The sequence below is a fragment of the Phocoena phocoena genome, chromosome 12, assembly GCF_963924675.1.
Source record: "Phocoena phocoena chromosome 12, mPhoPho1.1, whole genome shotgun sequence".
Lineage (NCBI taxonomy): Eukaryota > Metazoa > Chordata > Mammalia > Artiodactyla > Phocoenidae > Phocoena > Phocoena phocoena.
In genome coordinates, this window is record NC_089230.1 from 26,229,793 (window position 1) to 26,290,740 (window position 60,948).

The 60,948-nt window shown below is 39.5% G+C and overlaps 1 protein-coding gene and 1 non-coding gene across 2 annotated transcripts; one reads left to right on the forward strand and one right to left on the reverse strand.

Moving 5' to 3' along the window:
• Window positions 1-8,337: 8,337 nt before the first annotated feature.
• On the reverse strand, window positions 8,338-8,410 carry TRNAA-CGC (transfer RNA alanine (anticodon CGC)). The gene has a single exon. It is a non-coding gene; the product is annotated as a tRNA-Ala (tRNA).
• Window positions 8,411-39,910: 31,500 nt separating this feature from the next.
• IFNGR1 (interferon gamma receptor 1) lies at window positions 39,911-59,398 on the forward strand. The gene is made up of 7 exons (XM_065888814.1): window positions 39,911-40,017; window positions 49,786-49,900; window positions 50,592-50,755; window positions 51,940-52,112; window positions 54,049-54,235; window positions 56,725-56,852; window positions 58,699-59,398. The coding sequence occupies exons 1-7, from the start codon at window positions 39,933-39,935 to the stop codon at window positions 59,251-59,253; spliced, it is 1,407 nt and encodes a 468-aa protein (XP_065744886.1). The 5' UTR covers window positions 39,911-39,932; the 3' UTR covers window positions 59,254-59,398.
• Window positions 59,399-60,948: the final 1,550 nt, after the last annotated feature.

Genomic DNA, 60,948 nt, shown 5'->3' on the forward strand with positions numbered 1-60,948 from the left:
CTATGATAAAGAACTTTGGCTTTTTAATTTACCCGAATGTGAAAAGAGATGAGACAAGAAGAGAAAATGAGGACTAACGTTGCTTCTGCTCTCTGTGTATTTTAGCAGTCCTCTGAGGTGATACTTCTTAAGGAGGAAATAATGAATCAAGGCATTTCCTTCTCAAGCTCAAATACTTTGTCTCTTAAAATCCTTCCTCAAAGAAACTTAAACACAGTATCACAAGAGAGAACAATCTTCTGTGTGGCTTTTCAGACATTGGCTCTCCCTGTCCACGTGACTTTCCTCTCCCTGGATGCACGTGGCAGATGCCTGTGCCTCGGACGCCTGTGCCTCACAGCCTACTCTCACCCCAACCCAGAGTCCTTCCTAGAAACAACTCTGAAGAGCCTTCCTGGCTCTCTCCATTGGTAGTTTCCTTGCATACTCTCCCTACAGCACCGGACACATAATCTTATATGTGTTTGTTTCTCTTCCTAGACTGTAAGCTTCTGTAGGGTAGGGACCCAGCCTGTAGGCCTTTCTTTCCAGTGCCTAACTTCTGGGAAATAGTAGGTGCTCAGTTAGTGTCTGCCAAATCATATGTGCTATGGTACTATTTCCTGCAGGCCTTGCTAAGTTTTACATTGCTCTCACTACCAAAAATCCCTGTTATTAACTTCCCTTACTAATATTAAGTTTTGAAAGATTCCATCTAGCAGAAAACCAGTATTTCTGAAGTAATAATACCCTAAACCAACTTTGTTGATCAAAAGACAGTACTTGCCTGGCAGAATTTCTAAGGGTCCCCATCCAGCTAAGGAATTCTCATCTGGAGTGTGTCCAAGAAATTCCTACTTAAGCACAAGTTTATTATCATCTGGCCTAGAAACCTAGAGAATTAGCAAGACATAGGAGGTTATTTTTTCTTTTGGCCACGCTGCGGCATGTGGGATCTTCGTTCCCCTAGCGGAGTCTTAACCACTGGACTGCCAGGGAAGTCCCAAGACATAGGAGTTTTAATTAATGGGATTCTGGAAAGTGAAATAACAGCGTAATTTATATTATTGTCAGTTTTCTTGACTTTTTAAAAATATCTTCACTGAGAGACATCACATACCATAAAATTCAAAAGTATTTTTCAATTTATAATTACATGAAGTTCATGATTCAGTATTTTTTAATATATTCACAGATTTTCTCAATCATCTTTACAATCTAATTTTAGAACATTTGCCTCATCCTCCGCCCACAAAAACCTATACTCATTAGCAATCACTCTCTATCCTCCCTGACCTTGGCCCTAGGCACACAGTCATCTGTTTTCTGTCACTATAGATTCGCCTATTCTGGACATCCGCATAAATGACATCATACTGTAGATGGTCTTTTGTGATTGACGTTTTTCTTTTAGCATAGTATTTTCAAGGCTAATCCACATTTTAGTGTGTATCAGTACTGAATTCCTTTTCCTGTCAGATACTATTCCATTGTATCGCTCTACCATAGTGGTTTCCAATTTTTGGCTATTATAAATAATGCTGCTGTGAACATGGATATACAAATTTTTGTGTGGACATGTGTTTCCATGTCTCTTAGATATATATAGCTAAGAGTGGAATTTCTGGATAACTTGGGTAACTCTATGTTTAACTTTATGAGGAACCGTCAAACTGTTTTCTCAATTGTAATTGATCTACGTGTCTTTCCTTAGACCAGTACATTGTCTTGATTACTGTAGCTTTTTAGTAAGGTTTGAAGTAAGTGTGAGTTTTCCAACTTTGTTCTTCTTTTTCAAGATTGTTTTGGCTATTCGGGGTCCCTTGCATTTGCACATGAATTTTAAAACCCATACATTTTGTTCTTCTAGAAATTTGTTATTTATATGTTATTTTTAGTTATGTCTTCTAAGCTTTTAATTTCTTTCTGTCATGACTTCTTATTCTTCTTATATTTACTCTGTCTCTTGAGATTTAAAAAAACTCTTCCAGGCAACTAATTTGGGTTTCAACAGTGATCACCTTATCTTTTAATTTTTTTTTTACTTTTTTTTTTTTTTTTTTTTTTTGCGGTACTTGGGCCTCTCGCTGTTGTGGCCTCTCCCGTTGCGGAGCACAGGCTCCAGACACGCAGGCTCAGCGGCCATGGCCTACGGGCCCAGTCACTCCGCGGCATGTGGGATCTTCCCGGACCGGGGCACGAACCCGTGTCCCCTGCATTGGCAGGCAGACTCTCAACCACTGCGCCACCAGGGAAGCCCATCTTTTAATTTTTAATTGCAAACATTTTAGTTCCAGAAATTTTAGGGTGGGGTGTGTGTGCGCGTGTGTGTGTATTATGACTAAATCTTATGTCCTCTTATTACTATTTTATTTAATGACAGCTTTACTGAGATATAATTCACATAACATAAATTCATCCTGGTAAAATGTAAAACCCAGTGGTTTTTAGTATATTCACAGTTCACCTAATTCCATAATGTCTAATTTGAGAACATTTTCATAACCGCCAAAAGAAAGTCTGTACCCATTAGTCTTGTACCCATTAGTTCTTGGCAAATTCTTGACAAACCTCTTTCTTGACAACTTATTCTTTCTTTACTTTAATAAAACTACCACTTTGCCTTGATCTAGTCACTTATTCAAAACTAAGGTATACTCAGGGTACTTGTTATGATTCACCTTTCTCTAGAGAAATCTTAAAACTTTTTCGGGGAAGTGGTCAATTATTGACATAGAAGACATAGAATTGAAAAAATTTTGCTTCTCATCACTTAAAGCACAAGGCTTTCCTTTCTTTTAAGATTATTCAGGCTGCATTTCAAACCCATACTGTAGCTGTATATTTGAGCATTTAAATTTTATGAAGTGTCGAAGAAAAAAAAATTGACTTCCTGGCTATATCCTTTTTGCCTGTCTCTTCCTTTTACATAGCAATTGCAATAATAAATGATTTCCAAGAGTATTGTGAGAAAAATTAGTGAAAATAATTTAAGCACAGTGTATTGGTACTCAATTCTACATCAATAATGAATAAGTTTCTTGCCCACCCCACTGGAAAACATTACGTTGAACTCAGCTGTAGAAGGTCCCTGAGTTACGTCAGAGGAAGCTTTTCTAAGAACAAACAAAACAATGAGTTCAAACTTGGAGACAGTCCTACTCTCCCATTATTTTCAAAATCATCAGGAGAGCTTTGAACCCCTTCATCACATGGAAGCATAGTAGAATAAACTTGAGCTTTGAAGTTAGGCAGACCTGGCTTGGATTTCATTAAGCAGTTATGTTATCTTAGACAATTAAAAAAAACAAAAGACAAACAAAACAAAACCAGAAACAAACAAACAGACATAAAATCTGTGAACTTCAGCCTCCTCACCTATACTGTAATCTGATTTCATCCTGGCCTCACCAGCCAGGCATGCAGATGAGGTCACATTAACCATAATGACTCATACTTCCTTGACAATTGTCCCCTCCAGCTCAGGCAGGATTTCTGGTTCCGTAAGTTCACTTCCCCAATGTGCCTCCAGGTGTGCCTCACAAGTGCTTACTTGCAAATAAGTTAGTTCCACTCATACCATCAAGGGCACTGTCCCTCCTCCACATCACACTGGGAGCTCCAATCTGTTCTCTTGTTCCTTGGAATAGAGGATTGCCCACCACCTTGGGCCAGATACCTGAAATGACCTTGGTACTTAATTCTCAAAATCTCTACCCATCTCTCCCCTAAGCTGAGCTTCTATCTGGTTTTCTAAGGGCAGGAAGTCTATGCAAACCATCTTTAAAGATGTGGTTTTCCAACCCCAGGGTGCATGAGGATCACCTAGTGAGTTGTTGAAAATGCAGACTCCTGAGCTCCATGCAGGTTTCTAAACTGAATTTCTGGTGTCAAAGTTCCATGGGCCACCTGGAAAACACGTGTCTGGTGTATTGCTGATTGGGATGGTGTCAGCCTGTCTGAAGCGTCCACGACTTGACCTCTGTCATTTCCAGACCTTCCTTCCTCTAGCAGGGTGCCATCCACAATCCAGCTCAGCCTGGGAAGGGCCAGCATGTAATCAGGAGCTCACCTGGCTTTACTTCTCAGGTGATTAGCCATGATAAAAATGTCCTTGGTAGAGAGAAGTCTGAGGTGTAAATGGATAGCGTCCTGGATTATCATCATTTTTTTCTCCTAACTTTTTTATCTTCCTGTGCTCCCTGGACACATCTATTCACTCATTTCCCCATAGCTGACACCTGGCAGTGATCATGGATTCTTTCCTCTTTCTTATTCCCAGTATACAATCACTCACCAAACCCTGTCTAATCTCCCTCCTGGGCCCCCTTTAAATCTGCCCCTACTCTCCACTGGGCCGCAGCCACTGAGTTCAAGCAGCACGATCTCTCACCCAGACTATTAAGACCAACTCCCAATTCTTCTCTCTACATCCAGTTCCTTCCTTACGTCGAAATCTAACCTCTAGCCAGAATGATTTCTCAGAAAGGAAAATCCGTCATCCCACTTCTCACCATCCCCCAAATCAGTCATTTCCCTCCATAATATTGTACACAAAACCCCAATATATTAAACTGATAAAACGAGCTGCCCAACTGAAGGAGACTCCTGAAACGTGTTGATGGGAGGAGGAAGAATAGACCTGCAGGCACCCACTCAGCCTTCCTGGACCACCCCCACCTTTCCCGCCAGCCCCTGCAGCAGCTCTGAGTAACCACCTCCACAAAACCAGTGGTGTCCATGAAATGCCATTTGAAAACCACATCTCTAAAAGATAAATTCATAATTCCCTGTAAAGCAAAAAAAAACCTCCTCTAATCTAAGCCCCACTCAACTCTCCAGCTTCATCCCCTCCCATCATTCCCTAGAGATAACCTGTGCTCTGTAGCTGTGCTGACAATATGGCAGTCACTAGTTACATGCAACTCTTTAAATTTAAAGTAATTAAATTAAATTAAAAATCCGGTACCGCTGTCAACCAGCCACATCTCAAGTGACCAAGAGCCACCTGTGGCTGGTGGCAGCCACGATGGCCATCACGGATACAAAGTATTTCCACCTGTGCAGAAAGTTCTATTGGCCTGCACTGCTCTAGTGATATGAAACTAACTGCAGTTCTCCAAACCCCACCCACTTTCTCACAGTCTAGAGCCTTCACACATGCTGTCCTCTCTGTCTAACATCTTTTCCTCTCTGTTGTCTATTTGGTAAATTTCACACATTCTCCAAGAGTCTGTCTGGAGAAAACTGCCCTTAGGAGCCTTCCCCTAACTTTCCAATCTCCTGTCTCTTTCAGGGACGACTTGAGCACTGTTTCCTCCCTGAACGCTTTGTACTCTAAAATCCTTCTAAGCTCCTGCCAAGGCTGGCAGGAAAGGTGGGGAGGTACGGCGCTTTTCACCTGTTTTTTATTTGCTTGGCTGTGTATATTGCATATTAGACTGGGAGCAGAAATATTTTAACTCATCTTTGTAATCAAAGCAATCAATAAATATCTATTAAATTAATAAATTAATTGGTAAAGGATGGAGAAAAATCAGACTGCTAAATACATTTGGGTGAACATGGTAATCATCATGGAGATGGTGGATGTGTTATGCAGCAGAATGACCCCGCCTCCAAAGATGTGAATGTCCTGTTGCTCAGAACCTGTGAATATGTCACCTGACGTGGCAAAAGGGACTTTGCAGATGTTGGTAAAGTTAAATTGTTTGAGACAGGGAGATTATTAGGTATTATTCAGGTGGGTCAAGTTAATCACAATGGAATCCTTAAAAGTGGAAAAGGAGGCAGGAGAGAAGATCAGAGTAATGCAATGTGAGAAGGATTCAGTCAGCTGTTGCTGGCTTTGACCAGAAGGGAGGAGGTCAGGAGCCGAGGAATGTGTGTGGCCTCTAGCAACTGGAAAGTCAGGAAGACAGATGGTCCCCTAGAGCCTCCAGAAAGGAACATAGCCTGCCTACCCCTTGCTTTTAATCCACTGAGATCCATTTCTGACTTCTGACCTCCAGAACTGTAAGAAAACACATTTATGTTGTTTTAAGCTGCTATATTTGTAATAATTTGTTAGAACAGCAGGAGGAAGTGAATACAGTGGAATCAGGAAGGAAAGGGTGTTGGTACAGAAAGAAAGTATATTTAACTGGGGGACTTCTCAGCTCTGGGGTCTTGGAGTCCAATGCGGGGAGAAAGCCCCACTGCTGTAGAGTGAGGACATCATCACTGACCCCAAGAGGATGTGTCCTGGGTTCTGGCTTTAGTCTGAGAATCACAGTCAGGTGTGAGAGGGTTTCACCAGACCCTGGAGCTGGGGATTTTAGTACAGGCAGGAAGAGGGTTTCTCTTGAAAGGCCCAACAGTGCTAACACCTAGTCTACATTTTATCCTCTTTGAGAACACAGAAAATGACCAAATGACATTCCCTGGGCCCGACCCTCGGCATCTAAGCATCAAGCTGCCATAGCTCTGTGAACTATGTCTGTGAGCATCTGTGCTTTATCTCAGTATGTTTTGTGCATCCATCAGCAAGATAAGTCCTAAGGTAATTGCTTCTTCGCTTTAGGCCTTTCCGGCTTACTAAAGCTGTCATAGGAAAGCTCTACTTTCAGATGGTGGGGAAACTTGTAGATACAAATATTGAATTATTGTGTAGTACACCTGAAGTTAATGTAAGGTTATATGTCAATTATATCTCAATTTTTAAAAACTGATCTTGCACTTAATGTAAATGCCATCTTAGGTAATTGACAGGAGAATTTTCAAAGGCAGATTTTGAAATGCATCCACCACACCCAGTTCAAAAATTTATAAATTTTCTCTAATCCCACCATCTAAAAGCCAGTTCTCCCCTAGGCAATTCCTGAACTCCCCAAAACTGTATGTGTAACTTCCAGCTGTGCCTTGTATTTCTTTTTCTTCCCCTCACTGTACAGTTATCTACTTAAGCAAAGGGTCTTCTTCATAGGTCCTTGTAGCTTATTATAGTGTCTATCACAAAGCACCTAATAAATGCTCAATGTTCATGGCAGCACTATTTACAATAGCCAAGACATGGAACCAACCTAAATGTCCATCAACAGATGAATGGATAAAGAAGATGTGGCACATATATACAATGGAATATTACTCAGCCATAAAAAGGAATGAAATTGAGTTATTTGTAGTGAGGTGGATGGACCTAGAGTCTGTCATACAGAGTGAAGTAAGTCAGAAAGAGAAAAACAAATACCGTATGCTAATGCATATATATGGAATCTAAAAAAAATTGGTACTAATGAACCTAGTTGCAGGGCAGGAATAAAGACATAGACATAGAGAATGGACTTGAGGACACGGGGTGGGAGGGGGAAGCTGGGGAGAAGTGAGAGTAGCATCGACATACATACATTACTGAATGTAAAATAGTTAGCTAGTGGGAAGCAGCAGCATAGCACAGGGAGGTCAGCTTGGTGCTTTGCGACCAACTAGAGGGGTGGGATAGGAAGGGTGGGAGGGAGAAGCAAGAGGGAGGGGATATGGGGATGTATGTATGCATGTGGCTGATTCACTTTGGTGTAAAACAGAAACTAACACAGTATTGTGAAGCAATTTTACTCCAATAAAGATTTATTTTAAAAATGCTCAATGAATATTTGTTGAGTTCCTTTATTCTTTTCATCAATAAGTAGATGTTAAATTGCCCCGCTATGCAGGGCACTGTGTGAGACAGTGAGGATAAAACAGGAGGCCCATTATGCACAAATCCTGCTTCATGGAACTCCCAGGTTACTGGCCACACAGACATTAATCAAAACCTCACAGATGCAAGTGTGATTTCAGTTGTGATTTGCAATCCAAAGGCAAGATGTGGTGTTGTGACTGCCTAGTAAAGGCATTTCCAAACCAGGGAGGTCCGGGGAGATATCTCTGAGGAACTGATGTTTTGAGTTGAGTTCTGAAGGAAGAATGGGGGTTAACCAAGTAAGGGATTGGGGAAGTATACAAGGCAGAAGGAACAGCACATGCAAAGTCCCTGAGCCAAGATGGAAAAGGAAAGAAGGAATGGATTGACATCCTCTCCTAGAGCAGGTCGGCCGCCAGGGAAGAAGGTCAAGGCCTCGCATGTCTCACTCTCCCTTGCCATTTCCCCACCCCTTCATAATATCAGTATCAATATTAAGTGGCAAATATCCCTACATTAAAACAGCATCCAAAGTTTGGAGCTTTAAACGCATTAAAATTTTTTCATTCACAGTTCATGAATTTTATTTTATTTTATTTTTAATATTTATTTATTTGGCTGCACAGGGTCTTAGTTGCGGCATGCAGGATCTTTAGTTGCGGCATGCAGGATCTTTAGTTGAGGCATGCAGGATCTAGTTCCCTGACCAGGGATCGAACCTGGGCCCCCCGTATTGCGAGCTCGGAGTCTTAACCACTGGACCATGAGGGAAGTCCCAACACAGTTCATGAATTTTAAATTGCAGATTTGTATGGAGAAACAGTCAGTGGCACAAGAATCAAAAGAATTTAGGTTCTAATTACTGTGTAATCTTGGTTATTTGCTTAACTTCTCTGGGCCTTGTTTTCTTTTGTTTTTTTTTTGGCTGTGTTGGGTCTTCATTGCTGCATGCAGGCTTTCTCTAGTTGTGGTGAGCGGGGGCTACTCTTCATTGCAGTGTGTGGGCTTCTCATTGCGGTGGCTTCTCTTGTTGTGGAGCATGGGCTCTAGGCACGTGGGCTTCAGTAGCTGTGGCATGTGGGCTCAGTAGTTGTGGCTCATGGCCTCTAGAGCACAGGCTCAGTAGTTGTGGCGCACAGGCTTAGGTGCTCCGTGGCATGTGGGATCTTCCCGGACCAGGGCTTGAACCCATGTCCCCGGCACTGGCAGACAGATTCTTAACCACTGCACCACCAGGGAAGTCCTCCCTTGATTTCTTGATTTGTAAAATTAGGAGGGTAGACCATAGACTACTGTAGAAGTTCCTCCCTGCTCTAAGTCTTCTATATTTATGTGGGTTTAGGTATTTAAGATTTAAAGAGGCATTGGCATGGTATAATAAAATAAATAAATAAATAAAGCAAAGTATGACATGTTTCTCATCTCTGATCTGTTACTCTGTAGCTGTGTTATCTTAGGCAAATGACTTAACCTTTCTGATCCACAGTTTCTGACTATAATAATGTCTACCCTGCAGAGTTATAAGAAAAAAATATATAAAGTAGTTGACTCACAGAAGTTATTACAACTGAAATACACTATTTTAGTACTCTGAAGGATTCTATGACCTCCTTTTCAAAGGAAATTGTAAAACAATACACAGTAGTTTTAAGAAAAATGAATATTTTTCAGAGTTTTCCAAAGAGTGTAATCATTTTTCCTCGATAGATGCAGGGTGTTATTATTCGCTATCGCCACTAACTTAGACACACCCTGATAAGTAGAAAATTACATTTACTAAGCATTTGCCCTTTTCCTGAAAAGACCATTGAATTTGAGAACGTGAAAGGCCTTTTTCTCATCAAGTAAGGAGAGAAGAGAATTACTATCAATAGGGAATTTGCATCTACAATCTAACAATTTTTGTTGGTTTCAGCTTTCATTCTAAGAGGCATTGTCCTTAGTATTTAGGGAACAAAATGTGGGAAGTGAACCCCTCAGTATGACAGGCTATGAGAATGCTCACCGCAGAGAATCGTGCCATTAATTCAGTGCAGTTTTAGGAAAGTCTTATGAGAAATAATTTTCCCTGATGTCTTACCTACATAGGCCCTGGACCCAAAATCCCAGCAAGCATAAATCCTCTCTCTTCTCTGAATAACCGACATGAACGGTGCTATGTGCTTCTAACTGTGACAGGTAAAATTAGATTTTTGAAGACACATTCTTCATTCCACCACAGAAAAATGGTTACAATTATTTCAAAAGTTTAAATCAAAATATTTAAACCAAAAATTTTCATTTCTTTTACATCATCTCTTTTACTAAAGTTTTAGAAATATCACATTATTTATTCCACTTCCATTTTCATCAGATGGAACACTGTTTACTGAAGGAGAGGAAAAATAATTTTTTCTCTACACCTCCAGTTTCTTGGCTGAACCCCCCCGCCCAATAAAAGAGAGATTAACAGGAAAAAAACAGACAGAAGTTTAATAACATGTATATCTCCTGTATCCATGGGAGATACCCAAGAAAACTAACTCGCCAAAATGACCCAAGCCATCACCTTAAATACCATCACCAGCTAAACATAAAAGGTGTCAGGGGTGAGGGTGTGGAGAGCCAGTTACGAGGGTTGCCAGGAAAAGCACAGTAAACAGGGGCAAGGTTCTGCAGATTTAAGTCCTGTCTCTCTCCACTAACACAAGTTTCCAGAATTTTAGACAGCTTCCTCTTCTTGGTACAGAGACGAAAACATGATTACAAATGGAGGTTTCCCTTACAAATGTAAATTTCTCTTACAAAAGGGTAACTTCGGTTTTCAGAGCTTCTCCTGTGTCTGTTTCTTGAAAATAACCAGCTCAAGATAATCTTTATGCCAAAGAGGCATATTTTGGAGTGGGGTATTCTGCTCCCCTTCACTGTATTGAGAAATCTTCCCAATACAAAACACTTACATTAAAATTACATTAAAATATATTGAAATGCATGATTGAGCTTCTGGGACAGTAAGGCAGTTCTTGGAGGCCCCATACAACAGGGCTAAAGTGATGTTTATGCTGAGAGTATATTCCTAATTCTGGTGGCCCAGGGCATGTAGTCTGGGGTTCAAACCAGTCAGATGGAAGTTCCCTGCATAAAACATAAAAGGAGACTAACTTGAGAAATAAAAACGCATTCTGCAGAGGTAGGTGCTGGGGCTAGTTGTCAAGCATAGCCATGCAGCAGGAAGAAAAAATGAGGAAGGAAGGGAGGGAAGGAGGGAAGGAGGAAAGAAGGAAGGAGGGAAGGAAGAAAGGAAGGAAGGAAGGAATGGAGGGAGGGAGGGAGGGAAGGAAGAAGGAAGGGAGGAAAGAAGGAAAGAAAAGAGAGAGAGAGCTTAAAGATATAGGGGGAAATAGAATGTAGGGAGAGAAGGAGAAGAAATGAAGGGAGAGAGGTGAAGGGGCAGAGGAAAGGGTCTTTTCAGAGAATTTCTATCCTAAACTGAAACTTACGTGAGCTTGAGAATTAAAATTGAATTAATCTGTGTTCCCAGTAACCCAAGCTAAAAATTTAGTTTCAAATCTCTAGGTTGGTAGTATACTAAGGGGCTTAGCAGAACTAAGTGTAACTGTGCTCTAGAAGAACGCACTTTAAATCCAGACATCAAGGAATTCCCATAAAAAAAAAACTTTTCCAAGGAGCATGATTTGACAGTCATAACCTCAAGCCATCAAGAAATCAAGCCACCATCAGCAAGAATCATCAGGAATAACGAACTGCCGAATGAGACACACCATGTCTGCTAATATGGAGTTATCAGATACAGGTTATCCAATAAATATGTTTACTGTGTTTCAAAGAAATAATAGAAGGAGCTGAAGATAAGATGAAGAAGTAAGAGGTTCTCAAAAATGACCAGTCAGAACTGAAAATAGCCAAATAGAAGACATAAAATGAAAAAAGTAATACTTGAAATTAGAAACACAATGGGTGTAGAAAACTCTTGCTCGTCCACCAGTTCTACAAAGACTGAGTCATTAGTCACTGCAGACGCTAACTGACCTGCACCCTGAAAAGAATGTAGGATAAGAAGCAGGATGGGGCACTCTGTGCTTTGGAAAACCAGACCTCTTATAGTTAGTTGTATGTCTCAGGAAGACTCTTGCATCTTCCCATACACGGAAAAGCACTAAAATCATTAACTGAGATACCAGTTCCTTGTGACTAGCAGTAAACTTTAACAGAGATGTGTGCTTGACTACACAGATTCCCTAACCAAAAATCATATATATACTGACTTCTCCCCTACCTCTGTGGAGCAGTTCCCTCAGACCTACCGAGAGGCTGTTTCCAGGGCTATAGTCCTCAATACAGCCCCTGAATGAGACTGAAATTCATAACTCTTACATTGTGCATTTTTCTTTTACTTGACAGTTGCACAGCAGATTAGACACGGCTGAAGAAAAGATCACCAAAACACAGTCAGAACGTGATGAGATGGAAATTAGGAAAGAGGTTGAAAGTGTCGGGTCATAGAATAAGAAAATGTGAAGTATAGCTAATCAGTTTTCCAGAATGAGCAAATAGAATGAGAGAAATTTTGAAGAGATATTGGTGAAGAAACTTTTGGAATTTATAGAGAATAACAATTTTCAGATTCAGTGAATCCAAGGAACCTCGAGCAAGATAAACAGAAAGAAATCTATACCTATTGAAAATGTACTGAAACAAAAGAACACCCAAGAGATCCCAAAGCTGCCAAAAAAGAACAGGTATTTACCTCCATCTTCAAAGTGCTAAGAGATTTTTATATTCAGTGAAACTGTCTTTCAAGAACAAGGGTAAAATAAAGACATTTGCAGACAAAGACAAAGGTTACAAGCAAAGAAACTCACTAAAGAGCTTCTGAAGTATAATCAGCACTCTGTATCCACAGATTTTGCATCTGTGGATTCAACTAACCGCAGATCAAAAATATTCAGAAAAAGAATATTCCAGAAAGCTTCAAAAAGCAAAACTTGCATTAGCCATGAACTACTTACATAGCTTACATTGTATTTACAACGATTTATGTGGCATTTATATCGTATTAGGTATTATAAGTAATCTAGAGATGACTTTAATGATACAGGAGGATGTGTGTAGGTTATATGCAAATACTACACGGTTTTATATAAGGGGCTTGAGCATCCAGAGATTTTTGCGTCCATGGAGGCCTTGGTCCAATCTCCTATGGATATTGAAGGACGACTGTATGTTCTTCTGAAAGAAGGAAAATGATCCCAGAAGGAAGGTCTCAGATGCAAGATGGAATGGTGACTGAAGAAAATAATAAATGCATGACTAAATCTGGAGACTCACTGATTACATAGAATAATAATGCCAAAAATGACTACTTTTTGCAAGTATAAAGATACAGCAGGGCTTTCCTGGTGGCACAGTGGTTAAGAATCCTCCTGCCAATGCAGGGGACACAGGTTCGAGCCCTGGTCCGGGAAGATCCCACATGCCGTGGAGCAACAAAGCCCGTGCGCCACAACTACCGAGCCTGCACTCTAGAGCCAGTGAGCCACAACTACTTTAGCCTGCATGCCTAGAGCCCGTGCTTTGCAACAAGAAAAGCCACCGCAGTAAGAAGCCTGCGCACCACAATGAAGAGTAGCCCCCGGGCTTCCCTGGTGGCGCAGTGATTGAGAGTCCGCCTGCCGATGCAGGGGACACGGGTTCGTGCCCCGGTCCGGGAAGATCCCACAGGCCGCGGAGCGGCTGGGCCCGTGAGCCATGGCCGTTGAGCCTGCGCGTCCGGAGCCTGTGCTCCGCAATGGGAGAGGCCACAGCAGTGAGAGGCCCGCATACCGAAAAAAAAAAAAAAAAGCAAGGGAATGATTAACGCAAAGTTTAGACTGGTACATGCCGCCATAGGCCATCCCTCCCTGAGGAGCTGGTTGCATCCTGAAAAGAAACAGAGGATACACTCAAATGGATTCGAGAGGAAGTTACTAAAGGGATTACTTACAAAGGTAGGGGCACTGTGTAGAAAATAAGTTAATGCATTGCCTATTGCAACTGGAAGTCAGAAAGCAAAGGAGGCTGGAGATGGAGACCGTAGGGGTCAGGGTCCCCAGAGCACGGAGCACATTGAGCAGAGCAGAGCAAGGGCATCAGGGTGACGGGCAAACTGAAGGTATCTACACAATGGACTCATTTCATTCTTCCTTTAAGTCAGTAAATGTATTTTTTTTCATACCAGTTTATGTACATGGTATATTTTACAGCTCAAAAATGCGGGGAAAATGCAACAAAAATAGTTTTTTATTCCCCGTCATTGAACTATTACTATAATGATATTTCAGAAGCAGAAATGAGGAGCAAGGAAAGTAAGAAACATTGAATGACTAGTAATGGGCATTGTTTTTCCTTTCAGGGAGAGCAGTTTGCTGGTGCAAAAGGGGTAGACTGGGAGTAATTTAGATCACATTTGCTGTGAAGATGATGTAACATAAGTAAATAAATGTTAAATAGAAGACTGTTAAAACACAAAATTCAGTGGTCATAAAGTCATTTTTCTTTCTTTCTTTCTTTTTTTTTAGTTTCAGCTCTCCCACTTATAATGAATTATGTACAGAAGCATAATTAAGCAGTAGTAATAACCAACAATTACAAGGTGCTTACCCTTTTTCAGGCAGCGTTCTAAGTGTCATACCTGTATTAGGTCGTTTAATCATTACTGAAAACATACAAGGTAGGATTATTAGTACTTTTTTTTACAGATGAGGACCCTGAGATGTAAAAAAGTCAAATCACTAGATGGTGGGTTGAGCTCATGTTCTCCTGTGTCCTGGAGATGCTCCAACTGAGGGAGGCTTAGATCGTGAGGTTTTAACCCGTGGTTCATTAAAGGCTCTGAAATCATAGATAAACTCTTATGTGTATGTCACCTGAATGTCCCAGACATCCTTGCCTGTGAAATCAAGTTTCCATTTGATGTCCAAGTCATAAATAGTCTGAGTCCCCAGCATGCTTGAGTGACCAAAGTCCAGTTCTTTTTCTAGCTGCCCGGCAAAACAAATCTTGCCATTTCCAGGCAAATTTACGTGGTCCGCTGAAAGGGATCAGAACCAGCCTCCTCAAAATGTGCTGCTTTGTCATGTGGATTATTTTGAACTAAAGACAATGCAAACTCTGAGGGTGCAAGAGAAACTCTGCTCCTCCCTTAAATACCTAGAAGAATTTAAATTGAGGGTCTTTCCCAGAATGAGAATTATTACCAGAGATAAATTTTATCTGAGTGACCCATCTACATGGCAAGGCAAATATCTAATTACTAAAAATCTGCTCTTTTTATTGTCTTATGAATTACCTCCCCTTCTTTGAAGCCCCGGGTCCCTTTCCCATTCCTTAGTTTAGGATGACATATATACTTCATTTTATCCTTCTGTCTTGGAAACTCTCATGTACGTGGGGTTCCTGTATGTATAAAGTTAAATTTGTTTTTCTCCTGTTGATCTGTCTCATGTTGACTTGATGACTAAGCCAGCTGAAAGAGCCTTTGAAAAGCAGAGGAAAATTCTTTCTTTCCAACACCACACATCATCCTGGTTGTGGCTTGCCCAACCAGACCTCTGTCTCTAGAGCGTCCATAGTCTCCTTTCTGCAGATACCTCTTGCCGTTCTACAAATAATTTCTGGTGATCTAATTTGATAAAGGGCTAGATGTTAAATCTTACAAAGGATGATTATTAATGTTTTACTCAAACTTTGTCAAATATGTTACCTCAATTGCACTTTTTTTGTATGATTTAATTAGGTAGACTCAGAGCTTTTTGGTGAGTTCACTAAATATACAAATATTCTTTGGATACAAATATTCTTTGTTGTTAACTGAGACTAGAGCTACAGACTTAAGGTGCCAGATGTGTACATGGTTTACACATTCTCATCACTCTATACATGACCCTCTATAATTTTTTAAAATTTATATATAAAGTTTTAAATAATACAATGAATACCCATGAACACATCACCCACAAATTAGAACATTACAAATAATCTACATCTTCCTATTTGCTCTTCCTCTTTCTTATCTCTCCCTCTTCCCTCAGAAGGAATACCTATCCTGAATTTTATGTTCATGCTTCCCTCGTCTTTTCTGTTTTACAATAAATATATGTGAACTAAAAATAGACAGATGCACAAATACTCTACTATGTAATTTTATGTGTTTTTTTAACTTTATAAAAAGGATATTAAACTATGTGTTGCCTTTTTTGATTTGAACTGTTGATTCAACATTATATTCCTAAAATTAATTCACATTGTTGCATGCAATTGTACTTGATTCATTTCCCATGTAATATACTGTTCTATCATGAAAATGTACTATAATTTATTTATCCATTGTCTGATAAATGAGAAGTTGAGTTGTTTACAAATTATTTGCTATTATAACCCAAGCTTCTATTAATATTTTTCTGCTTCTCTCCTGATTCATCAGTGCTAAGTTTCTCATTTGCATGTAACTGGAGAGAAATGGCTGGGGCATAAGCTGAACAAATGTTTAACTTTACATGATAAAGCTATATTGCTTTTCAAACCATCACAAAAATAAGTCTCAATTACAGTAAGCAAAAACCGATTAAACTCATTTATCAAAAGATAGAATATCTGAAATTCAAGAAGCCAGGGAGGAAAAACATGAGTACAAGTGAATAAAGAGAAGGAAAAAAATAATAATAAGGGAAACAATAAAGATATGTTTAGAAATTAATGAGCTAGAAATAAAAGCAACAACAAAATACTAAAATAAAAAAGTAATTTTTTGAATAAATGCATAAGGTAAAACAACATCCTGAAAAGACTTTCAGAAAAACTACACAGGCAAGGCTCCTAGAAGACCTAGCCAAGGAGGTACCTTGCAGCACTATCTATGTATCATGGAGCTAGAGGCAGCCCAGATTCCATTACTGGTGAGCAGATAGATAAAATGTGCTGGCCACATATGATGGAATGTTATACAGCAGAGGCCAAATGGACGAATCTTAAGGATTCAACACCTATTTGTAATTTTTTAAAATCTCAGAGCACTAAGAATACAGAGAATTTCCTTAAGTAAAAAGAGATTATCTAGCAAAAACTTAACAAATATCCTACTTAATGGAGAAATTTTGGATACTTTCATTTTATGATCAGGAGCAAGACCCTCTATCACAGCTTCTACTTGACTCAGTACTGAAGATCTTGGCCAACATACAAAACCACAAGTTTAATGATTGTAAGGGAAGAGGCAAAACTGCCATTATTTGTAAGTGATATCAACTAGCAAAAACAAAAACGTACAGAATCAACAGAATAACTCCAGGAAGCAACAAGAAGATTTAGTAAGACTGCCAAAAATATGGTCAACTTACATTCTTCTACATAAGCAATTACCAAAGAAAAATGTGATTGAAAACAATAGAGCAATAAAAATAGCAAAGAAGGTTGTATTTGGAGAAAAGTTTAAACATCTACTAAAGGACACCACAGAAAAGCAATTTAACATTATTAAGATGTCATTTCTCTTCAAACTGATCTAATGCAATTCCAATAAAAGTTCCAGTTGAATTTTTTTTGAAGAATACAACAAACTAATTTCAAAAAGTATATGAACGAATAAAAGATTATGCATACATAAAACAATTGTTCAAAAGAGCACAGTGATGGGCTCCCTGCTAACAGATATTAAGCACACTACAAGCCATGGTAACAACTTTTTAAAAATAGCGTAGGAACAGAATAGCTCAGAAATAATCCTTTGTATAAATTCACATGTAATCAGTAAGGAAACGATGGATTGTTTAGTCGGTGATTAGCTTATTATAAAGAGAAAAATAGATTTCTACTTCCCAACATACATTAAGGTTAGCTCTACATGTTTTAAAGAACTGAATATGAAAACTATAAGGTAACAGAGAAAAATGTAGAAGAATATTTTTGCAGACTTAAGGTGAGAAGGAGTATTTTAAATAAGACCCAAATACTACAAGTCATAAGGTTTAAAAATAATTGATAGATAAATTTATGTTGAAATTAAGGATTTTTTTTCCAACAAAAATCACACGGATGAGATAACCTCATTGGTGAAAGATTGGGAGAAAATATTTGTGATACCTAAAATCTAAAAGGGATTTATTTCTAGAACGGAGACATGTCAACAAAAGACAGGAAACAATAGAAAAATGGACAAAGGATATGATACAATTTAAGGAAAAGGAAATACAAAGGCTAACAAGTATATAAATAGATGTTCAACCCTACTATTAATTAGAGAAATGCAAACTAAAAGATTGAACTTTAGATAAATTTAGGTAGATAAACTAGACATTAGATAGACAACAATTAGGTAATCAAAAAAGTGTTAAGTTTTAGTAAAAACAGAGGGAAACGGGAACGATTATGTACTGCAGGTGGGACTGTAGTGTTTTAGCAATTCAGGAGAGCGCACAGGTTGTCCTCAGCAGGTCCCATGAACAGGCATTCCTACCCCTGGCTATATTCCTAGAGCTGTCTCCACGGAAGTCTACAGACTTGAGTCTGCACACAGGAACTCCTTCACAAAGCAGGAAGCTAAAGGCATTACAGGTGTCCAATACTAGAGGAACAGATGAGTAAAATCTGGTATGGTCGGAAGGAATACGAATACAGTCTTAAAAACAGTGTTGAGTTTTAAAAGTAAGGTAGAAGATCACAGCACGATACTATCTAAATAAATTAAAGACACATTGATATACAATCAGCAAGGTAACTCTTGAAGAATATATGTATTTATACATCGTATTTTTTAAAAACCCTTTGGGACCAGTGAATAGGAACCTAACTTGAGTCACTACAATGAGGAATCACTGTCTCTCATCCAGCTCCCAGATATGCGCCAGTTATAGAGGCAGAGTCACTTGAATGAAGAGCCGATAGAGCTCCCTTGAGGAAGGACCCTTCATTACTGCCATAATTATGTACCATAAATCTTTTCCTAAATCTCTAACAAATAAGCATGAGGTACCTTTCCAGGGTGACTAAGCACTGGGGAAAAGAACACTCCCAGCCTTTGGGGATATAATTAGACACTGGATCTGAGCTGACCCTAATCACCATGAAACCATTATCCCGCCTGGGTCCATTTGTCAAGGGGGCAGATGAAAGTGAAGTGTTGGCCTGAATTGGTCTCAAATAGTCTTCAAACTCAACTTGTGACTGTTTCTCCAGTCCCTGGGTGTATAGTTGAAACAGTTGTAATAAAAATCTTTCAGCCATGGAGTAAGATATATTATGGTAGAAATGACAAAGTGGGAATCCCTCCGACTGCCTCTTCCTCCTAAAATATCAATCAAAACAATAGCACATCCTAAGGGAATCACAGAGATCAGTGCCACCCACCATGAAAGATGTGGAAAAGGTGAGGATTGAAGGGTGACTCTTATGACATCCCCACTTAATTCACTTGTCTAGCCTGTGAAGGAGACATATGTCTTGAGAATGCCTGTTAATTATCATAAGTGTAAATTGCAAGTGGGACTACTCCAATTAAGGTATTTTTACAAGTCTGGTCTCTTTCCTGGAGCAAATCAACCCAATTCAGCCCCAGCAAATCATTGGGGGAAGGGACTATCTGTCATGATTTTCATATTAAATGGTCAATTTTGTGGAAGACCAGAACAACTCAACAGGGATAGGACCACTAAGGGCTCAGGCCTTTCAGGAATGAAGGTTTCAAAAACTCAACCAAGTAAAAAAATCATCCAACCTTGTAAAGAATTCCAACCAGCTAAGCTGCTGGCTAAGGGAAAAGAGAATATGAATGGATAGAGGATGAATAAATATTATAAATATCAACTAGCATAAATATCAACTAATCTTGTGATTATTTGCAGAAAGAAGTTCTAGACTAATCCGCATGTACTAACTGCACAGCTATACTACTCGCATGTCATCTCTGAGCATCAGTTTCCTGGTCTATAGGTCTACCCTGAGCTGAAGATAATCATACCTACTGTGCAAGGCTTACAGGATTATAATCAATATCTATGTATTTGACACTTAGTAGGTGTTCAGGACATGAAAATCGTCTTTTAGAGAGACACTAGGATCTAGTATAAAGTGGTTAAGAGCTGAGACTTTGGGGTCAGAGTAGAGGTGGTAATCCCAAATATTTATAGACCCCGGGGCATGATGGTTAAGTTCTCAAAGTCTTAAATTTCCTCTTCTGCAAAATGGAGTTAGATACACCTATTTAGCGGTTTTCTTTAAAATATTCAATTAGGTAGAGTATGACACTTGAAAGTATTAAAAAATAGAAGCAATTATTTTTACGAGGTAGAGTGCAAGTTTCTTGAACCTAGTGGGGGAAACACACATAAGTAGATATGTTCAATGTAAGGTGGGAAGTAGGAAGACACATGTATGCTTGATGACCAGGGTGCAATGAGAACATGGCCAAGTGAAGATAATGGAGATATTTAATCCAATCTGGTGGACACTGTTAACAGAACTAAGTCCAGAAAGGTAAAAGTGAATTTGCTCATGGTCCCAGATATAATTAAGGAGAGAGTTGAGACCAGACTATAGAACTTCTAACTATTGCACCAATTTCTTTTATGTGTCTAAATGTTATATTTGTATGAGATTTAAAATAAATACACCTTATTCAATTTTCCTATGCAGAATTCTCAGAAGATAAGATGCGTCTATCATATAATTATATCTTTTTGCGACTAATAACCAAAATATATGGGTTTCTTGATTGGATCCTCTTACCTCTCATTCAAACTGATCTTTTCAACATAATATAATATGGTAAGACCCTTAACATCTATAGGAGCCATAAAGGAAGCAAAAGACCTTAATTCATTCACTCAAGAAATATTTTAATATCTTTTATGCCAGGAAATTTTCTACGTGCTGAGAGTACAGAAGTCAATCAAAACAGACAAAACTGGGGGAGGATTAAAAATACATAAGTAAAATATATAGAACTGTATCTGCCTTTATGGGACTTATGGTAAAATAAGCCTACATGGGGATATGACTTACATATGTTTTCAAATCTTGCTGTTTAAAAAGAAGTGTTTAAATATACTTTGTAAAGTTAGGACTTGTTATAACTGTGTTTTTTGTAGCTCCAACATCTGAGAAGGGTGGCTGTGAAGAGACTGTTGAACATACACTAGGAAAACGATAAAGCTGGAGCTGAGGTTGAGAGAAGATAGAAAGTATTTCCTGATTAGTTAAACAATATCTGTAGGGCTCATCCAGGCAACGGTAAAGCCCTTCATAGGAAGATGCAATCTCTATGGAAGGAAGGAAAAAGGAAATCTCAATGAAAGGGAATGAGAACCTCTGAGAATTACCTTGAGGAAAGGCTGGAAAAACTGGCAAGAATTTTAATAGTCAGAAAGTTGCAAGAAGAATGTTAGGTCTTCTGACTCACAAATTAAGTCAAACTCTCAAGGCTCTGAAACTTGCATAACATGAGAGAGTTTGTGGCATGAAGCACTGAGGTCTGGAGAGAAACGAAAGAATTTTTTTTTTCAGTGAAGAATGAATGAAGAACCAGTGTTTATGAAACAGAGAAAAGAATGTTCATTATATTTAAGCATCTATATTTCTTTGATTCTTGTTCGAATTATATTTTTCAATCAGAAAAATAATCATGCTGGAATTCCCTGGCAGTCCAGTGGTTAGGACTCTGTACCCTCACTGCCGAGGGCCCGGGTTCAATCCCTAAAAATAAAAAGAAAGAAAGAAAAATAATCATGTTCAGGCTTAAAGCTTTATGATTTCCTTAGAAATTCCTAACAGGAAAAACAAAAAGTTCATATCTGAATCTTAGCTCTAATATGATGACTCCTCATTTGGACCATGAACCAAGGCTCAAATGATTCTGGCATATCCTCGTTTTAATATATGTGTATTCCCAGCACTGAGCTGGTACAATTCTAGCAAATACACGGTGACAGCAATTGTCACAGCCGGTCAGGACAATCCACAAGCAAAAAGAACTTCCGAGAAGCCAACATAGTTCTATGGTTTGTCCCCTCAAATATTTGACTACCACACATTAGATGTTGTTAGAGTGAACACAGCCCTACATTGTTGTCGCCAGCTAGGTACAGACTGCTTTCATCGCCAGTTAGCTTTCCTTTCAGTGGCTAGAGTTTGTGTCTCACATCCTGGTCAGCCTCTTCTAATAGGCGGTCAGTTTTCACATGAAGAACTGAGAGAAAGTTTGTGTGAACATTCTTTTTTGTATGTTTAAAAATCATGACCAGAAAAGCAACCTATATCCTAAGGATAATGAGTCAATAATAAAGACTTTTTTAGTGGCCAACAGAACATTTATGTGGGACATCTTTACAAAATCTAAACCTCATATCTTCGGGATGAAAAGATTAAGGGAGTTTGAATAAGAGAATGTACAGCTTCTCTTTCTCGATAACTATGGTTAATTACAAAAAAAAAAGTTCTCCCTAAATAAGTTTCTATATCAAATAATAGATAATAAAACCATCTTCCAGTTTTTTGTTTGTTTGTTTTGTGGTACACGGGCCTCTCACTGTTGTGGCCTCTCCCGTTGCGGAGCACAGGCTCCGGACGCGCAGGCTCAGCGGCCATGGCTCACGGGCCCAGCCGCTCCGCGGCATGTGGGATCCTCCCGGACCGGGGCACGAACCCACGTCCCCTGCATTGGCAGGCAGATTTCTTAACCACTGCACCACCGGGGAAGCCCCTATCCTCCAGTTTTTAATAAAGGAACATCCAGTGTAAGGATCAGAAGCTTCACTTTAGAGGCAAAATAAAGGAGACAAGAAATATCACATGTTCTATTCTCTACAATCTGAAGAATGGGCTGCCCACGGAAAGCCTTTCCCATTCTCTAAGCAGAAAGAACTGCTGAACAACAATTTAGAAAGGTTAGAGCTCTTCTCAGTAACCCCAAAATTCCCAGTTTTAAGCCATGTTTTAGGTTATTCAGAGCTATTCAATTCCCTGTAACAACAGAGAAATTTTTTAAATGGTCAGCATAAATAGAGTACATTGTGCAACTTCCGTCAACCAAACCACAAACTGTCACCGTGTAAACAGTCAGATCCTTACAAGAGAGCAACTGAAAATTGTAGATCCAAAGTGGGGACCAGGGAAAAGGGACAATTTCTTTGAAATGTACCTTTATGTGCTTTCTGATGGGGAATACCTCTTTCTGTAAGTTTCAGAAATAATAAATAACAGTTATTTAGAGCTTACTGTGTGCAAGATACTGTACTGATTTATCCTTTGTGGAATTCTATGAAAAATACGTTGTTGTTGTTATTGTTATTATCTCCGTTTTATAGGTGAGGAAAATAGGCTTAAAGAGTAGGCGACTTGGCCTAGGGTGGTGGTAAGCAGAGGCAGATAGAAATGGTCAGATGCTGGGCATGCTTTGAAAGTAAAGCCAAAAGCAAATGCTGATGGAGGTGATGGACATGTGAGAGAAAGAGAAGTCGAGGCTGGTCTCTAGGTTTGGAGCCTGAGCGTTTAGAAGAAAAGAGGAAGCCTGCAGGGGGACACAGGTTTGGGATTATGGAGGCCAGGGGTTTGGCTGTGGAAATGTTACATTTGAGATGCCTATTAGACACCAGGACAGCAGTGTTAGGTAGGTAGTTAGATATGCAAGTTAGGTTCAAGAAAAATGTTCAGGCTAGAGATATAGATATTCAGAGGTGGAGGAGATAAGGAGGAATCAACAAAGGAGAATGAGGAAGAGCCAGCAGCGTCGCAGAAGGGGATTCAAGAAGGAGTAGTATCTTAAGGTTAAGAGAAGAAAGGGCTATCTGGTGCGTCAATTGACCTGCGACAATGCTGGTGATGTTAAGTAAAACGCAACTGGAGGATTTCCTGATCACTGGATTTAGTAAGATGAGGACTCTGTAAAATGCAGTTTCTCTTTAATATTGGAATCCTTTTTCTTATTCTTTAAATGTGAAACTTCAAACATATCAACACCTTATTATCCTCACCCCAATATTCAGCTTTTAATTTAGATTATACTTTTATCCTATCCATCCTTTTTTTTTTTTAAAAAAAATATCCTATCCAGCCTTTACTAATACTACAACCTAATACAGGTCCCTGTGACCTCAGGACTGGGGTCCTGAGTCCCCTCCTACACCACTTCCTGATTTCCAGTCTCCTCACCAGCAGCCCATCCTGATTAGTCATCCTGGAACAAAGGTCTTCTCAGGGATTCCCCAAGCTCTTTGTCTGTTATCAGAAACATACTAATAAGAGGCTTTTCTCACCCACTTCCCCACTCCAATGCACGAACATGCCTTCCAGATACCCAGCAGAGTTTGATGAACCTGTGAATGGCAAAGGTCTGCCTGGACCCCACAGAAAAGAAGCCCCCGTTTGAACCACCAGTAGAATGGTTGGGCCCCTCCCTTTGCCACAATTTGATGGACTCTCTTAAATCTACCAGGAAAATGTGGGACATTGAAAAATACCAACGCTGATTAAACTGGGCAAAGGACTGATGCTTTCCAATAAAAAAATAAGCTCACACACCTAGTAGAATGATTAAAGTAAAATTGAAACAAAAACAAAGCCAACCTTACAGCACCAAATATTGGCAGAGTCAAGAAGCAGCCGGGAGTCTCGTTCACGCCCTGTGGGAATGCAAAACCATTTGGTCACTTTGGAAAGTAGTCTGGCAGTCTCTTATAAAGTTAAATACTTAAAATAGGACCCGTCAGTCCCACTCCTAGGTATTTACCCCAAAGAAACTAAAACATATATTCACACGCACCCATAAAGTAGGTAAAAAAAACCCATAAGTGAATATTTACAGCAGCTTTATTCATAATCACCCCAAACTGGAAACAACCCAAATGACCATCAAATGGTGAACAGATAAACAAATTGTTGTACATCCATAAAATGGAATTCAACTCAGGAATAAAAAGAACAAACTCCTGATGCCTGCAACAACATGGATGAATCTCAAAGGCATTATGCTAAGTAGAAAAAGCCAGACACAAAAGGCTACATACCAAATGATTCCATTTATATGACATTCAGGAAAATGTTAAACTAAAGAGAGAGAAAACAGATTCCTGTTTACCAGGGACTGGTGGTGGTTGGAGGGTCTGACTACAAAGGACCCTGAGGAAACTTTTTCGGTGATGGAAAAATTACTGTAACTTGATTGTTGTGCTAGTTACATGAGTGTATAGGTTTATCAAAAATCATAGGGCTTCCCTGGTGGCGCAGTGGTTGAGAGTCAGCCTGCCGATGTAGGGGACATGGGTTCGTGCCCTGGTCCGGGAAGATCCCACATGCCGTGGAGCGGCTGGGCCTGTGAGCCATGGCCGCTGAGCCTGTGCGTCCGGAGCCTGTGCTCCACAATGAGAGGCCCGCATACCGAAAAAAAAAAAAAAAAAAATCATAGAACTGTACACCTAAAAGTGGAGAATTTTACTGCATGTAAATAATACCTCCATAAACCTAATTTTCAAAAGGAAGTTCCATAAGGGCAAGTACTTTGTTATCTTCACTGCTTTATCCCTAGCACCTAGAACAGTGACTGGCACATAGTAAGTATTTATAGAAAGGAAAGAATATAGGAATGAGAGGAGGAAGGAAGGAAGGAAGGAAGGAAGGAAGGAAAGGAAGGGAGAGAGGGAAGAAGAAAGGGAAGAAGAAAGGAAGAAAGGAAAGAAAGAGAAGAGAAAGAAAGGACAGGAAGAGATAAAGGGAGGGGGAAAAGGAAGATCTAATTCTAGATTTTAGGCTGAACATTCTTTAGATTTTCTAATACAAAAATTCTAGAAACAGTAAGTAGCCCATTCTAGAGCCTTAATTTATTAAACATTTGATTTCAAGTTTATAGTCTAGAGCAGAGAGTAAAGGTCAATATAAGGATTAAGAAACTATATACATTTCTGATTGAGATAATACAGATATAAAACAAAAAAAGAAAACTCACAATATAGTACATTTTTAAATTGATTGGGAGTCTAAAAGAACATAGAACAAATTTACCTTTACATATAACTGTAGAATTTTCTATTCAAATTGCCTAAGCTAGGAGTCAAAATCAGTCATTCAAAGTTAGATTCCTCTGCACAGAATCATCAAAGTAAACATTAGTGAGTTCCAGTAGCCAGAAATAAAATCTTAAAGAGAACTGCCTTTAATTAATCAGTGTGCTTTATGTCAAACTTCTACTATATTAAGTTCAAGTGTAAGAGTCTGTGTGGTCCCAAGGTATAGTGTATGGAGGATGCTTCAATTAGTAACAAGCTTAAGGAGTAACAGTAGCCAGGTCTTCATAAAACTATGTCCAAACATACCGTTGTCCAATTCATCTATTTTCTCAGTAGAGACTTTATTCATCCCATTACAGCAAGTAAAGTAAGAAAAATAACAGCTCAGACCTTAATGCTAACTAGTCCTCCAGATTCTCACAGATAATACTAAATACACAAAAAAGCATTTAAAGGCTGGCAAGAAAATGTTTCAGTAACATACATATACAGGAAAGAATTATGCTATGAACATGACTCATCTATGTTACTACTGGCGAGAAAATGCATTGCTCTTCCTTCCTGGCAAGGAGTAAGTTCACCTTTCATAACACTTTCTTGCAAATGGGTAAAATGCTGGAGGAGAATGAGAACAGCCAAGCAAAACTGGAAGAAAAGAGTGATGAACGTTAGGTTTGTTTAATTAAGGCCACACCCAAACACTAACAGGAAAGGATTTTTGAAAAACTACCTTGTGAAGTGTATGTATCAGCACCTATACAGAGGGAGTCAGTTAAGAACATGGTAGGGAAAGCAAACTACAATGTTGGGAAATGAAATTAATTTTTAACAAAAAGTTGTTAGAATTAGTTACGTCTGTGGCAAGTAAGAAATGGAATAGTAAGACTGTTCATGAAAAGAGGGAAGGGAAAAGAAAACTTGGAGGCTATTTTTCTCCTCTCTCTGCTTACTTGTTTTTAAACCTCAACAGTAACCAAGCAAAAGAGCCTGAGACCAACATGGTGACCACAGGTATGTAAAGAAAATGGCAGAAATGAAGGACATCATTTTCTAGCTTGGGAGATGTTCATGCGAGCCACCTATGTGATTTGAAATTCTCTAATAGATATATTAAATAAGCATAAAAAAGTATAAAGAGACAGAGGAAATTAATTTTGATAATATATTTTATTTAACCCAATATATTCAAAATTTATGATTGCTCAACATATCATCAAAATTAAAAGAATATTAATGTTATGTCCTACTTTCTTTTTTTGTACTAAGTCTCCCAGATCCGGTAAGCATTTTGTACATCTCTATTTGGACAAACCACATCAGCGGCCACAGTAGCTAGTGGCAAGTCTAGGCTCTTCAAACATCTTTAGATGTTTTACTCTTTCTCATTTCCTAACCTCGAAACCACACTGGGTTTACAGATTTTTAAATCCAAATCTTCACCTTTTAAAAATACATTGTATGCGCGGTCCATTTTTTGTTGTTGCTGTTCCAAAATCTTCCATGTAAAATAGAAGTGTTCGTTCACGTAAATCTGGACTAAAGCAACGTGTGATCTAGTTAAAAACTACAATTGTGGGGCTCAACCAAGTCCCCAGCTCCTCTTCACTGCTGACACATTAACACACGCATTTTCAACCACAGAGTTGAAAAAAACAAATCTTTTGAAGTGATGATGAAGTAATGATTAGAATTTAACACCTTCGAAAAAGGAAACGCCTCGCTATAGCCATATAACCTTCTAGGCTCTAATTTTTTTCGACAGAGAAAATGACAATTTTTACCGTCAAAAATTGTTATTTCTCTATTTTCATTTTTTTTACTTAAAAAAACAAAAAATAACTTAAATGTAATACAGTCATCATTACAATAATCATTTTATAATGAAGCTATTACATTGCTGAAAATTTTAAGGATTGGGGGTTTTACCTGCAACCTCACCCAGTCAGAAATTCGGCCCAGGTCCTGCAAGTCAAGATCAGGATACTATTCACCTCCTTAATTTTGCCTCTGTCTCAGATTTCCAAATTTCCTGAGGTACCGTGCCCAGCACGTATATGAAAACTGTAGTGGACACCAGTTGTCTTCTTCCTGAAGACAATTTGCCTTTTTCTGGATGTTTTGCTTCTCACAGGTAGGCAGGTCCAAGTTCAACTGTGTAGCTAGGAAGTTAGGCCTTTTCTGACTCTCCCAGACCTGCTTCTGGGAATTTGGTTTTATGCCAGTCCCTACCCTCTTCCTTAGCCGGCTTGGAGACAAAGACCCCCCAAACTGCAATAGCAAGATCCAGTTCTGTCCATATCACAAACCAATACCTGCGTGAGTAGGAAAAACCTATGAGCCAGTGAATTGTATTATCCTGAGAAAGTGCTCAGAGTCTAACTTTACATTTAGTATCTATGGTTAATGTTATGTGTCAGCTTGGTTGGGTCACAGTGCTGAGATAGTTGGTCAAACATTGTTCTGGATGTTTCTGAGAGAGGGTTTTTGGATGAGATTTACATTTAAGTTGATGGACCTTGAGAAGGCAAATTGCCCTGCATAATTGAGGAGGGCCTAGAATGTACGGCTGGGGCAACTCAACCCAAAACCCATGACTGCTACGTAGCAGGGGAGGGCTGGAAGAGGTGCTGCAAGGACAACCACAGCGTTCAGAGCAGATCCCCACACTCTCCCTGACTTGGTCAGAAAGGCTATCAGCAGAGTCTATAAGTAACCAACTAAACGTGTGAAACACTAAGCATGATTGCATAAGCCAAGCGAGATGTATTTTAAGGAATTAGCTTATATTATTATGGAAGCTGGCAAGTCTAAAATCTGCAGGGTGGGCTGTCAGGCTGGAGACCCAGGAGCCGATGTTGCAGTTCAAGTCTGAAGGCTGTCGCTGGCAGAATTCCTTCTTGTAGTGGGAGGTCAGTCACTATTCTATTAAGACGTTCATCTCACTGAATGAGGCCCTCACCGGCCCTGTGGCCTATCATGGGTCCCCCTGCCGGCCTTCTCTCTCATGGTGATTTTCTCTCAGAGGCCTGCTTCTCACCTCTTCTGTCCTTCATATCAGGGTCTATGTTCCTGAGTCCCAGTTGCAGGCAGGGTTCAAGGTCATCTCAAGAGGTTTCCAGTCCCATTTAAATCAGAGGATACAGGGACTTCCCTGGTGGTCCAGTGGTTAAGAATCCGTCTTGCAATGCAGGGGATGCCAGTTCAATCCCTATTTGGGGAACTAAGATCCCACATGCCACGGGGCAACTACGCCCACGCGCCACAACTACAGAGCCTGCACACTCTGGAGCCCACAGGCCACAACTAGAGAGAAGCCCGACAACAGCAATGAAAGAATCCACGTGTCGCAGCTAAGACCTGGCGCGGCCAAAAAATAAATAAATGAATGAATACAATATTGTGTTAGTTTCAGGTGAATAGCAAAGTGATTTAGTAAAACATACATATTAAAAAAAAAATCAGGGCTTCCGTGGTGGTGCAGCGGTTAAGAATCCTCCTGCCAATGCAGGGGACACGGGTTCAAGCCCTGGTCCGGGAAGATCCCACATGCCGCGGAGCAACTAAGCCCGTGGGCCACAACTACTGAACCTGCGCTCTAGAGACTGTGAGTTGCAACTACTGAGCCCGTGCACCACAGCTGCTGAGCCTAGGGTCCATGCTCTGCAACAAGAGAAGCCACCGCAGTGAGAAGCCCGTGCACTGCAACAAGGAGTAGCCCCCGCTCGCCACAACTAGGGCAAGCCTGCACGCAGCAATGAAGACCCAAGGCGGCCAAAGATAAATGAATTAAAAAAAAAACAATTGGAGCATATGGCCTAGCACCTGTTTAAGGCTCCTGAACATTTCATGACAGTCAACAAATCCCCAATATTCCATGACCGTCCTCGGCTTGTTTGTTCCATGTGCTCTGAGGAGTTTAGCAGGATTTCAGCTGTTGACAGAAATAATAAACAATCCATAACAGTAATAGAAAAGAGTTTTATTTGAGCCAAACTGAGAACTATATAGCCTGGGAGACACAGATTCAAGAAGCACTTGAATTGTGTTCTGCTGAACCATAAAATGGGGGAGTCTTATAAAGGCAAAACCTGCAAAATTACATAAGTCGTTTGTCAAGAATTATCACTGGAGCTGGCAAGAAATAAGGGTGATTGTTGTGCAAGGATTGGTTGGAATCCGAACTGGTTGCATAGTTACCTTGAGACCATAAGGCTGCAGCTGGAAGCTGACAGCAGATATTGTTTTGAGAGCGGCTGATGTTGTCCTTGAGTTTGATACAGTTCAGAAAATTCAGCTTCTCAGTGATGCAGGAACATGCCTGAAACTATATTCACAATGGCCACCTTGCTCTGTTTTGGATGCCTGGACCATGCTCCATTTTTTATTTTTAAGTACATTCTTGTCTTTAATGGTTAATGCAGATGTATAATGCATGTCTGACAGGCCATAAGACAGGCTGTTCTAGTTAGCATAAAATTCAAGCCAAATCATGCATAAACCAGAATGACTTCCACATACACTAGTAGGTGAAAATTTCTTCCATCACACCTAACATACCAGCCAAAGTCTCAGCTTCAGCCCCACTAAATAACCAAAGTTAATGTCAGAAATGTCAAAATGGAATGGGCTTGTATATAGAGTGTGCTGGGATTTGGGGACAGAGGAAAGATGAGGAAACTGTGACCAGATGATGCTAAGAAAAGAGAAATACTAGCTATGATTTCTCAAGCACTTTCTCTGTGCCAGGCATTGCACTAATACTTTTACCCCCATTCACTGAATCCTCACATCTGCCCTACTGAGGTGAGTATCCACATCTCACAGACAAGAAAATTGAGGCAAACAGAGGTATAATAACTTACTCAAATGTACAGAGTTATTAAATAATGGGGCTGGGATCTGAGCCCAGACAGTCTGGTTTACCACACTCTTAATTAACTGCAGTATTCTCTGATAAAGGGACTACATACGTGCCCAATCAGGAAATGACATCTCTCTCTGGGACTCTGCTGGGGGCACACTAAACAGTTTTACCTTCCTGAACTCCACTTTTTTTCTGTGTTTCCAGCATAACCATTCCCCTTCTTCTGATGCAGTTTTTTTTAAATTATGCTAATATCTTCACTTAGGTCACAATTAAATTGTTCCTCCCTCTTTTGGCCTCCCTTCACTTAGGTCACAATTAAATTGTTCCTCCCTCTTTTGGCCTAAGAGATAAGTGTTAACTTCATTGCATCTTGATTTTAATAAGCAAGCTCCTTCATAGATAGAGAACAAACTGAAGGGTTGCCAGAGGTGGGAGGTGGAGGTGGGTGAAATGGGTGAAGGGTGTCAAAAGGTACAAACTTCAAACTTGCAGTTATAAAATAAGTAAGTCATGAAGATGTAATGTACAGCATGGTGACTCTAGTTAATAGTACTGTATTGTAAAAAAAAAAAAAAAAAAAAAAGTTACAAAGGGACTTCCCTTGTAGTCCAGTGGTTAGGACTCCCAATGCACGGGGCGCAGGTTCGATCCCTGGTGGGGGAACTAAGATTCCGCAATTTTTGCACTATGCAGCCAAAAAAAAAAAAAATTTAAGTAATACTGTATTGTACATTTGCAAGTTGCTAAGAGAGTAGCTCTTAAAAGTTCTTATCACAAGAAAAAAATGTTGTAATTATGTGTGATGTTAGATGTTAACTAGACATTGTGGTGATCATTTCACAATGTATACAAATGTTGAATCATGTTTTACAACTGAAACTAATAAAATTTTATAGGTCAATTATACCTCAAAAAAACCCCAAACAAGTTCTTATGGTCTTCTACCTGACAGCCAGTGTTCTTAAATCTGACATGAATGACTAAGGAATGGAGCGTGGTAGTGGTGCAGAGTTTGTGGGTCTCTAGTTCAGGAGTTATAAAAGGCAAAAACAGGGGAAATGCAAGCAGATTTGGTACTTGTATCATTGAAATTTATGGCAGTGAGCATTTTTTTGGTCAAAGATAGTCATTTCTTAGTAGTCAATAGGAAAAAACATACTGTTGAAATTTTTTATTTTATTTTGTCTGCCACTATTTGGTGGTTGCTAGGAGACCAAGGTAAGAGTAAAAACTGGTTTCAAGATTTAGTTCAAAGATTCCTGCCTCTTGTAAAGAATTTCCTGATTATTCTCCACCACTTTGAATACAACTGACCACTCCCTGCTGTGTTCTCCCTAGAGCTGACACAGACTTCTATTACAAGAAAAATAAAGCTGTGATACCATTTTTAGTTTACAACTCCCCCCTTCTCTCTTATAAAATAAGTTCCTTCAGAAAAGGAATGATAGCTTATTCTTATCTATATCACTGTGTTGAGGGATATTGAGCAAATACTAATACAGCTAACATTTATCTACTTTCCTGTCAGGCCTGGGGCTAAGCAATGTTCAAAACTATCTCATTTAACCTTCACAATGATCCTATGTGGTATTCATTATTCTATCTCCACTTTACAGGTAATGAAACTGAGGCACAGAGAAGCTAAGTAACTTGACCAAGACCACATGGGTTATTCAATGGTGATGAACCCGGGCAGACCAGCTTCAGAGGCTTCATGCTTGACCGTTGCACTGTACTGTCTCTCTCATAAAATGTCAGATGATGAACTGACTGAAGAAAAGACTGTCTTGCTCACTGCTAACCAGCAGCCTGGATTCTGTAACAAGATTAACACACTTCCACATGATAAATTTCCATGTAGATAAAATTGTTCTCTACATACTTTGGAGGAATATCTTAGTCTGTTCAGGCTGCTGTAACAGAATACCATAGACTGGGTGGCTTATAAACAACAGAAATTTATTTCTCACAGTTTTGGAGGCTGGGAAGTCCAAGACCAAAGTGTCAGCAGAATTGGTGTGGGTCCTCTTCCTGGCTCATAGACTGTCATCTTCTGGGACAAATGTGTTCTCTGGGGTTTCTCTTACAAGGGCACTAATGCCATTCATGAGGGCTCCACCTCATGACCTAATCACCCCCCAAAGGGCCCACCTCCTAATGCCATCACATTAGGAGTTAGGATTTTTAACATATGAATTGTTGGGGTTGAGGGGGACACAGACATTCAGTCTATAGCAAGTAGTAAGAAATTATCTTCTTATTTTGGTTTGATTTCTAGTCCAAAATATCATATTATGAATTCTTCTTTCACACAAACTTAATGTATTTCAATTATCTTTTTAGAGATCTGGATGGTAGGACATATACATTCTTTGATCAAAGTATTGATCGTGATAGCTTCATGGAAAGCTTTCATTAAAGGTTAGTTTAAATTAAAGAATGATATGAAGTAGAGGTCCCAAACTCAAATGCCTACGAGAACCCAGAAGGTAGCATAGATCAAGCAATGTGTGAAGTGAATGAGACAGTGGGCCTGTGGCTCAACTGGGGAATGGTAGGCTGTAGAGAAAAATTTTGTGTTTTATGTGTTTATGTTTCACGCTATGATTTTCTGAGCAAATTTTACTGACATTTGGGATCTGAGCTAAAAGAACAAGACTGGATGTGAATTTATGAGTGATTGCCTAATGAGAATTCCAGAGAGATTTACCTAGAGCTTTTTGTTTTCTTTAGAGTCAAAGAGCAATGAAAGCCCCTCACGCACCCACCCCACCTCATCCCCACCCCCGCAGGACCATGCAGACGTCTTCTGTGATGTAAAGCTGGAGCCTCTAGTCTTATCTTGTATGTGGATAAATTTATTCACATCCCAAAGGGTAAGAACCCAGGATCCGTCTCCTTTGTGTCCTCAGGGAGAATTTGTTCACAAGAGGGAGCAAAAGATTTCACTTTTTCTCTCAGAAAGGGAGAGATATATAAATGTGTAGGCTGATTTGGGGGAGGGTGATTTGCTCACCTACAGGAGACACTGTTACGAGTAACATGACATCGTATGGTCCAGGGATAAGAATTGGGACAAAGGGGAGACGGGATGATTATTTGCTGTAAGTAAATAATAATCTGCTCTGGGGCTCCCCTGGTGGCACAGTGGTTGGGAGTCCGCCTGCCGATGCAGGGGACACGGGTTCGTGCCCCGGTCCAGGAAGATCCCACAAGCCGCGGAGCGGCTGGGCCCGTGAGCCATGGCCGCTGAGCCTGTGCGTCCGGAGCCTGTGCTTCGCAATGGGAGAAGCCACAACAGTGAGAGGTCCGCGTACCGCAAAATAAATAAATAAATAATAATAATCTGCTCTGCTCTAGAAACCCAGTATTGGTGTACAGGATAATATTAATAAATATAAATATCAAAAACTTAAAAGGAATCTATACTCTACCTAGAACCAACGAAAATAAAATTATCTCTGCTGACCAAACAAAACATGTCTACAGGCTGACTTTAGTCCATGAGCTGCTATTTTGCAGTAACTAGTATTAGGTGTGCCCTGTCTTTTGGAAGGTGGGCTGTCATATAATTTTTTTTTTTTTTTGTCATATAATTTTAAAGGTACCTAAAAGACCCCTCTTTCAGAGCAAAATACATTACTCTCTCGGTTTTTGTCAAGACCTCCAATGTCATGGGTGTAAATTCATTGCTGTGCTAGTTAGAAAGTTATAATGCTAAAATATATAGGAGTATTAACCCAAAAATGGCTTTCAAAATGCTGATATCTATAAATTAATCTGTTTATTCGTCTTTACTCAGAGCCAGCTAAAAGCATCTGCCTGCAGATAACAGAGCCATTTATCTAAATGTTGATCAAAGATTAAGGTGGAGAGAAACCTTAAGCTGAAGCCTTGTGACCCAGGGCAGTTCTAGGTATTCTCAAAGGAGGACTCCCAGTAGCTGAAAAGCAGCAAAAGGGCATTGGTGTGATGTGGGAAAGCACTTTGAGAGGAAGAAGCTCTGAAAGAGGAAGTGCGAAGCACTGAAGACAAGTTGCATGCTTCTTTGCATTGCTTCGTTCCTGCTCAGCAACAGTTTATCCAGCCCTGTGTTTTGTGTGATATTGAGAAATGTTTTCTAAAAGAACACGATAGCTGTCCTTTATGGAACTGACCACACATGGCTGGAAATTATGTTAGGTGGGTTCTTTTAGTTGCAAGGGACAGAGACACTCTGATTACCTTTAGTGACAAGGAATTTTGGTGCAAATGTATGGGAAAGTCAAAAGAGGAAACAATCACCGTTGAAGCTGGTCCTTAGGGAGCACACTGGGGGAGCACTCTTCAGGGTACACAGCAGTGCTATGAAGCCTCTGGCTGCTGCTGCAGCTCCAAGACTTGGGCCTCTTGTTCTCCCCTCAACACGGGATCTTCTTTGCCTACTATTCTAGTGTTCTACTTTCTGTCCCTGAGTTTCTTGTTTCTTCTTTTTTCTTTCTTCCCTCCCGTTCCCTGCCCCCCTCAGCCAACCTTCCTTCCATTGAGGTTTACATCCCAGCTCTCTGAAAGAGAATTTGTTTAGGTTGGTCTGACATTGAGTGTGAAAAAATGTCAACTTAATTAACAGAAAACCAAACTGGCAATGGCTTGAATCAATAGGGCTTTATTTTTCCTCCTATGACAAGAGTCCAGAGGTAGGTGATTGCAGATATTGGTTCAGCTGCTCAATGCTAACATCAGTATCTCAGGTATTCTATTTTTCTATTCTTCCATTTTTAGCTGTTGGTTTTTCATCCTTAATCGTGTTTCCTCATGGTTGCAAGATAGCAGCTGCAGATCCAGGCATCATATGCCTACATTTAAGGCAGGAAGATTAGAGAAGGTCAAAGCCAGCAAGCTCTCTTGTTGCATCTGTCTGTCTGTCTGTCTCTCTCTCTCACGAACACACACACACACACACACACACACACGTGCTTACAGACTTCTGCTTATGTCCTGTTGACCGGAACTATGTCATATGACTATGCAGCTGCCATGAAGCTTGGGAAAGTGACTATTGAGCCTTTATAGACTCTATAGTGGGAAGGAAGCAAGGAGAAAGGTTATTAGCAGTCAGTCAATGAACAATGCCTGCCACAGTCATAATCTAGCATGTGGCATTGATCTTAGGCAGTGCTCCAAAACAAGCCATCTACTAGAAGACTCTGCAGTCTATGGATAACTACCTTTGAGTCAGGGGTTTGATCTGATATGATCAGACGTCAGCATGAGAGCTCTCCTCCAAAGGGGGCTGTGTGCAGGGCAAGAACAGATAGTACTTGGTTTGGTACCAGTATGATACCCAAACATGGCTAAATTCTCATCAGTGATTCAATTATAGCTTGATCGACCATAAGTTTAACTATACCTGCTACATTCCCGCAAGCTTGCTTTGTTCACAAGCTTGCTTTGTCCATTCATACATTTATTCAATAAATATTAATGGAATTATGGGCACTTACCCTGGTGCAGGGGATATGGCAGTGAAGAAAATAAGGAGCTTACTTTCTAGTAGAAGAGAGAATGTATGCTCCAATAATCCTGTTCTGCTCTTTGTAATAACCACCACAATTTCAGTGCTTATGTGTTTGTGGATACATAATGGCTAAAACATAGTTAAGTAAGGGGCAGTGTGGAGGCAAGGTAGAGTGTGAGAAGGTAGGGGAGTATCGGCTTTAATTTATAGAACAATCAGGATTCAGAACTAAATGCTTTAGCCACAGGGGCTTTCCTGGTGGAGCGGTGGTTAAGAATCCACCTGCCAGTGCAGGGGACACAGGTTCGAGCCCTGGCCCGGGAAGATCCCACATGCTGCGAAGCAACTAAGCCCATGCGCCACAACTACTGAGCCTGTGCTCTAGAGCTTGCATGCCACAACTACTGAAGCCCACGTGCCTAGAGCCCGTGCTCCGCAACGAGAGAAGCCACCGCAATGAGAAGCCCACGCACCACGATGAAGAGTAGCCCCGCTCGCTGCAACTAGAGAAAGCCCGCGCACAGCAACAAAGACCCAACACAGCCAAAAATAAAAATAATAAATAAATAAATTTATTTTAAAAAGAAAACATAAATGCTTTAGCCACAAACTTTTCAATCTGTTTCCTTTACAGGGAAAGCGGCAGACATTTCTGCTCTAGAAAAAAGGGAAGGAAATGCTCGGTGCCAGGAGTCAAAGTGTGGTTTGTGCTGTACACCCAGTCTCTGTTCTTATTACAACATAGTTTTAATTTCTTAAATTATTTTATTTGGCCTTTATTTAACTTCCTCTAGGCCGTGTTGAACGTGGCCTACAAAATGCAGCTTTGCTCCTGAGCAGCACTACTCTTTACACTTGGCCCTGGATTTACCCACGCCATAGCCCACACTGGGTTTTTTTTGGTTTTAAAAACTCACCAGAGGATATAGTGGGGACCAACATATACTTGGATACTCTCTGGCCATTAGGCATTAGATGTTTACCAAGGGAACTGGCACTGTTCACTCGCCTTCTGTGTGACTATATAAGATTTATTTATTGGATTTTTAAATTATTTTACTGATCTTCCTCTTACCTCTCTGTGATTCTCCCTTCCCCCAGCTTTATTCAGGCTAATCCTCTTTTATCCTTCAGGTCCTAACATAATTGTAACCGCCTAAAGAAAGAATTGCCTAAAAACTTAGACTAAGTTCCTGTTTATGCTCCTGTAAATCCATGACTCTCCTTGATAATAGTTATAAATTCAGTACTTATAATAGCTTGATTAACACCTGCTTAATCCCTCAGTAGACTGTAAGCTCCGTGAGGGCAGGGGTCATGTCTGTCTTGCTCAGGTCTACACCTCAGTGTGGAGCAGGGTTGGATACACACAGTGGCACTCAATAATATTTAGTGAATTAATAAATATCTTTAGTCTCCAAGTGACTAGCACAGTGCCGCCGATGGATGCTGATTGTGAAGGTCTGCCCAGGACTAGGAGATTTAGCTCCATCCTCGCCCTGCTGCTGGGAGTGCTACTGGCAGACACCCTAGGCTGCCAGTACTCTTTGGAGAATGCCTTACTTAAAGAAACAGGCAACCCCAAATCATGTCCCCTCTCTGGGTGTTTTATATCCAATGACTAATCAATGCTGGGAGTGAAGGTAAAGCCACTCGTGCCAATTCAAAGATACCTCTAGAAGGCCATCCTGGCTCCAAGGGGTCAGCTGAGGCCTTTGTTAGGATGGCATTATAGATCATCTTCTGCTCAATCCTGTTCCCTCCACCTCCCTTTCACAGGAATCGACCCCAAGAGCATACAAGAGCATGTCTTGCACATCAATCTCCCCCAAGAGTCTACTTCGTGGGTAACCCAACCTGTGATGTCTGCTACGAAGATATTTACTGAACTAAACTGAATATTATATTCAATTGATTTGAATGTTATGCTCCATAAACTCCTAAACAGCAACGATCATTTCTTACTTATCCTTGTATCCTTGCAATGATTAGAAGGTGACTTTTATATAGTGAGTGCTATGATCTGAATGTTTGTGTGCCTCCAAAACTCATATGTTGAAATTCTAACTGCCAAAGGCGATGATATTAGGTGGTGTGGCCTTTGGGAGGTGCTTGAATCATGAGGGTGGAACCCTCATGCATGGGATTAGTGTTTTATAAAAGAGAGATCCTTCCTTCTTCTGTCATGCCAGGAAATAACCAGAAGCTTGATAGCCAGAAGAGTAGCCCTCACCCGACCATGCTGGCTCTCTGATCTCGGACTTCTAGTCTCCAGACTGTGAGAAATACAATTCCATTGTCTATAAGCTACTGAGTTTGTGGTATTTTGTTATAGCAACCCAAACAGACTAAGACAGCGGACATCACAAATACATGAAACGAAATATTTCCCAAAACTTAGTCTAGTTGAGTTAAAGCCTTACTATGCAAAGTGTGGCCTTAGAGCCAGTGGCATTGGCACTCTTTGTGTATTTTGTTACAAATGCACCCTCAAGGCCCAACCTGAATCAGAACAACTAAATCCAAACTGCATTTTAACAAGAACCCAGGTGGTTCACATTGATTTTCAGAAATACTGAGCTAAGGGATTTATTCAAATAAGTAAAATTAATATTTATTCATACAAATAAACAAATATTTATTCATATAAATAATATAAAGAAAGCCTCTAGTTTGTACAGCATCTTCATAAGGTATTTCTCTAAAGTTTTTACTTAATGCTAGTGTAATCATGCCTTCTTTCATCCAACAAATACTAAATGAGTGCCAAAGATTTCAGCCCTACAAAGCTTACATTCTAGAAGGGGGAGAAAAATAAAATCAATACGCATATCATAGAGTGTGGGGGAAGGTAAGTGCCACGAAATAAACAGTAGGGCAGTGTAAAGAGGACGGGAAGGTGGGCTGCAATTTCAAATTTTTGCAGAAGGCCATAATAAGCAGAGACTTGAAGTAGGTTCAGTAGTTAGCCATGTGCACACCTGAGCACAAGCCTGGAGTGTTCTAGTAAGGGCAGAGGCCAATGCACCTCGAGTAGAATAGGTGAGATGATGCAGAGTAATAGGAGATGTGGTCAGAGAGGAAAGATCTCATGATGAGAGGCTGCTTAATAAATCGCTATTTGATATTTAATTGCTGAAAAGGTAATGCAAGTTATTTTTCCTCCAAGAATAAAGTAGTTCATGGCCGAGGCAATTCTATTTGGGCTATGCAAGTTTGCACAAACCATTTCACCCGCGAAGCTTCGGTTTCCTCAGCTACAAATGCAGGGATTAGAGAAGGCATGTAAGGGCTCTTTCTGCCCAAAAATCTAAGTTCCCAGACGCATTGATGCCGAAGTCTTATATATAAAGTAAGCATTGTGCTGGGTTGTGGCCTAGGGCAAAGCTCTGCAAGTCCAGAACACTGCAAAAAGAGGAAGATGCATCACGGAAGGTCATGCAAAGCTTAAAGAACATGACCTTTTGGACCCAAGTAACTCACAAACCTGTGAGCCAAGGTCGCGACCAGACTGTCGTGCCCCTAACGCCGAGCTACCATAGAGGCGGCCTTCGCGTTGTAGTCCTCCTCCCCTCCCAGGCCCCGCTTCCCCGGGAACCTCCGCCAGCCCACGCTCCTCAGCCACCCCGCGCGTCCTAACTAGCACGCTCAGGCCTAACTCCGCGCCCCGGCCCCGCCTCCGCGTCCCGGGCCCGCCTCCCCCACTCTGGCCCCGCCTCCCGCCCAGGCCGGCCTGCCAGTCCTGGTGGCGGCTTTGCTGTCCGCGCCCCACCTTCCCGTCCACGCTCCGCCTCCCGCTGGCGGGATGGTCTGCGGTGGAGGAAATGACGCCAGGCTAGGCTCGAGGGCCGCGCCGGGGGCCTCCCGCAGTTCTGGGCAGCCCCCGAGTCGGTCCGGAGCAGCATGGCTCTCTTCCTTCTCCTCGTCCTTATCGTGCAGGCCGGAAGCTGGGCTGAGGTGGGCGCCGCGGATCAGAAGCTGCCCTCAGGTATTGTCGCTCGCGGCAGCGCCGCGACCGGGTGGGGACGGGAGGGGAGAGAGGGAACCCCACCGGCCAGGAACCCTCCCCCGCGCTGAGGAGCCGCGTCCGCATTTGTCCTCGACTCTCGCATTTGTCCTTGATGCCCGGTGGCTTCGGATCCTAAGGGGGCGGCCACCGGGAAGGCGACGCAGGGTTTCCGCGGTTTGCAGCCTTCCCTTCCCTTTCTCCGGCCCCTTCCGTGGTTACCAAAACAACAAAACACGTTCTTTTAATTTTTAAATAAGTGAGTTCCCTGGTCAGCAGTTGTACACTGTGGCCACAGCTCATGACTTAAATATTCGTAAGGTAGGCCCCGAATCCTTAGAAGTTCTTTCGCCAGCTGAGAATTATGAAAAGGCAGTAACTGCGTCTTACGTGTAAGTCTGGAAGTGGTACAGTGCGAGCACTCATGAGCCCATTTGTCAGACAGTAAGGTCTCTTCGCATAGCCTAGTTCCTCGTTTATCTCCGCCTGGTTTTTGATGTTTCCCAGGAAACATGATGAGAACATGTTTTTTCTAAAGCTAGGTATAATGATAATTAAGAGCTCCAGTGAAATCAGTAGTTTTTCTGCAAAAGGGATAAACCTAGATTTTCAGAAAACCGGACAGTCTTGAGTGTCTCCTCTGTGCAGGCAGGTAGCAGCTGCCTGGAAGGGGTCAGGGAGACCCAGCCTCCTTTACCCTTGGCAAACTCTGGGTCTGCACCTCTGTGTTATGACTTCCTCAGTGACACTTGTTAGATGTGCTCCATTCATATCCAGCTCTCCTTTGGCTTGCCGTTTAGAACTCAGGCAAACAAATGTCATCCCTTGAAAAAGAAATTGTGCCAGGTGTTGGGAATACAAAAATGGGAGTTATTTAGTTTCTGCCTTCAAGGATCGTGATTTTATAGCTAACAGTTATCAGGCATTATTTTAAGTTCTTATCACACCATTTCCCAGAAGTCCTATAAAGTAGGTGCTGTTGTATCTCCAAATACGGATGAGAAACTGAGGCACAGAGAGGTCTAACCAAGTTGCTGCTATTCACTGGGGAGCTTGGCAGTTGGGTTCCAGAGTCCAAGTTCTTGACTCTGCACTCTGCCATTACCTAGGGCGTTAGTCATCCACAAGGGCAGTTGCAATCCTTCGTGATAAGATATTGAACTTACACATAGGTTACTGGAAAGCAGGATATGGGCGTCTGCCTCTGAGCAGGGGAATCAAGAAAGACTTCACAAAGAAGATGACCCCAGAGTTGGAACTGGAGGTGCAGAGAGACTTGTGTGTGCAGAGGAAGGGCTGTGAAACAGCAGGTTGAACTAGTGGAATAATTTAAGCATTTTATTGTACAGTACGTGTGTGAGGATATAAGGGGAGAAAGGATATGTGGAGAAGTAGGAACCAGTTAATGAAGTGCCTTGTCATGTGTAACAGCAAAGGACAGAAACACAGCTTTGGCTCACATAGACAAAAAAAGGAATTTATTGTCTCAGAGAATCCAAGTGAGAGTTAAACAGAAAGGTACAGATGCCAGCTGGGCCTCAGGAAGTTGAACCTGGAACTCAAAAGTGCCCAGACCCTCCATTTCTTACTACTGACTGCAGTCTTCTCGATTTGGCAGGAATCATGGATGTTGACAGCTTTTGGGTTTTGACATCTTGCAGCTTCCTCCACCATAACAAGATCCTGGAAGAAGGCTCTGATTTGCCTAGCTTGGGTCAGACGCCAGCTTGCATGGGAAGGATATTGTTACAGGTGGTGGCAGTAGGAGACTTCCCAGAAGAAGAGCAATAATGTTCCTGAAGGAAGTACAGGTGCTGAGCCAACAAAATAATAGGCTCGCTCTCCCTTGCTCAAGTCAGTGGACAGCCATGGGGTTATTTTAAGGAGATAAATGATTTCATGCAAGATCAGATAAGCCATTTAGAAAGACCATTCATCTTACAAAATAGTTTGGCGGTAGACTCAAAGGAGGGAGGTCACTTAGAAGACTGCTGCTTAAGTCTGGGAGGAGGCAGTTTAAATGGAGAAGAAGAAATTAGAAGACAGACTCAGCATAACTTGGTGATTCACTGGATGTGGGAAGAGAGGAAGAGGGTGACCGAAGTTCCTGGCTAGGGCAGAGCATTAAACCAAGTGCACGGCCCTTCCTTCTGAGTACAGAGCCCTCCAGAGCATGGGGCCCCTCGTGACTACACAATTCGTATGTCCTTGAAGCCGGCCCTGGGGGTAGGATTGCCTGCCTTCCCCCCACAGGAAGATCTTCTGTGGCTTCTGTACTCCAGCATTTTATAAACACAGGTGTCAGCTACGTTCTTCCAGTTTGTTCTTCCACTCTGGGTATTATCTGAAGAGCATACTGGTTTAGCACAGCAATGGGGCTCTTAACTCGCCTTCTCCACTTGCTTATCAACTCTTCATTCTCTAACTTTAGGTAATGCTCTGGGTGTGTTGAAATTTTTCATTATTTTCTTTGGAATCTGTATGTTTTTCAGAGATTCAAAATACTTAAATCAGTGCATCTCAATTATATTTATTGAAGAGGGTATTAATAATAGTTTTTTCATTTTATTCTGATTCATGGTTTGTATGGAATTTTGAAAGATCCACCTTTTGCTTCTATATAAAAGAAACCCTAAAGAATTGAAGAGAAAAATAACCCCTTTAAAGAGCTGTCTTATACAATTTGACAGCAATAGCGCAATTTTTGTATAAGCTAAATGGATAATTTATGGTTCCATTTTAATTGGACAAAGAATCAGAATGAAAGACGTACCAGAATTAAGAGAGTTCCTGACAAGAAGGAATGAGTTTACTTGTAATTTTCTTATTAAGGGAGTGTATTTTAGATTATCCCAATACTATTCAACAGATATCCATTTCAATCATGTCCATTCTAAATAAATAATTTAATTTAATACATTGTTCAGATTTTGCAGTGCCGTCATGTGTTTGTGATGGTATGATAAATCAGGCAAAATTACTCGAAGCAAATGCTTGTGATGTCATCAGAAGACAGTTATCTCCAGTTCCTATTTGTATATGGAGCTTATTTTCCCCATCTTTTATTAAACTATCATAGAAATGATGCTTAAGCAGCTTTTGTTAATTAAAAACGACAAAACTTTACACATTGTCAAGTCTTTAAGTAGCTTCTCTAAGCCTTTTTTCTCTTTTTGATAAATATTACCTCCCTCCTAGGATGGTTTTGGTGCTTAACTGAGATAATGCGTAACAAAGTTGAGCTCGTAGCTTGTCATGTAGTAAATGTCTAATATATGTTGGTGACTATCATTCAATTATGTGCATCATTATTTTCACAAATATATTTTTAAATATTAAATTGATTTAGTTTTGAATGAGAAATTGTGTCAGCTTTTAAAAAAACTCATCCAGGGCTTCCCTGGTGGCGCAGTGGTTGAGAGTCCGCCTGCCGATGCAGGGGACACGGGTTCGTGCCCCGGTCCGGGAAGATCCCACATGCCGCGGAGCGGCTGGGCCCGTGAGCCATGGCCACTGAGCCTGCACGTCCGGAGCCTGTGCTCCGCAACGGGAGAGGCCACAACAGTGAGAGGCCCGCGTACCGCAAAAACAAACAAACAAACAAAAACTCATCCAGATCAATATGAAAAATTTAAAGTAAGCTCAGCGGCTGACTCCTTCCACCTATTTCCTGTTCTTCATAGACTGAAAAGGCCTCTTTAGTTTTTTCAGTCCCTAAACTATTTCTCAACTTAGAATGAATTAGTCCAAAAGGGAATTAGTCTTGAGAAATGACTTCTCTCAGGGACTGGGTGGATCTGGTTCAATTAGAATTTATTGGCATGCCAAGCAACCCAACTAGATGAAATTGAATAAACAGGAACAATAATAGAACCCTGCATTTCAGATCAGGAAAGTGGCTGGGGAGAAGTTTTTTGGATAAGCCCTAACTTGGTGATTTGAGTGAAAGATCTGGGGTGATTTTAGTTAATTACGGGTTCAGCGTAAGCCACTCTTTGATATGGCCATCTCTTTAAAAAAAAAAAAAAGGAGGAAAAGTATTTCATTCACATCAGGTGCATTATTTCTGGGCCCACATTTAAGAAAGAGAGAGTGAATGGTAAAATGTGAAGACAGACAGGAGGAAGAGAAGACTGCAGGGATACTAGGGGTCTTGACCCGGCTAAGGAGCTATCATATGGAAGGTGAAATGGTCCTGAAATATTTTAGATGTCCTCACTTGAATCCTTAGTTCTGGTACTCTTTTTCTGAAGGTGCAAGGAAATAGCAGAAGGAAGTAGAAAAAGGACTGTTTTTCCATTAGTTTCACAAAGTGATGGATATGATTCATTTCAAAGCCCCCAAATATTGATATGTTTCAGTTTTAAAACTTCTATGAATGCTTGAAACACCATGTGCAAGAATTCTTAAATGTCTTTATTCATCTTAAATCTAGAGGATGCTGCTACTTGCTAAGAGAAAAAGTTGGAAAGCATTAAGAAAAAGTAATTTTATCAGCACTATAAAACCATTCAGTAGATAGATCATAATCATAAATATATCTGAAAAAGATGCCAAAGTCCGGATTTGATGTTTTTCACTTTTTCTGCCTGGATTTCTCATGCCATTTCTCATTTTGCAGTGTAAGAAGAGACCTTTGTGAAAACGTCCATGGCCCCTCATCTTTAACACGAGGAAGTTGTTAGCTCTTTTCTCTGAGAGTTGCTCATTCAGTAAAGGGTCTGGATGCTTTAATTTAGAGTGTTTGTTTTTGAGTTGTAGTGTCAGATGACCTAGAATCCTCCAAAACGGTTTAATTACTGGCCCGTGTATCCTTACTTCTTCATGCTTCTCAGTTTGTCCTTCCCATAGAGAGGTTGGTGAGCACATAGTCACATGGTGTCTACAGAGTACAGAGCTCCGTTTGGCTTTAGATGCACGCATCTTTTATTTAGTCTTCGAATGCTATTATGTAAAAATCGGTGAACTACTAAGGCTGTGCCTCTTCCAGTAGAGGCACAGATACTTTTGGTGGTTATGGGATGGAACACAGGAGGCAGCCCATGCTTCTGTCACCGTCCATGCAGAGGAAACCTGGAGATGTCTGTAGCTGTTTGCTTCCCCTTCTGCTGCCTTCCCCAGTAATTATTACAGAGCTGTTCTGGCTGCTGGTTCGGGGGCATCCGTGACATCTCCACTGCCGCATCTAGCGGCACTGCTTCACCACTTGCTGATTTTCATATGTCTTTTCTGTTCTCTACCTTGGTCTTTTTTCATATTTATCACCAGGGAACAGTTAGTTGTAACCAGAACTCTCCGTTTTGTCTGCATTGTGCTTAGAATGTTATGAAAAGTGATTCTTCTCTCCTTTGTTTGGTTTTGTTTAATCCTCAGCCGCTAGATCCTAGAGGAGTTCTGGGAAGCAGATCTTAAAAGAGCTAAAGTTCACTCTGGATAGGATGCAGATAAAATGCTCCAAATAACTCTGAACCCATTTCCAAAAACAACATGTGTTACAGAAAACTGTCGGCATTTTTAAGAGACAGGGAAATCTGCAAGATTATTCTACTTCATGAAATACTCTAGTAGAATCTTTCCTTTAACTCCACACTCTATTTCTACATATATTTTTATTGACATAGGGTAAATTTTTTATGAATAGAAGTTTGCTGTAAGCCTCAATTATTTATCTGAATATGTAGCCATGTAAACTTTAGGTTATAAAATTCTGAAACTTAAGAAAACGAGTTACTCATGTCAATTTATCGTGAGATTTTAGCAAAGATAACAAAGGCAGATGTCTAATAACCGCATGGTTTCTCTTCTGGTAGCGTTAAAACCACAGGTTACATCCTTTGGTGTCAGTATTCAAAAGTTTCTCCTATAATCTAGTAGTAATTTCTGTTTGCTAGTTCCGTTGAAACCTCTTCTCCTACCACCTGTCTTGATTGCTTTGGAAGCTATGGTGTAAGTCCTTATCCTAGTCTAACCATGTCAAGCTTTTACTTAAATTATGGGAAATATCACCTGACTCACACGAAAAACTAATCTAATGTAGCACAAGTCTATTGCTGTTTGTATTTTATAATGTATAATTAAGTAACCTCTTAAATTTAAATGCACTTTATTTGATATTCTAGAATACCGATTGATTTCTATATGCCTTTTCCTCAAATGCAGAAATTAATCTCAGATTGAGTACATACAGTTAAAATGTCATTCCTATTGGGAATAATTTTTTAAAGGGGGCTTAAAAGGAAGTGAAGAACTTCACTGGAAATGAGAAAGAGGATCCTTGTTACACAGTGGCAGGAAGCTTAGCAACACCATCACCTTCAGTAGCAGGGAAGGTAGGAAATGTACCTGGTGAGCCCAGTGGCCTAGTGAAGGAGGTTTCCAGGCAGATTGCAGGTGCCACGTGGTTTCTTCTTGTTTCTTGTAAAATATTAGATTAGAGAGAGTAATCAAGGGAAGGTCTGTTAAACAAAAAGAAACCAGGACCTGATGGTTTGTAAATTCTCAGCCATGGGAGAAGCAAAAGATGCTAAAATTAAGAAATGGCTTCTGAGGGAAGTTCTGATTCGTTATGAGTTTGCTTAATATCAGGTACCTCTCTTTCTTATCTAGTTGCAAAATTATATTTGTATGTGTGATTATTATTTGATATCAATGTTGAATTGAACCTGGAGAGGGGTGCCTTAATTTCCTCCTCAACCATAGAATGTAAGCTGTTTGAGATGGTTGTTTCTGAAGTTGAGGTGTGAACACACCATAGAAAAAGGAACCCTGTTAAGGAGGCCTTAGTCTACCCTGCTGTGTATGGCCATGGGAACTCCACCAAAACCAGGGCTAAATCTGGCAAGACCAGTGCTTCCTGACTCACCTGCAAGGAAATTGCTTAGAGAACCAAAGATGATAAGTACCAGCAGCCATCAACAGTATTCCAGAAAGAAAGAGTAAGTAGAAAAATGGTAGATATCTGATCACTGGCTGTAGATCAAAGGACATGTTGTACTTACTGAGTACTTGAATCTGAGACATCCTTCCAACTTCATAATCTCAACCTTTAGGCACAAATTGTTTTGCTGCTTTGGTGAGTCATACGGAAGTTAGACATTTCAACAGTAACCAAAGCTATTCGCTGAGCGGGAAACATAAAATGTACTGGTTTATCAAAAAAATTCTGTTTTATTTATCTATTTATTTATTTATTTTATTGAAGTATAATTTACAATATATTAGCGTCGAGTGTATAACATAGTGATTCAGTATTTTTATAGATTGTACTCCATTTAAAGTTATTATAGAATATTGGCTATCTTCCTTGTGTTGTTCAGTATATTCTTGTAGCTTACTTATTTTAGACATAGTTTATGCCTCTTAATCCCCTACTCCTATCTTGCCCGCCCCGCCCCCCCCCCCCCCCCCGCTGGTAATCACTGGTTTGTTCTCTATATCTACGAGCCTGTTTCTGTTTTGTTATAGTCTGCCATTTGTTTTTAGATTGCACATATAAGTGATAACATACATTATTTGTCTTTCTCTGACTCATTTCACTAAGTATAATACCGTCTAGGTCCATCCATGTTGTTGCAAATGGCAAGATTTCATTCGTTCTTTTTATGACTGAGTAGTATTCCATTGTGTATATATACACCATATCTTCTTTATCCATTTTATCCACTGATGGGCACATGAGTTACTTCGATATCTTGGCTATTGTAAATAATGATGCTGTGAACATTGGGGTGCATGTATCTTTTCAAGCTAGTGTTTTCATTTTCTTCAGATATATACCAAGGAGTGGAATTGTTGGGTCATATGGTAGCTCTATTTTTAGTTTTTTGAGGAATCTTCTTACTGTCCTCCACAGTGGCTGCACCCATTTACATTCCCACCAACAGTGCAAGAAGCTTCCCCTTTCTCCATACCCTCTCCAGCATTTATTGTTTGTAGATTTTTTGTTGATGGCCATTCTGACTGGTGTGAGATGATTTCTTATTGCATTCTGTTTTTAAATTAGTTTTTCCTCCTAAATAAAAAAGATTCCTAAAATTATAATAAAGCAGGGTTTCTCAGTGTTTGGCACTCGTGGCATTTTGGACTGCCAAAATGTGGAAAGCTATCCTGTGCATTATCGGATATCAGCAGCATCCCTAGTCTCTATCCTTTAGATGCCAGTAGCACCCCACCACTAACACCCAGTTAGGAGAACCAAAAATGTCTCCAACAGTGCCAGATGTCCATGGGGGACAAAATCACCCCTTGTGGAAAACCACTGATATAAAGGAAAAAATAATCAGAAAAAAGGAAAAAAATGGCAGTAGAATCTAATTGTCCTTTAGTCCATATAACTCTTGATCCATGTTCTGCTTTGAAACGATAATACAGGTGCTTAATAGTTGTAAATTAAGACAATGTACCAGTTCGGGTTCAAATATTGGAATTTTTACTTTGGGAAAAATATAGTAGGTGTTTTCTTCAACAGTAAGCAAATAGTCTATGTGTGTGAAATTATCACCTCACTTGACAGGTGAGGAATTCTGAAGTAACTCTTTAGTAGTATAGCAAGGAAAGAACCCAGATTTCTTAATAGCCAACCCTATTTTTGGCTATTAGATAATATGTTATCTAATAATATTTTTCTTATTAGAGCAGTCTACTAAGTGTAAACATAAGTGATCATCATTATCATCTGGGATACTTTAAAAAAGTATAAACTTTTGGCTCTCTTTGAATTTTTTAGGATGATAAGTTATGTTTGGAAGCCACTGTACCTGACCACATTGCTATTCATTTATTTATTTTATTTGTATAAGCACATCATGTTTAGTGGCGTTTTCCAGATAGATCGGATTGAATAAGCTTAAATTCCAGGTCATATTGCGAACTCTGTCTATTCCTTCATGTTCATTCGTGAAGAAGGGAAGGAAAGGAGGGAAAGAAAGAGGGAGAGAGAGAGGAAGGGAGGAGACGTGTGTGTGTTCAATTTTTTAAGGGGTACTGGACAATAGCCTTTTACACTGAGCAGGGGAAAAAAATAGCTGCTTTTAGTAACTAGATTATGGTCATGGTAGTGTTTGACTATAAGATGGTAAAATGACTTCTGCCTCTTCTCTTGTGTGACACTTTCATGTCTTCTCAACAAACATTTTCTTAATTGGTTTAGAAGAACAAAAGCAGGAAGAAATACAGGGTATGTTTTGAAAAAAGCCCTGCACACCTCAGAGAGCAAAATGTTGATGAAACTGGAATGCTTGATGGCTCTGTCAGGCAATCGTTAGGCATCTATTCCTGTGCTAGAGAAAAGGTAGTAAAAGTGTGTAATAGTCCTGGGTGGAGGGTTGAGAGCCCAGGTAGTATTTTAGAGTGAAATTGACCATCCCTCTTGTAGCCAGTTCTTCTCTAGACATTGAATACAGTCTGTGGTATCAAATATAGAAAATTCTAGTGATTAAATGAGTTGAGGATTATTATTGCAACAGGCAGTGCAGTTATTTATAAAAACTCCTCAAACATTCTAGGAATTTATTGCTCATACTATATTTGTGTTCCCCTTGCATTACAATGTTGTTTCAGTAATTTAAAATGAATTCAAACACTTCTATACATTTTTTAATAAAATTAATTTTTAGAAATACCTTAATTTAAATAAATTTATTATCTATTCTGGTGAATTCTTTTCTTCAAGTACATATTTGGCTAATTTGGCTTCTTATATTGAGGTTTTCTAATGTTAATGTTAGTTTCTGACATCCATCCGTCTTACAGTGCCAACACCAACCAATCTTACAATTGAGGCCTATAACTTGAATACTGTTCTATTTTGGGATTACCCAATTATGCCATGGAGCCCTGTGTTTACCGTACAGGTGATGACCTATAGGTGAGTGTCACTCTTTTATCTTTTTCATTCTGTTTTTGCCTAGGTCCTTGCACGTTTCACGACTGTTTCCTTCCATCATTGTTCCTTCCCATGTGGCACAACTTCCTGACCAGCTTATAGACTTCCAGAAGTAATGCAAATTAAGGATGCAAATTAGTTCTTTTCAGAATACTTCCTGCCATTTAGTTCTTCTTCCTGTCAGAATTGAAGTAGAGGAGTATCACTAACTTCTGACATTTTAAGGCATGACAAATAAAGGTGACAGTTCTGTATTAAAAACAGTGAAGTCCTCTTACTTCCTATAGTGTATGTACTGTTGAATAGAAAGAAAAATTTTTTAAAATTTTTTGACAAGTGTTAGGAGTGATTGTAATATGTTGGATTCTGTAATTAAGTAATGACTCAATGCAATCAATTTGTTTAAAGAACAGATTTTTAAAAATTACATGTGGAATGTGGTTTGTACAGGTCTTATTTTGAATTGAGCCTCTTTATTGTAAATGAATTTACTATAGACCTTCTAACCAAAGAGTAAAGGTTTCCTACTTTGTCTAGCTTCTCCATCCTATTCTTACTCAATTCCTTCTACCAGCTCCATGCTATGAATGAAAATCAAAGCACAGACAGAGATGGTTCAAGTTTATGTATTAACAATAAAAATTACCTTTGTGTTTCTTTTTCTTCATTTCAGGGACGGGCAATGGATTGATGCCTGCAATACCTCCCATCATTCTTGTAATATCTTTTCCATAATGGATGATCCATCAAGTCCTCTCTGGGCTAGAGTTAAAGCTAGGCTTGGACAAGAGGAATCAGCCTATGCACAGTCAAGAGAATTTATTTTATGCAAAGAAGGTGAGTGGAATGTATACATGTCTAAATTCTAATCTTATGCATGTCTTCTGTATGTATCTGCTTTTATAAGCAGTTGCCAAAAATTATCAGAATGCCCCAGAAACATTTGGAGGAATTTAGGGAGTTCCTGTCTTCTCTTCTCCCAAGCCCCACAAAATAGGGTTAAGAGGCTCCCCTCACTTTGCCCCTTCTAAGCTGTGACACTTCCACCCCATGCAAGTGTGGGTCTGGACTCTGCACCCCTTCCTCTCTCTGTCCTCTGTCACTCCTCCCTTAGTCGCGTTCACTAGGACTGTGAGAGCTGCTCTCCGTCTTCCCCTCTACCTTAACTCCTCAAGGCCTTTGGGAATTTTAATACCAATTTAATACATTAAAAATTTTAGAGTTCCATAATCGCCTTCATCCTAGTTCAGCTTCAGCCCCCACCTTGGTTCTGCTCCTTCTTTTTGGATCATGGCTACTTTTTCTCTTCTACAGGCCCCTCCTCTACTTGCCCTTGAAGTAGTTTTATTCCCCAGAATCCATGCTTTTGTCACCTGACAATTATACCATCTGTATGTCAGACTTTTCCCACACAGATTTTTCAAGGGCATACTATGTGCCAGAAAGTATGCTAGTTCCTGAGGATACATTGGTGAGTAAAGACGGACCTGCCTGGTGCACAGTAGGTGTGCAATAAGTACGTGAAGAATAGATAAATGGTTCACCTACAAGGTTCCAGACGTCAAAGACATATAGTAAATATTTGTGGAATCAGTGAATATCTAGTTCTGATTTTCATAATAAAAATTGAATGTATTTAGCAAACTTTTATAGAGCCTCATTCCAGATATCCATAGGCATTGGAAATACAAAGAGTTTCAGTGAGGATTCAAAGATAACTAAAATGCCTTTTCTGAAACGATTTTTAGAGAACATTTTCTGTTTAATGTTTTTTTAATCTACAGAAGCAAAGATAAAGGAAAACTAACTTCATAGAGCTTCTACTGTGTCAAGGCTTTTTACCAAGATTCACTAAGGACAGTTAAAATATCTTCTAGGTATCTGTGGAATGATTTAAATGTGGTCCTGCTTTAGAACAACAAGAACAAAAAGAGTAGGTTGGTTGAGTTTTGGTAGTGATGTGTAATACACTGTGACGTTCCAAGGCTGGTACAAATTCTACTTCTTTTTTGTCCCCTCAGGGAGAATTGGACCACCTAAACTGGTTATCACAAAGAAGGAAGACCAAATCATTGTTGATATATTTCACCCTCTAATTACTGTAAATGAAAACGAACCACAAGCCATATACGATGATGAAAATACTTGTTATACGTTCACGTACAATGTGTTTGTGAGAATAAATGGAAGTGAGGTATGTTTCTATTTCATCTTTTTCAAAATAGAAATTTTTCTGTTGCTGGCATAAGTTGTTTCCATATGTGGTGTAATGAAAGTGGAATGTTCATGAATATTCAGGCAAGACTCATGGATCGTAAGTTTTACTAAGAAAAAAGAAATATATGAATGCTGCTGAAGGGAATCAGTACTGGCGTTAATCTTTAACACTGGCCATGTGAAAACATTTCAAGTTTTTCTTTGCCTCTTTTAATAGCATGGTCCTAATCTAGGATATCAACCTGTGTTTTTCCGTTTCTCCACTGGTAAGATGAGGATAATTTTAATCTTTTCTTCCTCCTTGGTAGTTTTGTAGTGATATGAAATAATATGAAGCTCTAATTGGAATCTTTGTTTTTGAAAGAAAACACCAACAGTACTACTGTGTGATATGATTACATTCTAGCACTGGTGTGCAGACCACACTTTGACTAGACTTTTTCTGTTCCATCCATTCTCCACAGCACTGCCATTCCTTTATTTAACAATATTTGTTAAGCACATGCTTGGTGCCTTCTAGGCACCAGGAGATAGCAGTGAACAGTACAGACAAAAGAACTCCAGTGATAAGTACTGTGGAGAACAACACAGCAGAGAAGAGCGCTGGGCAGTAGTGGTTTTCAGCAGGCCGGCCAGGCCTCACTGGGAAGTGTTAACTGGAGCCAGGGCTGGAGGAGGTTAGGAGGTGAACTCTGTGGATGTATGTGGGAAGAGTGTGTCAGGCAGAGCCTGGCAATAGCACCAGGCATGTGAAGGGAGCAGCAAGGCTGGCTAGAGCGTGGGGGCAGATGAGGTCAGAGAGTTCACTGGGGGCCACTTCTCTAAGGGCTTTGGAGGGATTGGACTCTTACTCTCAGTGAGACATTGTGCCTCTGGAAAGATTGAAGCAGAAAAATGACATCTGATTTAGGTTTTAAAACATCCCTTTGGTTGCTAGCTGAGTTGTCTTTCTAAAGTGCAGATCTGACCATATTACTTCACTGCTTCAAACTCTTTAACAAATCCCCATCAGCTACAAAATAATATCTAAATCCTCTTCCATGGCATGGCCTGCAAGGCCTTCATGATTTGGCCTCTTGCATCATTTCCGGCTACCTGTCTCCCCGTTCCTTCCAACTTCATTTTCGTTTGTGCTTTGGTGGACTGCTTACTGTTCTTAGTTGCCTGAAGGTACACTGCTCTTTCACAGAATGCCCTTCTCCACCTTTCCTACTTTGGAAAATTTCTGCCCATTCTTCAGTATTCAGCTGGCATATCATCTCTCCTTCGAAATCTTTTCTGACAAGGTGGACTGTTTCCTCTTCTGTGGTCTGGTTGTTCCTTGTTCCATAGAGTGGTCCCCTTGGAGTACTTGTTACTCTCTTACATTTCTTTCTTATCTTTCTTCCACACTCTATCATAAGTTATTTGAGGTCAGGCACCACTGCCCTACCTTTGTGTTCTCAGGCCCTAGCACAGTGATCCATGCAGTGTGGCTGGTTGAATGAATGATCAGCTCCCAGAGATTGCTTCAATCCCTTCTGTGTATCACTGCCAAGAGATCCTACAGCCTTTGCATAATACCTGTGTTATTCTTACCATGAGCTAGATGCTTTTCTCTCTCACCAGCTGAGTTTCTAGCACTAGAGGAATAGGACTAATGAACATTTGTTGGTTTGACAACTAAGAGTGAACATTACTGCTATTTGAGTTTTAAATTCATAATCTCTATTTTAATTTTTAAATTTATTATCTCTATAAAGAACATTTTAATGGATATGTAGCACCATGCCATGTTGAAGTAACAAATAGACTTACTGTTTGATATCAACACTATTTTCAGACATGGTCCCAACATTCACCATATTGAATGATTTTTTCTTTTCAAATTAAAAGGAGTCATGCATTTTCATTGTTTTTTTTCCTCTTTCCAGACCACAAATAAAATGTACATAAAGAAAGAAGATGATTGTAATGAGACTCAGTGCTTCTTAAGTATTCCTGTGTCCTCGCTGAATTCTGAGTACTGCGTTTCAGCAGAAGGAGTCTCAGAAACGTGGGCTGTTACAACTGAGAAGTCGGAAGAACTTTGTATTACCGTTTCTGATAACAGCGCGGAAGGTAAGTTCTTGCCATTCTTTCCTAAATGTAGTGAGTGATCACTGAAATAGGGTAATGTAAAAAGAGGCAATTTGTAATTTCAATAAACCTCTGCTCTTTTAAAAAATACTCAGTAGTTCCATTCTTCAGAGAAGTTCAAAATTAAAAATAAGGCCATTTTTCAGGCATTAAGAGATACAAAGCAACCAATTTAGAAAGCCACGTGATGACCTTTTGACCCAGGAAAGAAAAAATATAACAAAAACATAAAGCCATGTGCATAAATGTCTGCATTTCGGGATCATGCATAATGATATAAGTTAGTTTATTACTCCAATATAACAAGATGTTATATATCCATTAAAATGTTCTTTATGGGGACAGTAAGTTTAAAAACTAAAAGCCGCAATGTTCATTGACTAAAATTGTGTGATAAGTGAACTGGATAAGCATTGGAAATTAACATCCAAAAATAAATATAGGTTGGTTTAAATGATGGATTGTACGTCAATTTTATAACACATTTTAAAATCATTATTTTTATTTTATTATTTCCTGTGTGTGTGAGGGGGATACGTATGATAGAACTTCAGAACTGGCATTCTCATTTGGCAGGTACCTAACAAAAATTTAGACTTTTTTTTCATGGTACAAAATTTAAATGTTCATTATAGATAATTTATAAGGAAACAAAATTATCTGTAGTTCTAAGTTACAAACACTCAGTTACTCACAGTTTGGTGGTTTTTTTCCATCCTGTTTTTTCTTTTGCTGTGTAGCCTTGATCATATTATGTAGTATATGTAACTTTGTATACTGCCCTAAGCATATGCTATAAATATTTTTCCATGTTATTTTACGTACTTTATTAATATTATTTTTAATATCTCTAGAACATTTTATTATGAAGATCATATTTATTTAATGTTCCTCAATTTTTGGACTTTTGATTACTTGTAGATTTTTCGCTGATAAATCATGCTTTGGTGATTGTCTTTGGGTGTATATATAATTGTTTTGATTGTTCAGATGTTTTTAGAACATATTTTCTAGGTTAAAAAGGTGTACAAAAAATAACACAGTACAAATTTCTTTTTGAAGAATGGAAATCTAGGCTGAAGAATCAGACCAAACACCTAAAATTAATACTAAAAACTTTTAGGCCGTTACATGAGGGTTTCAAATAGGTGACTTAAAATAATGCAGTATATTTAATACCAGTTTGTGTTATACTATTTGGAGTGAGAAAATCCTAATTAATGCGTAAAATTTGAAATAATGCAAATGCCCTAGATTTATTAAAAAAAAAAAATCCTGAGTTACAAACTGGGTTGATATTGTGTCCACATGATGGCACCATCGTGGCTCATAAGCAGCATTCCCTACCTGCCTGCTCAGTGCTTCTAAGCAACGTGCCAGTGTTTCTTACGGGGTTATGTTATCTTTTCCTATTGTAATAATTTTTTTCACCTCCTGTAACAGGTGTGATAGAGGCATTTATTTGAGTAACTTCCAGAGTCATTAGAATAGAAATTAAAGGTAATAAGATGCTATGAAGGAGGGCAAACACCACCACAATATGTAGAGTACTGTTAATTTGTTTGTTTTGTTTGTTTGTTTGTTTTTGGATTTGTTTGTTTGTTTGTTTGTTTTTTTGGCCATACCACGCGGCATATGGGATCTTAGTTCCCCGACCAGGGATCGAACCCGTGCCTTACCCCTCTGCAGTGGAAGTGTGGAGTCTTAACCACTGGACCGCCAGGGAAGTCCTGAGTACTGTTAATTTGGAAGAGAGGACTATGGAAAAATAAATATTGAAGATTGTGCTGTGAAAATAAAAAGCAGCATTAGAGAAAAATATACAACCGTGATTATAGATGTTTGTGCTCTGAAACAGATCTTCCCAATTTTATATTATTCGTTGTATCTGGTTTTCATTTGGGGGACTTTATTCCTGTTCAGCTTTCCTCTGTGTTTGTGTGTGTGTGTCTGTGTGTGTGTGTGTATGTGTGTGTACACACCTGTGTACTTTTATAAGTTTTTGTAATCTTTAAATAAATAACAATTTAAGAATTCAGAAGGGCGGGACGACATTATTTTAAGAGTTAGAGACATTGCCAGAATTTATTTCTAAAGAGATATATTTAAAATTTTTTGCTTTTGCCTCTTCAACTGAGAGAAAAGCGTAACTCTAGAAACACTCTGTATTTGGGGCTGTAAGGAAATGGTTATGAAAAAGTTATTTTAGCCACATCATATCATGACAGTGTAGTTGCAGAAAGTTTAGAATCTCAAAGCTGGGAAGAATCATGTTGATATCTAGGACAGGTACGTAATTTTTTACTCATCTCTCCTGACTTCTGTGTCAGTGTTCTTTAAAACTGTGACCGTATGTATTAATTACCTGATATGTAAATCTGTTAAAGAATAGCACTGAGACTTTATAACTATTTGATGGATATAGCAGTGTTCCATTGTAATTCTAATTTGTGGTTTTTTCCTTTTCTTAGATCCTGTTTGGATTCCGATTGTTGCTGCTTTACTACTCTTTCTAGTACTTGCCCTGGTAGTTGTATGTTGTCTCGTTAAGAAGATGAATCCATTTAAGAGAGAAAACATCATGTTACCCAAATCCTTGGTAATATATTTAAATATTTTTTCTTTAATTGTATACAGTTGGCCCTTGAACAACACAGATTTGAACTGTGTGGGTCCACTTATACTTGAATTTTTTTCAGTGAATATGCTGGAAATTTTTTGAGATTTGTGAGAATTTGAAAAAACTCTCAGACAAACCACATAGTCGAGAAATACTGAAAAAATTAAGAAAAAGGTATGTTATGAATGTATAAAATAGAGGTAGATATAAATATAATATGCAGAATATGTGTGAATTGACCATTTATGTTATCGGTAAGGCTTCTGGCCAACAGCAGGCTATTAGTAAAGTTTTTGGAGAGTCAAAAGTCATATGTGGATTTTTTGACCCCAGAGGCGCTCAGTGCCCTTAACCCTTGTATCACTCAAGGGTCAGATGTACACTAAAATGTTAATTTGAAATTTTCGATAATTCTTAAAATTTGGTTTTTAAAGTAGAATGATGTTCGGCAACGTGTCACCTATCATAAATAACTCAGTCTTCCACACATCCAAAGCCACATATTTTTTACTATGCACTATGCTTTTTTATGCATGGGGCAAAGGCACAGTGAGACAGTGCTAAGGAGCTTAAAGTCTAGTGGGAAAAAAGATAAGTATTCAGTGGTTGTCCAGTGTGATAGGTTCAAAGACAGACGTTTATGTACATGCCAGTGAGGACTTCTTTTCTTCTACTTTTGCAGGGTAGGGTTAGTCATGGCTTTTCCAGAGACAGTGATGCCTGAACAGTCTTGAGGGACAGACAGGAGTTTACCCAGGTACTAAGGGACAGTGTGTGCTAAGGCCCAGTGTCAGGAAAGCGTGGCTTTTTGAAAATCTGTAAATACAGAAACTCTTCGTGGTGGGTAGAGGGCAGAAGGAAAGATGACGCAACAGTGAGTCTAGACGAGAAGTGTGACATTTTAATGCCTAACATTTAAAAGTCTTTGTCTGATGAAAAGAACATTTAAAAGTATCAGAATGATAACTCTTTAAATCAAATATGACAGGCAAAATATCTGTGATATGCAAAGGGCGTATTTAAATATGTTATGGAAACATTATCTTTAAGTAGAGGGGTTAAGAACTGTCAACAGTTAGTAGACAATTCACCTATGAATTGTAATGTTCTTACCACTAGTAGTTAAGCAGAAACCAGCCTTGCAGTGTGCTATTTTACACCCGCTAGAGAAGGAAAAATAAACCTGAATATCCATTAGTACCTTGTAATAAAACTGGTATATGCTGGCAAAAAGTAATTATAGCCCTGAGGGGAGGGTAAGCACACAGTGGGTGTACAGAGTAGTAGCATCCTAAACATGCCACACTCTTAGATTTAGTAATTGCTCTCTTAAGAATTAATTCTTAAAAGATAATTTCATAAATAAAAAGATGTATAGAAATATTCACTTCATGTTCTATGAATGGTGAAAATTGGAACCCCTTAATACTTAGTATTAGAGAAATTATTTAACCATCAGTGTAAAATTACTGAGCCCATGAAGATTAGAATTATGAAGACAAATGATGAAATACTACATAAAATAAGTAGCCGTACTCCCATTACAAATGTAACATGCATACGTGTCGAAGGTAGTCCACAAAAAGCAACATAGGCTGGTGAGATAGTGACTTTCTAAAAATTCTAAAATATTGTTTTTGATCTTAATATATTTCCATTAAAAAGAAAGAAAAGGCAACTGTCAGATTCTATTACACTGTTATCCTGAATATGCCATTCAGTTGTATATTTAGTTAACCATTACCATTAGACCATTTTTCTTTTGAGGATGAGCACTTAAGTTTAATAATTTATTATTTTTAATCACTGATTTCTCTTCCGCCAGCTGTCTGTGGTAAAAAGTGCCTCTTCAGAGACAAAATCTGAATCAAAATGTATATCGCCCATCACCTACCAACCGATTGCCATAGAAAATGAGCAGCTCTCTCCAGGGACAATTTCAAGCGTGCATACTGAGGACAGTCCAGGAAAAGCAGAGCATGGAGAAGACCTTTCTAGTGGAACAGAAGTGGTGATGACTGGAGAAAATATTTCTGACTTGGCCCCTGGTAGCTCCCTGACCCCAGTAAAGGGAGAAAATTCTATCCATGCAAGCAGTAACCAGTCTGAAACCTGCAGCATCACTTTAAATGTGTATCACTCCAGAAATGGTTCTGATAGTGGCCTTGTGGTATCAGACAACTGCTGTGACTCAGAATTTCCCCCAAGTAATAAAACTGAAATAAAGACAGAAGGACGAGAGTCCATAACGCTGAGAAACACCACCACCTCCTTTGGTTATGACAAACCCCACGTGTTAGTGGATCTGCTTGTAGATGAAGGTGGTAAAGAGTCCTTGATTGGTTATAGACCTACAGCAGATTCCAGAGAGTTTTCATAAGATCAACCAAGGTCACCAACTTGGAAGGATCTGCTTTTCCTGAACAGTTTTTCTGCTTTGATTTCATGAAAAGATCATGATTTCAGAAATTGTGTCTTCTTGATATTAATCAAATGGAGTGTCATGGTTTAGATAAAAGTGTAAAAAGCCTGTTTGACACTGTCACTTTTGGTCAGAAAACTGCAGAGTCTTTAATAAAAAACAAAAACCACTGTCACATGTGAACCTTTCCATCTAGATTTGTGAACCGTAACAGTGAACAGTCTCTAATAACCCTGCTTCCTATAATGGTAGGTGCTACGCCCAGGGTCTTCTGTAACCACTTCAAGAGATAAAATGGAGTTTTTCCTTTCTGTGCCTCAGCGTGGTATTTGTGTTTGGACGTTTATGTATATAGTCTTTCCTAATACTTTCAGAAAAAACAAGAATGCTTTTCAAAATTGTCCTTAAAATTGAATTGAAATCAAGAGTGTTAATAGTGTAAATAAAAACATGTATATATTTTTTATGGAACATTGCATTTAAGGATTTTTTTATAATAAAGTAACTTCAAAGTTCATTTCGGTATTCATTTATTCAGGATTAACTAGAATATTTTTTATTCATTTGCTTGTTTCCATCCATTAATGTTACAGAATCATTTTCTAATTATTCATGTCTGATCTTTAAAATAGTCCTAAAAATAGCCTAGTCTTTAAAAATGGTCCTTTTATATCTGTATCTTAATATTTAGCAATCAGTGTGCAGAACACACAAGCTGTGTGTCCCAAGCTGTTTGGGGGGAGAAGCAGAGATTTAGCTGTAGAGGGTGTAGCGTGGGGAGTCTCTAGCATAAAGATGGTGGTCAAAACCACAGGAGTGGGTGAGGAAGAGCTAAGTAGCATGTGGCGTGAGGAGAGAATCCCCAACCAGAGGCAAACCAAGCGTTTATATACCACAGAAAAGTTCTTGGGAATTACTAAGAGGATAGGAACTTTAAGACTCAAAAGTGAATTAACTGACTAAAAGAAAAGGTTAAATACAAATTATGTGAGTAAATTAAGCCATGGAAAAAATATTTCTCCTCATTTAAAAGTGCAAATGGAAACGCGTTGCTGGTTTATTACTGGGAAAAAGGTACTAGTATACTCATTTGGGGGACAGTGTCTTATGAATTGCTTTTTAAACTGATATAGGAGTACACATAACATCCCATAAAAATCCATAACCTTTACAGAATCTAATCTCTATTGTAGGAAAATTATAAAAAGTAAATTTTTAAGGCGAATGAAAAATGTAGACATTAGAATGGGAAAAAGCAAAAATATGAAAATAATGGATATAGCCAAGGGTAAGGTGATAGTTACCACTCTTCATAAGGAAGGTAATAGGTATTACCACCAAATGTAAACAGAGTACCTGTTCTTTTTACCCTAGCTAATTCTGATAACAATCTTTTTCATTTCTCCCAGTCTTTATAGAAAAAATAATTTAGTGTCATCATTTGCATTTCTTTCATAATTAGTAAAGTTGGGCATATTTTACATATTAGGTGTTTATACTTCTGTGATGACTAAAGTTGTCCTTTGTCCATTTCTTTCTGGACTGTGTACGTCTTTTTTATTGACTGTATCCTTTGTCTGCCATGAGTTACACATTTATAATTTCTTGCCTTTCACCCAAGTCTTACTACGTAGATGTTTAAAACATTTACAA

Excerpts from the sequence above, each read along its gene's own strand:
- IFNGR1 (XM_065888814.1), top strand. The coding sequence starts at position 39,933 with ATGGCTCTCTTCCTTCTCCTCGTCCTTATCGTGCAGGCCGGAAGCTGG. Across the intron at positions 52,113-54,048 it reads TGAGAATAAATGGAAGTGAG|ACCACAAATAAAATGTACAT; the intron begins GTATGTTTCTAT and ends TCCTCTTTCCAG. Across the intron at positions 56,853-58,698 it reads TCATGTTACCCAAATCCTTG|CTGTCTGTGGTAAAAAGTGC; the intron begins GTAATATATTTA and ends CTCTTCCGCCAG.